The sequence below is a fragment of the Musa acuminata genome, chromosome BXJ1-1 (assembly GCF_036884655.1).
Source record: "Musa acuminata AAA Group cultivar baxijiao chromosome BXJ1-1, Cavendish_Baxijiao_AAA, whole genome shotgun sequence".
NCBI lineage: Eukaryota > Viridiplantae > Streptophyta > Magnoliopsida > Zingiberales > Musaceae > Musa > Musa acuminata.
The window spans coordinates 15,092,037-15,147,113 of record NC_088327.1 but is presented as its reverse complement, the minus strand read 5'-3'; the positions used below and the strand labels follow the sequence as shown (position 1 = coordinate 15,147,113).

The following is a 55,077-nucleotide window of genomic DNA, read 5'->3' as shown; positions in this document are numbered from 1 at the left end:
TAACCTTGACAAAGATAGAATCCAGCTTCATTTTGTATTTACAACTTCAGCACATAGTGGCCAATAACTACAACATGGTGTTCTCATGGCAACATGATGTGTTCATGAAGATGCAAGGTTGGCTTGAACCTTATATTAAACACCAATTAGGTTGTCTCACATAAACTAAGCATTCCAACCCAATATTTAAACCTTGTGGCTCCACAGAGGGGCAACTGAGGCAACTCTAAATGTGCTGGAACCTACTTGCACTCAAGTGTAAAGACTTGGGGAGTATATTAAAATGCATGCAACAGCCAGCCAGTGTGATTTGAGGGCACTCCATTCCATGGAAGATTGGTGGGGCTCAGAGGAGCTCACATTGATTGGATCAATTAAAGTGTTGGTGATCTATCAGATTCTTCAGCTAATCCTTCTCCTACACAACTAACTATCTATCTATCTATCTTTGATGCTCCTATGATCACCTATTAAAAGCTACTGCTCTGCACAACCCTATTGTTTGATGAAATGATGCAAATTAATATTCTATGATATTGTGGCATGTGTTCTCTAGTTTCTTCATTGGAGTATTATTATAAATGGGTGGACAACAACATGGTGGCAATGACTGATAGTTGAATGGCTTTGTAGTAGTAGTAGTGAGGAGTAGAGCATTAACACATCAGCCAATGTGTGTTCATCAGAATGTATTGACCTATATATCAAAGTGGGTGGTGGCAGGCAGATCAGCTTGTCAGTCATGCACTGCCCTGAATCAGCCTCCCCCATGTTGTATTCACCATAAGATTAAAAAGCCATTCTATCTAGAAGATGATTATATAATTTTATCTCTCTAAATAGGCAGAAATAGAGAATTGATTTTTGATACATCTTCCATCAAATGTAATCATTAAAAATAAAAATAATTTAAAAATACTCTTTATATTATCATCATATATCAGCTTTTTTAAGAGTATTAATATCAGTTAATTAAAACATAATTTTCACTATAGTACTAATCAGGCAACAACAGACTACAGTGATTTATATTTGTTAATGTTAACATTAATTGTCAACCCAATGTTGATCTGATTAGGACATACCTTTTAAAATATAAAGATGTCTTTGATTTACAAATTCAGACAAAAATCCCAAACAATGTTGATCTCCCATCTTTAAACTTTATCTAGATGGAGGATCTTAAATTCAATTTCTTTTTTTTATATATAGTTGATCCAAACACATAAGGTTCTTACAAGACTAATACAGGTAGCACACTCAATAAGATCCTTTTGACATAATTAAAATATATAAAAAAAATATATTATATATACACAAGAGAGATAGAATCGATACTCGAAGAGATTTTATTTCATAATGCTATAGGTCTAATCAAATACCATTGTAGAAGATTTACCATATTGTACCCAACTATTATTATTCTTGGTAATTAAGATCCTCTTATTAGGTTTTGACTAGTGTCAAATATTAACCATTTTATTTTTTTTTTAAAGGATATAAACTTAGAAATGGTAATGCTAAGCTTTCGGATATATATATATATATATATAAAGTCAAAAAAATGCTAAAGAATCATAATCTCTTGCGGGTTCGGATCCTTTTGGATACAACATACATACCATCATCGACAGCGACGGAGATCGCAGCGGCGCACTCGCCTCCCAGAATGCCGACCGTGCGCCCGTCGCTTTCAAGTAAAAGCTCCCCTCTCTCTCTCTCTCTCTCTCTCTCTCCTCTCTCCCTTCCTTGTTCTTTCGTGTGGTTGTACTCCGCGACATAAACGACCGAGAGGATTAATCTATAGCAGCTGATCGGGAGCTCCAACACCGCGGCCCTCTCCCCCCTTCCATCACCTCACATGGCCGCGTTCTTTGGTCCTCCTCAAACCGGTTTTACCTCCCGGTTTTTTTATTAGTTCCCTCACATGCTTGCCTCCTCCTCCTCCTCCTCCTCCCGCCCCCACTTCTCAGATCCCTCCTCGTTCCCCTCCCTCCACCACCCCCCGCCCCCCCTCGCCAAGACCCCAAACCTTCGCAAGAAAGAAAGGGGAGAAACAACATAAAGGAGCAGCCATCTTTCCGGTCTCGAGAACCCATCAACCCCACGGTGTTCTCTTCGCTTCGATTCTGGTTTTCTCTTTTGCTTGCTTTCGATCGGTCTTGATCTTCATGTTTAGGGGCCTAGAAAAGGAAAAGGTGGTTCTTGATTGGACTTCCCCATGCATTCCCGTTTCCTGTTGTCGTCGCGTTGAAAAGCTCTGGTCTTGTGGGTAGCCCGTCAAGAAATCGCCTGATGGATTGTGAATTTATTGTTCTTGAAACCCGTGTTCCTTGGATTTTTCTCGGTTGTTTGTCCATCAACATTCAGTGCTATCCCGCTGAGTTTCTTGTTTTGCATGCATAATATGTTCCTCGGTGACGTAAATCTCTGTGATCCTAATTTGTGTAGCTTTTCTGTGCCACCTCTGTTTGGTACTGTAGTAATCGGATGTTCTTTTAGAGACTGTCAGGGGACCCAGCAACAACGTTCGTCCTCATGTACAATTGAAGTCTTGTATCAATAGGAACATCCAATTTCTTAATATCCCACCATCGCTTAATGCTTGTCATTTCTTCCCATGACTGATTAATATGTCATAACATCCTAATATTTGTCTTGATTTAGGTTACTGCTCTGTCTTCCTGCTCATTGTATGGCACCAGATTGCACTTGGAAGTGTGCCAAGAAGAAAGTCCACCTCTTGAACAATCAAAGTAGTTGTTACTTTATTCTATGATATGATAATGGGATGAGGCTCAGAGCTGCTGATTGTTCCAAGCTGCACTTTAGATGCAAAAAATCTGATGTAGCATTCTTGTTATCGTTGTACTGAATACAATATGGGGGGCGAGATGATTGAAGATGCAGATGCTGAAGTATTGTCTTCCATGTGGCCTGTTGATATTGGAAATGAAGCTAGAAAGCAGTTTAACATTGAGAATCCTGGGATGGGAAGAGATATGCTGAAGGATGTTACCATCAAGGAAGATCCTTCTGTGGTGGATTTTAAGCGCCTCTTGGAACTGACAAATTATAGTGAGAAAGGATCCTCCCAGCTAGCATACCTTGTAAAACACTGGCAATATAAGCATGTAAATACTGCTCGTCTTATCAATGAGGAGCTCGACATTTTAAACAAACAAAGGCAGGAAGTTGAACTCAAGAAACAAGAGATCCTCGAGGAGCATCAATTTGACGAAGAAAGATATACTGGTTCTAGACGTCAGCTTTCTGTTTTAGATGAAGTATGCGACATATGGGGAAGGGTTCCTAAGAGAAGGAATGATGTTCTTGCTTATAACAAAAAGCTTGACATTGATGCAGAGTATGGTACTGTTATTTACTGGAAGGAACGTGCCATTCAACTTGACAAAATGCTCGAGGCAAGCATCCATAGGGAGCAGACTCTCATGCAAAAGTTGCAGGAAACTATCAAGAATCTTGAAACAAAATCTTCACCGGTCGAGGAGTTGTCTCAGATATTAAAAAGAGCTGATAATTTCTTACACTTTATTCTTCAGACTGCACCTGTTGTTATTGGTCATCAGGTAATTTTTGCACTTATGCCAGATTACTCTCCAAGTGATATCTTAGTTCCTGTTACAATTTATCTGTTTGTCAGAGTTGAGGTATAACTTTCATGTTTGCAAATTGGATTACAACTTTTCTGGTATTTGCTATTATCTCTTTTTTGATATGATCTTAAAGGTTTACGGTGTTGGTTTATTGTCTTAGGCAAGAAATTAGAAAAATCTGATGACATAAGATCCTTGGTTTGATATCAGCATAGTTCCCTCAATCCGTCGTGTACTGAAAATTTTGTTATATCAAGTAAACAAATCTGAGTCCAGTAAAAATAACAAGTTGTTTTTTGATGGAACACCAACAAACTTATTAATTCTTATGAGTTTAGTGCTGGTGGTGATTCAAAAAATCTGGCATATATGCTCCCAAAAGTTCCTTTTCTTTGTGTTATCCCTGTAAAACACATATTCCTCAACACACCACTCCAAATACATGTCTATGCATACACACTTATTGGATTGTTTATACATCATGATGTTTCTATTTATCAAATTTCAGGAATGACTTCAAAAGTGCATATGCTTATAAACGAAAACCAAATATAAAAAAAATGAGGACATGCTACAAACATCAGAGCACAGGGGATATAGACACAATTGTGGGAGTTTAAAGGGGTACCAATGCAAAATCAATCTTAGCTTAATTTATACTTTTTTTTGTTGGATTCCACCCTTGCAGATGATAAAAGTTAAGGGAGATGGTTGGTGGGCAGCATATTGTTTAGGATCATGGAGCTAGATGAATTTTCAAGTACCATTAATTTGAATATCACTCCAAACTTTGTTGTGTGGCTGTGGTAATAGACAGGATAATGTCTGGTGAAAAATGAATACTTCTTCTGCTTGTTAAACACCTCCACAGTTCTAACAATGCACCAATCATGCAATGAGACATTGGAGTTGCAACTGGATCTTAGTTTATGGACTAGCTTCTTTTAGTTGACTCATTGTTCTTAAATTATACACGCTGTGTTTAGTTTCTCCATATAGCATGATTAATTTATAGAATTGCTGATGGCTCATTTTTTTTGCTCATGCTCATCCTATATTTTAGGTTGAACTGTATTACCCAATTTTTTTTGCCAATCTTGTATGTACTTCATCTCTAGCTCTTGACTCTTGATTTTTTTGCATTCTATGCTACTTGGCTAAACTTAATATTGTATTTCACACTGTTACTATTCTTGAGGTCGGTGGGTCATATTTCAAAAGCTGAATCAAGGCCATTTGATGCACTTCTACCAAGTCACCTTCATCACCTTGTTTTTGCACTTCTTGATACGTTAATTCACATATGGCCTTCTGAAACCTTTTTAGTCACCCCAAGATCTCTTTCCTCACCAACTTTTCATTTTTTTTTTTGAATTTATAATAGAAGTTTGTACAATATTTTGTTGCCAAAATATTGCAGATCATCTCCTTGAATTAGTTTTTTGGATCGTCTCCTTGAATTAGTTTTTTGGCCTATTGGTCATGTTCAAAACTTTTTACTTGACACCTCTCTCATCTTGCTAAACTCTTAGCTTACAATCTGTTTCAATTTTAATGGCCAGTTTGGATGGGGTTAACAGAACAGCTTGTAATTTTATAGACACATGGGAACAGACTTGTTTATTGTGTTATGTGCATATAATTTAAGCTTATGTATGAGCAGGATCCTGTCAATCACATTGTTGGTAAGCCATGTAATCATGATTGCTAGATATATTCAATGTTTTATAGTTAATTGGGAAAGAAGAAGATACTCTTGATTGGATATCTCAGGCAGATGTTTCATGTTCTAATTTGTAGCATTTCGGTAGTTTGAATATTTGTCATGACATCATGATCTATACTAAATTATGTCACTTGCTAAAATGTCTAGTGTTCATCTCGCGCATTCTCTTACCATTGATAATGATACAGTCAACACAAAGTGTTTCATGATAGAACTGTGTCAATGTTGCTGATAGTGTAGTCTTGCTTTCTAAATGTCATAACATTGTTTCTTTTGATACTTCTTGCAAGTAATTTGTAACTGTCAGTTAATTTCAGGACAAGGAGCTGCGATACCGTTTCATCTACAACCATTTTCCAAGTCTTGAAGGGGAGGTAATTTCATTTCCTGTAATTACTGCATTTTCTTTTTTTTCTAATAGATTGTAAATGATTTCTTTTTATTGTATCATGCTTTTGGGCTAATGAAACGGTGACGACAAGCTGTCAGTGGAGTAGCAACAATTTATATGCTACCAATATTTGCTTTCTATTATTTGCTTTCAATGAAAATGAGTTTTTTACTTAATTTCCTAGGAGTTTTTTATCCAAATCAATCTAGTGTTTGCTAATCAAATATTAGGTATCTTCAAATAGGAAGACTATTCTTCCATAAGGTCACAAAAAACAGTGGAGGAGAAATTAAATTTCAATTTGAGGGAACATTTATCATTGTGTAATGAGAAACATATCATATATGATACAATGGATAATTTTGAGTTTTCACTGTGCTGAGCAATCAGTAAGTGTGATTGCATCATTAAGAACAACAAGAAGAAAAGAGCAAGATAATCCCAATAAGCTTGCATAATGATGTGAACCTAAATAACAGGGAATTATTCTTTTCCTTATGATTCAAAAAGTTTCATCCCAAAGATCACTATGAGATTGGATGATGATTCTCAGAGGACCTACAACTTAAATGACAGAATCTTGTATACAACTCTGTGGCAAATTTTGTTGGTACTTCTTTCTTCTCATTGAACTTGCTGAAGGTTGGAGGCAATTAATTGGTTATTGTTATTCAGTGCTCATTCCATTTGCACACTCCAACACCAGACCACTTTGGTTGTAGCTGTGTGTAGTATAAATGAACATTTTAATTACTTTTCTCCAGTCATGTGATATCCTTTTTTACTGCAGTAAAATTTGAGCTTCTCTTTTGGACACACAATTTTGCTTGACCAAATGAACCTTTTGAAGAAGTAATTGAACAAACAGAGTCTGAGAAAGTTAGCCATACTCCACAAGATGTTGAGTTCCTAGCTATAATTTGTTTAAAATTTAAGTATGCTTTAATCATTTTTTTATAACTATTTTATGCTTTACTATGAAGGAAAATCATTTTTTCAGGAGATTATAGGTAAAACTGATGTGGAGATTTTTGATGGAGATGGTGTAAAAGAAATACAGGATTTCAAGAGGGAAGTCCTGGAACGAGGATTGCCTGCTAAGCGAGAGATGACATTTGATACTCCATTATTTGGGGCAAAAACTTTCCTTATTTATGTGGAACCCGTTTTTAGCAAGGAGGGAGAAAAAATTGGTGTAAACTATATGGGAATGGATGTAACTGATCAGGTACTACACTCTTAAACTGAGTACTATTCGTAGACACTGCAACTTCACATAAAATATCACTAAAACACCTAATTATATGCTTTTGGAAAAATTAAATGAAAGTGGTGTATTACTTTTCATTGGTAATTGATACAATTTCAAAGCATGTCTATTATGGTTTATAATCAGTGATAAGTGCTCTATTCATCAAAATATGTCTATCCTGTCATGTCATTCATTCTTTGTACAGATAATTGGAGATATTTAACCAATATATTGTTTGATTGCGCTTAGACAACAGTATTACTATAAGTTAGCAAGAGCCAAGGATTGCATGTGCTCTCTGCTGGTCAATGCTTGCATGGAACCAGTGCAAGTCTCTATATGTGAGTATATTATACACCCTTGGTTAACTGACCCCATACGGTAATCTACATGATACAAAATTACTGGCATTCCCTTTCTGACGAAAATGGAATTCCTGGAAAACTAGTTAAACTATCAACTCCTTGACAAAATAAATGAGAACAGATTTTGCTCTTCCAACAATCTCGTATGTAAGTTCAGATGGAGTTTTATGATGATAGAAGTGGTGGAAGAAGTGTTGCAACCTTAGAAAAACTTAGCAATTTCAGAAATTGTGCTCTGCTGCTGCAATTGCTGCAAGGTTGATGGTAGGACCTAATTGATGCCTTTCCGAGGGAAGGTACCCTTTTTGGATCATGTTCATTTGGTTTTAAACTTGTAAGCCAAGAATTTAATATCTGAACCTAATAAGTGCAATAAATGTGGTCACCACCAAACTTGTGTCGAACAATCGCTCAAACCCATAGATTCAGGTTATTTAAGTCGAGAAGGCTAGCCCAAAATGTGCATTGGATTCTAGTCAAATTTTTTTTCCATATAATTTCTTATGCAACATATTACAATCTAAGTGTGGTTTTCCATCACTACTCTAGTTTTTCCTCTCCCAAATGATGCTTCTTTCTTTCATTATCGGATACTACTTTGGGAAGATAGTTTTCTGCCTGTATTAATTGTGATATTGCACTATGGAAGTTGGATACGTATGTTACTTGAGCATATCATCTTGTACGGCCATGATTAAACAGTTTATATTTCCTAGCTTGTGGGATTTAAATGTCTTAAAAAGGTATAAGATTTAGCTTCAACGTTAACATACCTCTGATTGTGTATGCATCTGAGTTAAAACTGGATTTTAATGCCAAAGGAATTTTGGTACTTTCATCACACATTCTTCAATAGCCACATGTTATATGGAATTAAGCATAACATGTTTTGAAAAGATTATTAGTTGTCCAGACTCCAAAAATACTATTATTTTTTCCTTCCAATCTTTATGCTAATCTTAACTTATCAAATTATGAAGGCTATTGATTTTCTTATATACAGGTGGCGAAAAGGGAGAAAATGGTAAAGTTGCGGGAGGAGATGGCTGTTCAAAAAGCAAAAGAGACAGAACTTCATAGAACAATTCACATTACAGGTTACTTTAATCTACTCGTATATGCACCTTGTGACTTAATTTTATAATGTTCCTTGGAGTCTTATAGAAACCACTTGTTTTTTATCTCTCAGAGGAAACAATGCGTGCCAAACAAATGCTGGCCACCATGTCACACGAGATCAGATCTCCTCTTACTGGTGTTGTAAGTATGGCTGAGATCCTTTCAACAACAAAATTGGATAAAGAACAAAGACACCTGCTGGATGTCATGTTATCCTCTGGAGATCTGGTTTTGCAATTAATAAATGACATACTTGACCTATCCAAGGTTGAATCAGGTGTGCTTTTGAACTTATTGGTTTTCTATGGAACTTGTGCTTATAGAATGTAGGACGATAATTATATTTTCTAGTGCCTACTATTGATTAATGCTCAGATGTCCATAATCTATATTCTTATGTAACATTTTGATGTGCTGAAAATATTTATTTATGGGAACTAAAAGAGCTTAAAAACATTAACCAATTGTGCTAGTGATGCATGCACACTACTGGTGCAAACCTCCATGCCAAAGGAGTTGCCAACACACTGTTGTGTGCTTAGCTTGTGCCATCCTATGTCAGTATGTCACTTGCATGGAGCCAACTGACAAACTTGAAATTCTTGCTTAAGACCATGTTTCTGAAGAGACAGCTAATCAGAGATAGGAACTTGTCAACTACCGTCATAAATGAGTGAAAGTTCATTTATATGCATTAATTCACTTAAAATTAAACTTTGTATGACATTTTGATCCAGAACATTTTCCTAAAAGCTGGTGTCAAGTTTTAATGTGCCATGTGGATATGCAGATAGGACAACGGAGTGGTCTAGCAATGCATTAGGAAGCTAGGTAGCTCCTGTAAAGGCCTAATTTCTAGGCACTTCAACATAGTTGGATAGGGACTTGCCAAGAAACCTAGAAGGTTAATTATGATAATTGGAACATTTACCTTTTGATCATAGATTTTATGCAACGAAGGTGTAACTATGAAATATTTATATTCCCAGATTAATCCTCTCTGCTAGAAAGTGTAAAAGTAATAGAACTTATGACAAAGCCAAAACTGTTGGCAAGTGAGATTAGGAAGATATGACAACTTTTCTAAGGGTGCTAAACAAATGATAGACCCACAAAGAAGTAAATTTCTCTTTTGGTGAATAATGCAGTAAACTGATAACAGCTTATTTCAAGAATCCATCATGTTCTTTACTGGATAAAAGCACCTCCGTACAATCATTGCCTACATGGACCAGTTTGAGTTAAATATATTCTGGGCAGAAAAGATATCTCAAATTCTACCTAAATGAATTTGGTATCAATGAAAAAAATTCAACTTTTACCTTTCAGAACTGTCTTCATGTTTAGATTGGAATGAAGATTGCTGTTTAGAGGGCAAGTAATGACACTATACTTCGGTTGTTCCTTTGCTTTATTGGTGTTAAGGGTTTGATTCACTGAAATAGCCTCATTGCTTGGAACTGTAAGATTGCATATACTGATATTTAATAGACCCCATATCGGCAGGGACTCATGTATAGCACAGCCCTTAGCAAAGACTGCCATTACTGAATATTAGAATTTGTAGAGGTTCTGAGGAGCATATTTGGCCAACTTAGAAATGTCAGAAGAATTTCTTCAAATTGTTTTTTTGCCCTCACTTTTTTTCTTTTTTATATTTTGAGAAAGTTATCACATGTTTCCTTCAGGAGCTATGAAGCTGGAGGCTACCAAATTTAGGCCAAGAGAGGTAGTTAGGCATGTCCTCCAGACTGCTGCTGCATCTTTGAAGAAGAATTTGACATTGGAAGGGCATGTAGGAGATGAAGTTCCTGTTGAGGCAAGGGTTTAAATTGTTTAATCAGTATATATGGACAATGTTGATCAATTTGTATTGTCATTTTAATTGTTTGGTATGCAATAAAACCAAGAAATAAGTCACACATTTACAACTTACAACAACAACTACTCTTTGAAAGCTCTTGTACAGACGAAAATTTTAAAGAGTGATAGTCATAACAGTACTTCAGTCGCAAATTCAGTTAGAAGCAAGTGTGCTGGACAGAAGAGTGGTGTTACCTCTGACCATATAAGGATATATTCCAAAAAGAATCTGTTGATACTAAAATAAGTTGGTTGGGCAGACCACTATTGTTTCTGACCATATAAATATTTATTTTGAGGAACTTGGCGTTATAGTAAATTGGGCAGACAAGTTTGAATTGTTTAAAATAAGCTTGATTATTTTACCTATATCTGACTATTAGTCATAAGTCAACGTCTGAAAGGTTCATGCATTCTGACTGTTAACTTCAACTGGTTATTATATGTTGTGCTGTGCTGTACAATGTGTAACTCCAGCCTCTTTAGAGTTGCTTTGGTGCACTATATAGCAATATTTTGATTAAATTATTTTGATGATCTTTAGGTTATTGGCGATGTGCTAAGGATTCGGCAAATACTGACCAACTTGATTAGGTAAGAACTTAACAAAGCATGAATTCTTTTGTTTGTTTTCTTTTTTTACTTAATCCAGTTACAAGTCTTGCTTTAAAATTCAACAAACAATTTGAAACAGGAATTATCTTCAGGATATGCCTAATTGCCTATAAGAGATAATTTATTATGCAATTTGAATAGCACATTGATGCATGATATTTCAATGGTTTGTTTTCCAAGGATACATTTTATTACATATTAGGCTTGCACCCTTTGCTCATGGATATACTTATTACATACAACTCATTGGCATGTCTATGATGTTGAAAGCTAGATCTTGGTTTTCGAGAATCATTCAATATTAATCAATAGTCACCTCTACTTATGAAGTACAAGAATCATTATTGAAAGTTTGAAACCACCAAAAATTTTAGAATACTTCTCTTAATGTTCAACCATTTTTATGATTCACACTACAATATGATTTCTAATTATCTATTGAAGTATTTTGGATATAAATTCCAACAGGAACTTTTGAATGAGAAGAAAAGCAATTTACCACATCTGTCAAGTTTCATAGGCTTAGATTATTAAAAATAAACAGAGATTTTAATCCATCCAAAATGGGATAGTTGCAAACACCACAAATGCTTAACTTAGTACAGCTTAAAGATATTATACAAAGGATTTTAAGACAAAAAGCACTACCTGAAATACAGATAAGGATCAAGCTAAAGAAAACCATTGAAAGGATACACTGATAAGAAATTAAAGATATGGTATGAGGAACTAAAGAAATTAAGATTTGATAAAACTTGGGAAACTTAATGACAAATATAGTAGACTGAAGAAAACTCTTCATGGAACAAATGTGAAGGGCTCAAGGACCAGTTAACAAATACTCCTGTATTTGTTTTTGTTTTTCAGCAAAGAAATAAGTTATTTTTTCTACATTGGTAGATCCTGGTTTAAGGCTTGCGTGGATTCTTTTTGGCATTTATCCCAATTTAGTGCAGCTTTTCAGATTATTCTTGGTCCACTGTGTCCTTTACTTGTAGCTCTATTTTGAGTTGACTTGCCTTATCTTCACACACTTAAATTATTGATTAGTTTCCTTGGCATATCACCCATTGGTGCTACTTGCAGTTACTGTTGCCATTCATTATAAATATTGGTAGCAGTTATGGTTATTCTTTTACTTATCGATTGGATGTTGTTCTTTTGAAAACTAACAAACAACATGAATATGCATGCAAAACTAATTTTGCAGCAATGCAATCAAGTTTACACATGAAGGAAAAGTTGGGATAAATCTCGATGTGGTATCTGAAAAGTATCCTGGATTTCGAGAAGAACAGCTTAAGGTTAGATCTGGTGCTTCTGTTTCTCCATTAACAAGACAATCGGCAGATAGTTCGTCAGAAAGACAAAGTTGTAATGATAGAGAAACTTCACATTGTCCTTCATCCCAAGAAAATATTGATGAAAATGGTATCATACTTCAGAGGGCATCACTGACAGATGATGAACAAGATAACCATTCACAGCATGAAAATATTGTTTGGCTACGATGCGTTGTATATGACACTGGAATAGGAATACCAGGTGGTTCTCAGTTCTTCAACTCTTGCAGAAAATCACTATGCATGAAATTCATCTTTCAGTGTTTTCTTGTCAACTTCTTTCTGTTTTAAAGCAAATGACACTCTAATCCTTTCCCCTTGGTTTTTTGGTTCTTATTGATCATGACTACCTGCCTGAATTTCTTTTTAACAGAGAAGGCATTACCGTCATTATTCAGAAAGTATATGCAAGCGAGTGCTGATCATGCACGAAAATATGGTGGAACAGGTCTTGGCCTTGCAATCTGCAAACAATTGGTAAGATGTGGTAGATTTTTCTGGTCCTCATAATCATTATGATTCATCATCTTAAGTTATACGTTCCATGAGGAAAAGCATGATAATACTTCAAATATGTGCATCCCTGTGTTGTCTCATGGTGTTGAAGAATTGATCACGATTTATATGTTATTTAAAATTTAAAACTATTTTTGTTCAAGTCTTCTTGTGCTTTTATGCTTATGCATTATCAATCAACATTTTTGAGTAACAACATTTTCATTTATGTGAAATTTTGCCTTAGATTATTTTTTATAAAAAATTAGAAGATGTTTTCATTACATTAAATTGCGTATATAAAGCTCACACATGGACCCAAACCTGAGACCTATCATTTGTACAACAAACGCACTAACCAACTTAAATGTCTCAACAGAGACGCCTTAGATTATTTTATGTGAGATGTGATAAATAAAGCAGTAATTGCTTATACATTTAGGACCAGAGTCTGCAGCACTGATTCATCTCCCTTAATCAAAATGACACTACTCTTGACAGCATTTGTTTTCTCTTGATCAATTCTAATGATGCAGGATTATAGATCTTGCAGAATTCTTGAAAGTTGAAATTTCACATAATGATGATTAGGTAATATGTGGTTTCAGTCAGAAACAAAAATGTTCATGTTGCTCAGTGGTTTGCATTCTGGAAATGTGAGATAAATTTTAAGGTAACTTGATAATTTAGCTAAAAGAATGAATTTATCTAATGTATTTTTTCCTAGCATTTGAGTCATGGCTGTTCTGATTAAAATGATTCTCTTAAAACTGGCAACAATGATTTTGCGCAATGTGTTGAATTCTAAACTGAGACTTTGACAATCACTAGTGGCATTCCAGCGTATCATCTTCCAGAATAGTACATGCTGATGTGTTCCAATGAAGCAAAAACAGCCAAAAGAAATTCTCTGGAAATAGATTCAGGAGGGTGAAACAACAACAACAATCCATGGTATCACAACTGTTTGGGGTTAGCCACATAGATTTGTTCTTATGATCGAGGACAATCACTAGTCAAAACAAAAGCAGACAATTTTTTTAATTTGTTTCTAAGAAAGTGTTTTTAGTTTTCTTCCGGATATTAAGCAATAGCCTCCTTTCCTTGCTCATTTATTTCCCTTAATTTTTTATCTGTAGAAGAAATGCTCAACAACGAATTATTAAATGATTCTGAAGTATACAGATTCATGCTTCCTTGAAGTTTTCCTGGAAAGCCTGTGGCTGACACCTCAGGCCCAACTGGTACCATGAAGCCTTCACTGCTGCTGATTAATATAGTGAAAAAAGTATGCTTTCTTGTCTGTGTGGATTTAGAGTGTAATTTCTCATTCTTGGGAACCATCAGACAAAGACTTTCTAGCTGTTTGTGTATGGAATACATCTGGGAACCATTTACATGTATGAATATTAGGTTGTTCCATATTTTTTTACTTTTAGCTTATATCCATTTCTGAAGGATATATTAGCCACAGTAGATTGAATTATATGTTAGCTGATACCTGTGCAGATTGGGTGATCCACCCAATACCAGTTCCTTTCCCTTTGATGATATGAAACTTCTGTGAAGCATGAATTACATGTTCAACAAGTTGACTTGAGATAAAAAAAAAGAAGAGATGATACAATGTTTGAGTTGTATACATGAAAATCCACATTTCAAGTGGAATGCGAGTCCTTGATATATGTTTTATGTGGTTATATTTATTGCATAGACCCTGTACTCTGTAGTGAAATATGTTTTGCTTTAAAATTGTCATCTGAAACTTCTTTTCTAGTGTTATGTTCAGTGGATTATTCATGCACTCATCCTGTAAAATGCTTCTTAAATAGGTGGGACTAATGGGAGGTAACCTTACAGTAACAAGCCAGGAGAATCATGGATCAACATTCACATTTATCTTGCCTTTTAAGGTTTTGTTGAAGCAGGACTCTGGTAGTGCTGATGAAATGGACATTTCTGATGGTGAAGCTGTAGCTGATTCTACCAAAGACGAAATTGTTGGATCATTTCTATTTAAGCCACGGACGTTGATTGATTCTGTGGTTCGCAAGACAAAATTGTACAGGAGTTGCAATTATGGTGCCTTAGGCACTTCAAATCAATTGTCAGAGGAATCTGATTTATTTTCTAGCAACTACGAGTCAAAGAAGAGCGCATCTCCACCTGGTGTTTCTGCAAACTCTGATGCAAGATGTATGATGGCTGAAGCTGAAGGTCCTGCAGAGAAAAATTGTGATATTAAGGTTTATGGTTTTGGCAATGCGAACAAAAGAGATGAAGAATGTACAGATGCTAAACAAGGATTTACTGTACACAAATTTGATAATTCCAATATGGATCACTGTAGAATAAAAAAGATCGATCAATCAGAATGTGAGAGAATGATGTCAGCTGATGGAGATAATATGGCTATCAGTGACAAGTGCCATCCTACATGTCAAAGCCAAGGGCATGACAAAGAAAATGGAAATGCCCAGTGCTTACCAAATAGCAGGTCACCCAAAATTCTTCTTGTAGAGGACAATAAGATCAATGTAATGGTGGCGCAGACAATGATGAAGCAGTTAGGCCATAAAATAGATGTCGTGAATAATGGACTAGAAGCAATTCGTGCACTTCAGCATTTCCACTATGATCTTATTTTAATGGTAATATTCTGAACATCCGTCTCTTTAAATCCATCGATGAGTGAGAACTGAAAATTATTTGAAGGATTTTTAGAGAACTTATATTCCGTGAACATTGGAAAGAAGACTTTCAGAATTTTTATGGTTAATAGCATGCTATTGATGTCTTTGATTGCTTTCTTGCTTCCATTCAGACAACTGAAGGTATAGATAGCTATGATCAACTTGGTGTCTGTAAACAATCAAAATGTTTTGCCCATTTGTGTTAATAATTGTATTACCTTTTAGCATGGTTTTATTTATATTGCATTTGTTTTATTTAACATAATATCACAGCTGTCTGCAAGAAGAAGTTGGCAAAATAAGGATTTCCCTGGAGCCTAAAATCTAGTTGGCTCACAGGAATTCTTAATTTTAGTTTGTTGTTAAGTTTGTGCAACTAGGAAAAATCATCTTAAATGCTATGCACATGAGTTGCCTAAAGGTGGAGATAAGAAGCTTTTCCTTATGGATCTGTGACTTTCTCAGGCATAGATGAGCTAAAAAGCTAATGAGACCTGATCCTTAAATGCTTTGGACAACTCCATTTGCTGTTGGTTCCGCTTGCAAGTTGAACAATTTTATTTTAGTGTCATAGCACCAAAAGTGTACTGCAACTATAAAGAAAAAGGACAGGAGGCTAATAATACATGACCTTGCTAAGAATTGGACTATGGTCATCCAATTCATCCTTGTCAGAAAGAGATGTCAGAAATTTGAAAATGTCGGATAATGTGGTTTTATAAAAGGGAAAATTAGGTTGAACAACCAATTATAGGAATTACCAAAAAGAAAAGATTTGAGAGCAAGACTCAGGGAATGGAGTGATTCATTATTTTTTCCTGGTTTCAGAAAAGATTATAGTGTAAATTTAGATTGTGTCATGAACCGAATTGCTAGTTAATTTGATCTTGATGCATATTATAAATTGTGGCAATTTTAGTCTTTGTTGATCTTGTTAATTGTCTAAATCCATTGTGTGATGTTGTACAGGATGTATACATGCCAGTAATGGATGGGCTGCAAGCAACTAGATTAATTCGCTCTTTTGAGGAGCATGGCTGCTGGGATGCTTCTGTAGTTATCAGAGATGAACATGCTACACCTAGGTCAGATCTGTCACCATATTATCCAGCTGCAGGACAATGCAGAAAGCGGATTCCTATTATTGCGGTACATCTTGATTTTTTCCTACTTTACTGTTATTGAACTTCAACATATAACTAAGTGCACTATATTTGGTTGACATTATTGCACACAACATTTCTGATAATAGTGCATACTGGTGATGGAATATTTCTAAAGGTTTTAGTTATTCAGAATATTGGTCAGAATCCCTTGTAACAAACATATAGTTGTGTTCAGATTCCATGCTTGTGCTATAGAGTTGCAGGAAGTTAAGAGTAGATCATCATGGACAAAAACTTATTTTTGCTTGCTGTCTTCAGGATTAGCTTAATTAAAAATATCAAGAAACTTTTACCTTGTTTTCTCGCTGTCTTCGGGATTAGCTTAGCTTAGATGATGATTATCCTGTGAGTGGTCAGGTTGGCTCAACCCTCAGTATCTACCACGTGGTCAACCAGAGTAAGGTTAACTAGTTCATCTGTTGAAGACTATGATAAAAACTGTTATCCTTTGAGATAAGTTAATCTGAGAACTTGAGATTTTTGGGAAGAATAAAACCACGAGCCGTATCAGCACAAAGTTGAGTTTGCGATAAGTGCATGATGACTAATAGCTTGACTAAATAGTATGTTTGTGAGATAAAGTGTGATCGATACCAAGGATTAATGATCACATACTAGTAGTGCAATCTCGGTCCGATACACTTTTTGGGTATACCAACATGTACCACCCAGTATTACTTGAAAGAAAAAGATAATAATAATACTGATGGGTACTGTACCATGTGGTTCACACTGTGCTGACTGTTATTTTTTAATGTGATGCTTTAATGCATCAAATGACCAAGGACAAATTTAAAAGCCAAATTAGACTTGGCCTTCAGTCAGTATATGACAGTGATAAGCGTAGAAATAAGCAAATAAGTGATGCATCCATCTGTAAGTTAGACATTGGCAGAACATGCAGGAGGAAGGCAGGAATCAGCAATAGAGGCTGCGGAATTGATGATAAAAAGCCAGCATTCATAAAAGCATTTACAAAAAGAGAAAGCACTATGCAGTGGGAATCCTAAGCTAGGAAGGACTACAAATTTTAGGAAGAGTAGATCAAAAACTACAAACTTGCAAAGAACTGCAACGGCAGAAAGGAGTGATTTTTGCCTACAGATATAAAATATCCAAGTGATTTTGACCTTCAGATGTAAGATATCCAATTATTATAAGCATTTTGGAAATTCAAACTTCAGTTGGATATCGGCATGTCAGGCTTGGCTGTTGGAGTTACAGGCTGCACTGAAGGGACAGTGAAACTTCAACCCCCGCTTTCTGAGTAAGAATGTTCTTTGTGATACTAATCAGGATTAGAATACTTTTACACATCATTGTAATGAAGGGAATCCTTGTACACAAGTCACATGTGCTCATTAAGTCTTATTAGTTCAAGTAATATGTGCTTTTAACTGAATATTTGATCTCACTTTGTCAAATAGTGACATAGAAGTGTCATTTTTATCAGTTTAATCTCATCTTTAAACAGACTACAATTTTTTGTATTGCAAAATGTTAATGTCACTTTTTTTTTCATTTTTCTATTAATAATCAATTGTTCCTTCGATCCTGTGGTCTAGCTAATCATTGCAAGCACTCTGTTTAGTGTAATGGGTGAACTAAATATCTTATGCAAAAATTCAAGAATGCACAATATGAAGATTCATCAGCATTTGATAAATTATGATATCTTTTCGAGGAAAAAAGAGATAGAAGGAAGAGCCAAGCATATGAGTCTCCCGTAAATATGGGTATGGGAAGTATCAAAAACTATTTCTGAGACTTGAATCCTAGTCTCCTAGGTCACAAATAGCAATATTATTATTATATCAAGACTTGTCCTTCGAGGAAGAAAGAAATAATACAACAACAAAACCCTAACTCCCAACAAAAAAGAGATAATATTATTTTTAATATAGAAATCAATTTTTCTATATTTTTGTCGAAGTTCAGACTTTGCTTTTACAGCAGTCCAAACTTTGGCAGTCTATCTGTATATACTCTCTGCTCTTTCCACAGGCTAGGAGCATTCAGTAGTGGACAGAGGCAAGGTATTTAATTGTGCTCTATCATTTTTGGTATTCTACTGGACCAACATGGTACCCAGTAAACTGCTTGGTGTCATTGAATAAAACAATAAAGATTAAAGATGCAAGGTATTTATTGTATACATATCGAGCTATATGTTTCAATTATTACTTGGTTGGGACTGGCAAAACACCTGTTGGACAGCAGATGACTATGTGTTTAACTGGAATCTCTATGATGCTTTTGCTTAGCCTCTTCCTAATGTCCTTGTCTATTTGCATCATGAGCCTTGTTCTGAATATAGTTGTGTCATTCAATAAACAATAATTTGACTGGTTTGATGTGGCTGCCAGTAACCTGATCAGGTTCTTCAGCTATAACATGCTGCATATGCATGATTTTTTTGGATATGCATCTTAAGAATGTACAGAATGAGCGATCAAATAAGGAACCTTCATAGCTAACATATTTGCATATTGCAGATGACCGCAAATGCGATAACAGAGAGCGCCGCCGACTGCCTTGCCAGTGGTATGGATTCATTCATATCAAAGCCTGTGACCTTCCAGAATCTGAGACAATGTTTGCAGCAATATCTACAATGTTAAATATTGTAAATGTCTTCTAATAAAACAGAAAAGCATTTTCCTAAATGAAGGCAATTTTGTAAAAAATAAAAAAACGAATGTCATTGTGGTATCTGTTCTCGCCTTTGTTGATCTAATCAACTCCATTGTAAAGGATGTAACCAGTGCAAAGCACTTGCTGAGAGTTAGCCCATAATAGAAATAAATTAATCCTATTGGAAGGATATAATATTGTCCATATTTTTAGTTCAGAGATGAGATTTGCTATTAACTACCGAGTATGAGTATGTGCATGACGCGTCCCTTGCTATCAGAATCTAAATCTAAATGAGAGGTGTTTCTCTGCCGGTATTACTTTGATTTATTGTTCATTATCAACAGTTTAATTTCTGTGGTATTTGTTATTTTGTGCAAGCGATGTTGTCATGCATCCTTTGTTCTATATTTGCCTACATTTCTGGCTCTTTACCTCTTAAATTAAGACAATAGCACATCCTAATCTGCAGCCATCGACACTTATTTCGTGGGCATTTCATTGTGTATGTGTGTGTTTTGGAGATCATCACACAATGTTTGCAGCAGCTAACTCGATTTGGTATTGACTGTTTTATTGGATTTACTCTTCTCTGTTCTGCACATCAAGTCGTCCTTGTTGAGCAAATAAAAAAGGTGTTCATACAATTTGAAGAGAGATGTTAGCTATGTCGCAATACGATATATCACTTCATCATATGTAGTTTTATGTCCATCATCTTCGATGAACAATTCCTGTGTAACGATGCATGATATGTATTACTTGTACAACAATAATACGTAAACTACTCAAATATCTCAATAGAGAAAAAAATAATATATGTTTTTTTGCAAATAATTGTTTGAAATAAATGGCTATCAACAAAAGCGTATGTAAGTTTGCGAAACCATTAATGAATTAAAATGTTTTGCTGAGGAAATTAGGAAGTGAGAACCACTTAGGTAAATAATTTTCAGAATTTTTTCCTCAGAAAAGTTTTTACCCATTTTTTTAGACCTAAAAAACTTTAACGGGTCAAAAAAAATCTACCAAACTAATTTTTCTTAGGAAATTTATGCTTTAAAAAGGAGAGAGACTAGTGAAAATTTTTTGATCTAAATATAAAATTATGATTGTTTTTTCAAAGAAAAGAAGATACTATTACTATGCAACAACAAAAAAAAAAAAGGTGAGACTTTATTTGTTAGGCAGAATTGACCAAAGCTTAGTTTTCAGTTTTCTTGAAATATGATTTGAACCTTATTTGGTGACGAGTCGTTTGGAAAACGATACAAAAGAATAACACATATGTCATACATAATATATGTAAATTTATAATCTATTTCCATGAGGATAAAATGATAAATCAAGAAACAATATTCCTGTAATTATTAATCATGCAAACAATTTTATGATGTTTCCTTCCTTCCTAATTTATAAGATAAATGATAAATTATAACTTAGAAAAATTGATATGTGTTCCCAAAAATATAGAATTCTCCTCGAGTTGTGGACTATAAAATTATCTATCTATCTATCTATCTTTCCCGTATACATGTTTAAAATATAGTACATTTAAAATCCCTGTCATCTAAAGTATGTCGTCACAAACATTTCTCACATACCATTGGAAGGGATTTAGATTTGCTATAAATCATTATAGCTTCAACATGATCCGACTTTAGTGATACTGGTCAAGCTAAAGCTCAAGCTAAGCTAAGCTAAGCTGGGAAGCCATCTTGAGAGCATCCCATATATCCCAGCCCAGCCCAGCCCAGCATTCTGCCTGAAGCTTCTTAGTTGCACGCTATTGCAAAGCAATGATGGAGTAGCAATGCAAAAACAATTAGCTGCATAAAAACATTAGTCTAATTATATATAGTGTATCAAATTTACTTATTCAATGTATCAGGTGGGCACAAAAAATGAACTATTCTGCTTGGATAGTTCCTAATATCACCTTTCGAGCTGTATTAGTGTCGGGGAAAACCTATTAAAGCGGAATAATTCTTTCTTTTTATTTGTATCAAAATAGGTTTCTCATCAAAATACTAACTTGACATCCAAATGAAAATATCAACCAGCACAGCATAAACAATAGAACAAATAATCAACGTGAAAAATCCAATATGAGAAAAATCACGGGACCGTAGTCCACCTTAAACTTCCACTATCAATAATAATGATAACATGTTTACAGTAGGTCTTCTCTATAATATTCTCTATAATAACTAGAGAATCAAAATAACATCAAGAACATAGATCATCGATGGATCTCCTCAAAAGAGAATTCTAGGTCTCACAAAATGGATATTGCAGGAAAGTACCTTAGAGAGGGTAAACTGTAAATCAACACCGTTAGGATTATAGAGTTTGCTGCGAGGATTCTCCATATAAAATTTGAGCCGAAACTGATAACGTTGGACTGCAAGGATCCTCACATTCTCTTTCTTTTTTTGATTTCTTTCACTGATTTGGACTCAATAGGTCCGATTGTCCAAGCGCACGTATGGGCTAGACCCAACAATTAGGTACTCCATGCGTTGTGTCAAAGTGTTTTGATTTCATGATAACGTAAGGCATGCTAATTTCATCAGTAGTCAGCGTAGATATACACACACATCTGTTGAAGTTTGTATTTTCTCTCAGTCTTCTGCAACTTTTATTTTCTGTCTAGCTTTGCATGATAAAACATAACCATTGCCTAAGTATCTCTGATACGATTGTCCCTCTTAGATTCTCAGAAATGTTAATAGAAGATGACCATACAACACCAAACTTCTTCTATACGCAGCCTTGTCAGTGGATGGGTCCAAGTTCTCATATACGGACATGAAAGGACGCAACTGAAACCTTTGTTGCGTGCAACTCTTGGCAACAAACAGATATTTCTAATGTCAGTAGGGTGCCATCTGAGCTTTGTTTCAAGTCTGCTGGTTGCATGTCTTATGATCTTATGATCTTATCTGCACTCACCCATACGTACTAAGAGGCATTCGAAGTGGCACCAGAACTGTTGTTTTGGAGGGAGACAGATACCATCCGACAGGATATTATTGTGTTTATTTCCTCTTGTCAAGATGTCATAGGAGACTTGCAGCATCTCTCTTGGTGATAACTTTAGCTAATTATGTCTGGCCTGGTTCCACCTTGGTCATTACTTTTCATCTCATCATCATCATCATAACTTGTCTGTATGTTCCTTTGACTTGGTATTGTCATCATAGATTAGTCTCATCTATTGCTGTTTACCTCACCACCATATGTACAGAGGTCCAAAGATAAGTGGTTTGTCAAAAACCTATCTATTTACTTGGCTGTACATCTCTACTTCACTAATAATTACACTAATAATGACTCTAATGCTTGTAGCCTTATCAGCTTGAAGTTCCACAAAAGCCAAAGACAACGATGGCATTGTTGGAACTTGATGGGAAATAATTTTAATTTATTTTTTTACTGTTCAAAGACTTTAGTATTCCATCCCTATCATTTTAATTTCTAAAAATATCCCTATTGAAATAGACATAAATTTCATCAACTTATCATTTAATTATAATTTTTATGAAATCTTTTTTAATCTTTTCCTTCTTTCATTTTCTTATTCTTCTTCTACTTCTCCTCCTACTCAGCATAATTAGAGTTTCAAAGATAATTAGTAGGTATGATCGATCGAAGATTAAAATGGGTTGTATAAAATAATGATGATCAAGAGATTGTGAAAAATAAAGATATGATTGACAATTGAGATATTATATTTTATAAAATTATATTTTTATTTTAATATGATTATATAAAATAAAATATTATCAATATAAAAAAAATCTCTATTATTTATTATAATAAAAGTATTTAATTTTTTTCTCAAGCGTATTTAAGTATAAAAGGGAAGAACAATGCTGAACAACATCAAAGCAAGACCTTAAAACCTGTAGGTTGTATTTGGTTATATCTATATATATATATATATATATATATATATATATATATATATATATATATAGTTGTGGCAACAAGTGAAAGTGGCATCAGGTGTACCATCTTCACCACAAAGCAACCTTTTCCTGTCACAGCAATTATTGTTGTATGGTTGGAGAGGTTGACCTAAAACGGTGAAACGACATGAGAACGGAAGAAAAGAAAACCTCTGTGGGGTGTGGGGAATGGGTTACGTTCTTTCTGGTTTCCTTTTTCTCTTCCCATCATGTCTTATCCTCCTCTTTATTGAGCCGACGGTGTGTGCGATCAGAGAGAGAGAGAGAGATGAGGATGGCGGTTCCATTTGCTCCGTGGATTAGTTCGCCGTGGGGGGCCCCGCGGGATGGGTGGCGGGCAACTCAGAAAGTTGTGGGCCAATTTTGTGGCGCCCACCATCGACCCTGTCAATCATACGTAAACCCCACTAATAATAAACCAGAGATGATTATAAGTTTTATTATTTTATTTTATTTTTTTATCTGCTATAAATATTATTTCAAATCACTCGGTCGGTTCTGATGAATTTTCGGAATTGATTTCATATCATACCCTTATCAAACATTCTAATAAATCAATTTCACATCGAGGCTATATTTTACTTTAATATAAAAAAATAATATTACGTCAAATAATATATATATATATGATGCCATAATACACTAACCAATTCGATTGTTGCTTTAATACGAAACACACTACTTTTGCAAGACCTTTTGATCCTCCAACTTACCAGCCTCTTTATTTGTTTCCGAAAAGAGGCGTCAACTCTTCAATCCTCCAAAATATGTCACTGCATTTTCATAACTTTCTCTTAGTATTATGCATTTACATCAAGGTATACAATATCATATCGTATCAGAATTTTAAAGTTGGCTCGATACGATATGGTATCGACATGCCAAACGATACACCAGGGCATACCAAACAATACATAAGGGTATATCGAGCTATTTTCCTTTACTGTAGCATTGTAGTACTCTACAGTGTACCACTATAGCACTGTAGTACTCTACGATGTACCACTATAGCATTGATATAGTGTATTACTATTAGCACAGTGTTCGGTAGCGGGTGATCCATGTACTTGTATGTCGTCGGACCGGTACATATTGTCTCATATCGGATGATACCATTCAAAATTGCATACCATGATTTATATTCCAATATTTTTTTATCATAAGAAAGTGGTGGAAGAAAAATGCCGATAGTTTATAATTAATATTTTTATTCTTTTGTGGTTTGAACAATTAATTAAGATTTGAGTTATTATTTTAAGCAATTTAGTGTGTCAAATGGATTCAATTAAGTTTCTATAGCAAATTTGTGGGATTTAATATTTCTTTCGAAAATAATTATAGTATTCTTTTGTGAATTAAATGTGATGTATTGATTTAATTCGTTAAATGGACGGTCCGATGGATCTTTATGACACGCGGCGAAACGCCAACGGTGGAGGGTCGTTTCGTGCCCCGATTGCCGACCCATCATCGCGTTCGTGGGGTCAATCAGCGCATAAGCACTCACATCAAGTGCCACCCCCGGTTGGGTGGGACACGGGAGTCGCAACGACGATTCGCCATGAGGCATCATCGGAAACAATGGGCTTCGACTCGGCGTCCTTCGTTCGGCCAATCGGTGCAGCAACGAGTGGAGTACATGTCGATCGACAAACCCTAATGCGCTTAATTGACATTGGCAGTGGCAAGATATAATTGCTTAGCCAATCCTGCATATTTTGATGCACCCTAATGAAGTATTTAATGATAGAAAGAGGAGGTGGCAGACTGTTTCTCACTCTAATCACTTCGTCGTATCAAATCCAACTAGTTATGAGAAAAGGGAAAGCAAGAGAGAGAGAGAGAGAGGCCATCAACTTTCATATCATGAGACCGTACGTGGATAGCATATAATAAGTCATCATTTGATCTAATTCAATCTCCCAAAGATGTTTTTGAGCATAGAGACGAGCTCTTGATCTTGGATTCTTAATTGATGTTGGATTAAATGTTATGAAAGTTGCCTAGGAATATTATAATCCATAGAGAGATCTAAATATTATAAATATTGATATATGTAAAGATTGTGAGACCCAGACATCAAAAATTAATAAAAAAATTTAAATTAATAGATAGGGATAGTCATGAAAATATTTTTTAAAAAATATTTAAAAATAATATTTAAATATATATTTTTTCCTCCTTTATTATCCATGGAAGCTTGTTGTATGCACTTTGAAAAATTTTTCTCCACATTCTTAACATGCTCACTATTTAACAAAAAGAAAAAAAAAACTCTTATCCCAATATGAAACACATTAGAGGGGAGTATATGTTTGATCATTTCAATTCTCCAATATATATTTTATGGATATAATTTCAAATAAACAAGATAATGTTTTCTTGGCTATTGGTTCTAATAGAAGGACACATGGTGTATTTGAAAACACATTTGAAATATACATTGAGGATCTAATGTACTTTTCAAGTCACATTTGTTGCACTACAAATAGTACCTCGGGATAATATTAGCATTTTTTAAGATGTTATTATATTTTTTTTATATTTCTAAAGTAACATATGATATTATCTAAAATCATAAAATTATCAATGTGATTTAGTGAAAAATAATATGATTTATGTCTCATATAAGGTGAAGTTTTATTTATTTATTTATTTATTTATTTTTAAATATTAATTTAATATGTATTTATATGATTTATTTTTTATTTATTTATTATATATCTAAGTCATATAAAATTGTTTTCAAGATTACATATATATTATTTACTAATTTAAATTTAAAAATATGTATTTACTTTTGAATCAATATTTAAAATATTAGAATGATAAATTTATCATATAATATTTAATAAATTTTTAAAATATAATTTGATCAAACAATACTCACTCACGCCAATGCATACTTAAAATATTATTTATTTTATTTATTTTAAATATTTAAAATATTTCACAACTGTATATTTATTTAAGTGTATTTCTCGAAATACAAATTTCATATATGTATATATGTATATATATATATATATTTATTTATTTATATGACAAAACGTCCCTTCCTATGCATGCCACGAGTACTAAAAGGACAGTCGGCACTGCCTTATCGTTAGCTGCAACATGTTTATCACAGTGTTGTAATCGAGCTTAATTATGATGATGATATGTGACTTTCGCTAGCTTTTGAAGTTGAATTGCCCATCTTTTACACCATTTTCCAATAATTGGGTCTATCCAATTAATATGTTCAAAAGAGACATTATGATAAGTTGTCAGTCAAATTCACAGTAAATTCACTTCAAAGACGAACCCATCAAAATCTATTTGCATGTATTTATTATAAGTGTAAATTTGTAATTTTATGTTCTCGTAATTAAGTCTGAAAATAAATATGGAATTATCAATTTTTTTTTATGAAATTATAAAAATAGAAAATAAAACCCCTTATCAAAAACTGATAAACATTATAAAATATTTATAAATTAGTTGTTGGAATATAACGACATCTCGATTGCATCACCAACATTTATAAAAACTTTATAATTTATTAAGTGGATATTTTAAATAAAATTCATAATAAGATAAAAAGTATTTTCTTATTCCTAAGAATATAAATAAAAAAAGGTAATTTTCACAATAATTGAGAGATCAAGAGAAGAGAAAAGAAATAAAATGCAGTATAATGTATTTTTTATTTTTTGTTTTTAATTACATAGAAATCAGTGTATTAATTAGTTGGTAAGATAATGCTGTTTTTTTTCCCTTCAAAACAAAAACTAATATTTATAATATGCAGCATATTTGTTTAGGTATAAAGGGTTGATGTCATCAAAAGTAAAATAGGGCGGTAATAAGCGAAACTCTTTTTCTTACTCGGCCATTATAAATACTTCACACCGTTTAGCCTCGGACATTTCCCTCATCCCCATTGATCGATCAGCTTCTTCTCTCTTCCTCTCTCCGATCTCGAAGCGAGCCTTATTATGAGGACGGCAGCAGGTTTCCACGAGACCGGTGGAACAATTGAGGCAGCGGCGCCTTCCTCCGCCCCCGGCGGGCCCCACTCGCCGTGGCAGTCGCCGGTCCCCTACCTCTTCGGCGGCCTGGCGGCGATGCTCGGCCTTATCGCCCTCGCCCTCCTCATCCTGGCCTGCTCCTACTGGAAGCTCTCCGGCTACCTCGACCCCGGCAACGATGACGACGACGCCACCACCAACTCCGACCACGAGAAGCCTGCCGACGCCACCGCCGGCAAGGACCCCACCTTCCTCGACGACCGGTTCCTCGTCATCATGGCCGGCGATCATGCCCCCACCTTCCTCGCCGTCCCCATTGCCGGCCGCCTAGCCGACAACACTACCACCTCCGCCTACGGAAACCTCGACGAAGAAGACAAGCAGCCGGAGGGTGCAGCGACTCCCCTACCCCAATCCCAATCCCAATCCCAAACCCGAGAACAGTAGCCACAGATTTCTCCCTTCACCTCTTTTCGGGTGCATTTTGCATGATCCGGGAATGTAAATTTCTGAGTAATATTCGAGTCTTTGTTCACATTCGTTCTCCGAAATGGTCTTGCGGTACTTCAAATCCTTCTCTTCCTACGTGAAGAAACCACAGTGAGATAGAAGGAGATCACGTCATTGTAGTAAATTAAGACGCCATGAATGGCGCTCGCCTGCACGCAGTTGCAGGAGTTACTGGCCAGGAGAAGAGATCGTGTGGGGAGCCGTCGGCACACGTGTCGCGGCTGACCCTGGCGTCGCCTCCTCCGTGCTTGGGCTTTACGGACGCCGGCTATTTCGACGGATCCATATACCCCCTCGGGAATCACCAGGACGAGGCCGTGCATCGACCTCACGAATCAAGGCTTCACGGATCACGAAGCACGGCATCAGAATAATTTTAAAGAGATCATAAAATTAGATTAACTTCTGCCACGTGGCTTGTAATGGGTGTTTATCTCAGTAATGGAATCACATCGACTAATTAAAAGGAAACTAATTATTAGCATTAGAAGGCCCAAATCGATCGATGAGTTATTTGTTAGATGGGCTGTTGTACTGGAAACAAAAACAGAAACAAAAAACAAAAACAAAACAGTGCTAATAAGATCTAGCTGGTGCTCTACACTGTCAGAGAGAAAGCCCGGCTCCTCGAGTGGGTTCGGCAACCGAACCCACCTCTCGCCGTCACCGCTCTGGTCGGACCCGACGGTGCCACACCACAGCTTCGCCCGGTCTGGCCGCGCCATCGGAGAATGCGCCTCGCATGGCGGCGGTCCCAACGCCGCCAGGTTCGCCGTCCCCGGGGAGGTGTACTGACCCGGGTCCTCCCCGCCCGCCCATCTTCCAGGTCGTCGGTCCTCATCTCCTCCTCCTCCTCTATCTTGACTAATGCCTTGTGTTCATTGTCAAAGCTTGTTTGATCTCTCGTTGAATTTCGATGTTTTTGAATAGGGTACGGTGAAGACAAATTGGGATCTTTTTGTTTCGTTTCAGCTAGCCACTATGATCTTGGAAATTTGTGGCACTTGTAAAGAGTGACAAAATTGGTGCTTTAGTTAAACCTAGCTGTTCTTGAATTGCCATGAAGCAACTCAATTTTTTACATCTAATTCATTTCGGATGCTATCTTTATTGAGTTTAACACTCCCATTGTCTTTAAACATCAGTGAAATGGTTAAAGTCTATGCCCATACCGTGTAGAAATTGTCTTTTTTTTTTTTCTCTTTTTCTGATAGGGTGATTTAAGGCATGCAGACATGGGTCTGAAGAGGCAAATCCAAAGTTTAAGAAAAAATTGTGCCACACAAAATATAGTAAATTACATGATATAAAAGATAGGGATTATGGAAATTCATGGTTCATGCCCATCAGAACAATTATCCTTTCATTAACTGTATGCAACTTCAGTATTCCAGCGGTTCTCATTTCTTTTAATCTAAAATAAATTAAAAGAAACTTCATCTTTGACTAATACAGCTACAGCTTATAACTTTCTAATTACGAAACCACAATATGAAAAGAAAAGCATGAAATTTGCTGCCCATCAATTAATATCTTGTTTATTACTTAGCTAAAATGAGTATTGCCCTCTACCCATGGTTATAGGAGCAAGTGATGTATGAGGAGTCTAGGTGGCAATGCTTAAGGTATGTTTACTCTTAGGTGCTCGTAATGGCGTTAGGTAGCATAGAGAAAGAACCATTTCCAACGAGGTGAGCTTAATGCATTTATTGTAGTCATAATATGAGAAACAAAGATGGAGAGCATCATTGATCCATAAAAGTGGAATTATTCACATACCAAGTTTGATGAATTATCTTTTATCTTGCTGCAACTATACTGGACTTCTGGCATGTATGCAATTGAGGAGCCAATTGGTTTCAATGATTGCAAGGTGACTTGAAAAGGATTTTGTTATAGTATGTAAAGAAATGCAAACGAAGATGATGGCTCTTTGAAACAGTGAATCTGTTCTTGTTCTCTATAGCAATCACTGAATTTTTATACATTATGCTAGTTATGTATCCTCTTATATTGAGTGAACTTCGAAGACCAAAAAATAGTTTAGTTACTGTACTTTGAACTTATCCCATTGTTTATGATTTTCTTTTTCAGAGTTTAAAAATTAAACGTACACCAAAGACTCCCAATAGTTTTGGAGATCGCACTACCAGCGATGTTGTCGTAAGGCTAAGGACCCATGAAGGGCGAGACAATTGGTTTTACTGCCACTCTGAGATTCTCATAGAGAAGAGCAAGTACTTTGCAGAACGTCTATCTGATGACTGGCCAACATGTCAGATCCTTGATTCTCGGTACTGTGTGGAAGTTTACTGTGAAGAACTGGAGTTTGATTTTCATGTTATTGCCTTTCGGCTTCTTTATGTGACAGAACCACAAACTAGGTATGGTGTAAGAAATACACTTGGTATCTTCCAGGTTGCTGTTCGCCTTGGTTGCCATCAGCTGGCACATGATTGTATTGATTACTTAGAGTCCGTTCCTTGGGAAGAGACTGAGGAGGAAGAAATGTTGAGGATCATACCTCATCTTGGATCACAATATGAGGAGATCCTTGCACGTCTCCAGCCCGTCAATCCAATTTCAGTGGTTGGGGTTTTCATATCCACTATTCGTTTTGCTACATCATCACCTTCAACATCTTTGCGAGATCTGAAGTCCTCTGCCCAAGATCAGCTTGAATACATGCTCACCGAGGATGATGATGCCCCACTGTTGACCTTGGACAATGAAGATATCAAAATAGAAGTGAAGAATTGCATCAGAGATCTACTGAGCAGATTCAATTACCATATAGAATCTCTTTTAAATGCATCTCAAGACATGGTTTCTGAGATGACTATGGTCTGTGACATGCACTCCTTCCTGTCTGACATTTCATGGGTTTGCCAGATCTTAACTAAGATGGAAATGATGAAGCATCTTGTTCATTATTGGTTGGAAGCATCTTTGAACATAGTTAGAGTCACTGAAAAATTGAATCAGGATGATCACATGCCAGAGACCAGATTGAAAGTGATAGAAGTGACGTCTAAGGTTCTTGATGCAGTTGGATTTGGACACGTGATAGTTGCAACTGCAATGAGGCTTGGTTTGGTTAATGTTTGGCTTCCATTTGTGCAGAGGACAAGGCCTTTGTTGGAGCAAGCCAATTCGGATAGTGAGGGAGGGTCATCACTTCAAATAGACAGTGAGATCTGGCAGGGATTGGAATCCGCTTTCATTTCAATTCTGCTCACATTGCCATCTGTGAGCCAAGCTGAAATATTGGCAGGATGGTTGAGGTCAGAGCATGCTCGTTATCCAGACCTTACGGAAGCATTTGAAGCATGGTGTTATCGTTCAAAGATTGCCAAGAGGAGGCTTGCTTTGTCAGATGGCATTAGCAACAGGACCAGCTCACAGGTTCCTCCTTGATCAAATCATGTTCTATCATATGTATGTCCTAATGCCAGGCAGGGATAGTTTCATTGTGATGAGCTGTCCTGTATATATACCATATGATGTTAGGTCAGTTTCATTCTTGATGATCAACAAAAGCTCAGAAGGGATCAGTTTTAGTTCTAGTTTCATATTTACTGAGTTACTAATATTCATGTTGGTAATTTGTTTTAATAGTGCAAGGATCGACCTCTACCATAGATGTATCATGTGTACCAAATACTTGGGAGCCATCCCTGAGATATTAACATGAAACTTCTTGTGGCTGAGGTTCCACTCGCTAGGCTAGCCTGAATATTTTTTGGCTGTTCTCCCTTCCTAAATCTGCTCAAGGATTTTGTTATAAAAATATTACAAAATAATCAGTTTCTCTAGGAGTTAAATTCTCATATGTTTTACTTTAGGTGAAGTTGGAAGCAGCAGATTAGTTCCAGCATTGGAAAGTCTTCTGATGAGGTAGCACTCGAGGAAACCGATTCCCTACGTCACAGGAGGCTAAGCTTCGATTTTTCAAATTTAAAGTTCCTGGCCTATATACCTCATTCCATTCTGATCACTTTTTTTAGTATAGTAACAGAGGAATCTTACTGTTTATAATGGGATAGCAGCTTCTTTTATGCTCCAAAATTTTGTTAGTGTTATATTTATCCAGATTAAGTTTGATCATTTTCTTTCTGTCAACAAAGAGAGATGAAGCATTCTACTCAGAGCGTCTACAAGAGTGGTCCAACTGAATCAGTGTTCTTGATGGACTGTTGGTGCATCCAGCATTTGGACTCGCAGGCATAGCAATGCAATTTTGTTCTTGTTTCACTGCACTGAGGATTTGATGGGAAAAGAATGCTAATTTTCTTGCTATACCGAAGACTAAGACTGAAGGCTTTGGTGGGAACAAGTAATCTCCATTCAGGTGAGAATGTACATACTCCCAACTTTTTGGCATTTTATACTGATTCTAATTCCAACAGTATTTTATGTAGTTACTTATCTGCTCATCTTAGATATACATGACCAAATAAACCATTATCCAATATATATATATATATATATATCAACTTTTTGTACCATTTCAGAAACTTCAGATAGAAACCATGATTTTGCCTTCTATCTGAATGATAGCATGTCTACAAAAGGATTCTGTCAGCAATTTGAACTGCATCTTTGCCTTCTAAATATGAAAGCTATTACATTAATTATGGGCTTTTCTCATGGAATTTTCCTTATACTGATACATTCATATCTGAAACCAGACAATAGGTGGCTAGAGTTAGGATGGGCAAAATATTCAAAGGTAAGCTCTACAATGGCCAGTTCAAAGCCTATTCAACAAAGGCAAAGCACACAAGCAGGAGGAACTTCTCCTCTGGATTGCATATATTCTTGTTGATGTTTGCAATCCAAACAAAGCTCTATAACTTGATGTGAATGTTATAGAGTTCAGACATGGAACCTCTCAAGTAGGTTCCAAGGTGTAATCATCTGTGTCCTTCATATGAACCGAACCTTTGGTAATACTGTGCCATATTTTCTATAATTATATGGCATCCCATCATCCCAAATAATATCTTGTGATCTTACTTCCCAACCCGTCTTAAAGGCGCAAGCATCACCTTTTATTCTATTCCTCAACGTAGTGAGCCTAATTTTTCTCGGCACAATAATAACAACAGTAGTAATAATAATATACAAATTAGGGGAAAATAAGAAGAAGGAAAAAATCCTACATAAAAAAGCATTGATAGTTAACACACGGTGGCGAGATAGAGGGGGGAGATTCCTCAAAAGGAGGGCACGACGCCGTAGCCGGGATCCGCCATGAGAGCCGCCACAACGGCCGGCGAGTACGTCCGGACGACCTCCTCCGGCTCGATCTCCGACCGCTTCACGAACCTTCCCTTGATCCGCGGCCTCGTCTCGGCGTACGCTTTCCGGGATGCGTACCTGATGGTCTTCTCGAACCGCCGGTTCTTTCTCTTCTCCCGGTACCTCATCACCCTCGCCTCCCTGTCCGCAGCCCTCCCTCCACCGCCGCCATAGTTCGGACCCGTGGCGTCCGCCTTCGCCCCCTTCGCTATACCGCCGCTTCCGTCTGGCACCACCCCGAACTCCAAGGACGAGACCTGCTCCGATAGTCATAGAGGAATCGGATCATGTAAACCATGGTAAGTTAGTTCTCGACAGTTAGGTTAGGGTTCGTGCTTACACTGTGGCTGAGGGAGTCAGCGGTGTAGGGGCTGTATGACGGCTTGGATCCGACGAAGTCGAGCTCGAACGTACCATCGATCGGGAGGAACGGTCCCGGAGGTGGCGCTCCGCCGTCTCGACTGGCATCTTTGGCGTCGACTGGGACGACGCCGTCCGTCTGCTGCAATCGCGCGTCGATTGAGGTGGCGTACTCCAGATTAAGGTACGGATCTACGTCGGAGAAGAAGTGGTCCATTGATTTGCCCTTAGCACAAGGGATCGGGAGGAGCCAGGACGGCGCCTCGCTGGTCTCCTCGTCAGCCGCCGCGACTCCGAAGGGGAATCCAGTGGCGGCAGAGCGGGGCCTGAGCGGCTCGAGGAAGGGGACGACGGGGGCACGCTCGTGACGAAGGGCGAGTGGGTTGGCGGAGTGGATGTCGGCGTCGCAGGTGACGCAGAGGGCGGCCGCGTCGGCCTTGCAGGTGACGCTCGCCGGGGCCTGCTCGCAGACCTCGCACACCCACACGCGCTCGTGTCGCGCCCCGGTCCCGTGCACACGCGCGTCGCACGCGCCGCACAGGTACGCCTCGTCCGCCCGGCAGAAGACCAGGGCCGGCCCGGACTTGCACGAGTCGCACCGCCGCGCCCCGATCCCGCTCCAATACCCACCTTTCGCGCTCACCATCTCCTTCCTTCCTTCCTCTCTCTTTCTCTCGTTTTGCTCCTCTGTGTTGATTTAAATCACGCCCAATCCAGTTAATTTCAAGTTATTTTAGGAATTAGAGCGGGTTGGTGACGAGCGAGGAGGGCGTCGTGGCGAGCCCTGAAGCCACGAAAACTTCGGAACCAAACCGAGTGTAGCTAGCGGATCGCCCATGCCAGCCGTGAGATGGGACCCACACCTTTTGGTCTGAGATGTTACGGCTGGTCGCGTATGTATCACGTGGGTGCTTGACGGAGCAAGTTTATCCTGCAGTAACTAAGTAGTTCGGAGAAGACAGCAAGATTAGCCACAGCCGTGCGTGAGACCGGTGACTTTTGGTAGTCAAGTTGAGCAAACCCGTTTGTGAGTGACCACGGTACCACGTGATTATATTGTTCATTATTAGTTGGACGTTGTCACGTGTCCCACTAATAAGTCCATTGTCGAGGACAGCCGACCCTCCGTCCCTCCGACGCCAGGTTTCACGCTCGGTATGACGACTGGGCTGCCGTCACGCCGCTTGTCTTGGGATCTGCTACAGCCTCGGCTGCAAAGTTTGCGGTTCAATTAAGCGTATCGTGTTGATGATCCATCATGAGCGAGGATTGCATCACGGGCGACTGTGAGTGTCCTGCAGCCGATCCGGCGGGGGGGTGGTGATGGGGCCCGGGGTCTTAATGGGCGGGGGGAATCGGACGCGGCGTGATGGGCGACGCGGGACCTACTTGGACATAACACGTGATCCCTTTGGATATCCGCGTCACGAGGGGTGGCCACGGATTGGCTGCGAGTGCGATCGGTACTTTTGTTTCTTCTATATTTTTCTTGAAGGGGTATTTCAGGAAAATACTTATATTTTGAATATTTTTAAAAGATTTTTTTTATTTTTTAAAATAATATCTTAAATTCAATGAAATATCTAAAAAAACCCTCAAAATTTTCCATCAAAATTTTATCGTTCATTCTTTTATCAGTTTTCAACTGTTATAGTATTTTGATTTGATTTATTTATATTATATTTTGATAATATTTATAATATTTTATTGATAAACTAAAAACACTGTAAACGTTATTGAAAAATATTATAGATATCTTATCAATTTTCTTTTCAATAGTGTGGTAGACTCATTTATGGAAGATTAAGACTGTGAATCCTCTTTACCAACACGTAATTCTTGTCTTTACTGGTGGACTAAGAAGGGAGACAACCGCGGACAAGAGACTCCCATTTCAAGGTTTGCAAAGACCTGCTTGGTTCTCTTCTAGCTGCTACCATATTGTCCGTCGGATGTTGCTCTCGAAGTCTCTTAACTGGGAAGAAGACCCAGTCGTAAAGCTAATCCTAATTCCATCCAACTCATAAGCCTCCCAAAATTCTTAATTAGGACACGAGTCATCATCTTAACAAGATTTGTTTCTCATTTTCGTCCAAAAAGAGAACCGGTTTGAATCTCATTATCAATGAATTCAACTTGATTCTTTTACATAGACTTAGGAAAGAGACTTACTTAGGGAAGAAATCGATTAGATATTTGACTATCCACCTTGTTTATATTAAATCTTGATACACATTTATCAAAATCCGATCCGATGGATAATTAATCTATTGATTTTATTGAGCTTAAACCAATCAAAATACTTTACTTAAACCATTAAGTTTTTATTTTAAAAATTAATATAAAAAAATTATAGCTCTGATGAGGATAGTAATTACGATAAGACTTGGCTGACGTCAGCCGACGCCTCACGCCTCGGACGACGCGACGGCACCCGATCAAACGGACCGGAACACAGCCCGAGACACATTAACGCCTACTCAGGCTCGGTTCTTCACGTCACGCCAAACCAACGTCAGACGCAACTAGCTTGCCCCCTGCAAGCGGGCACATCAAACAACAGTAAGCTTCCCTATAAATACCCTCTCGTTCGCTAGGGAGAGGAAAAAAAAACACTTCTCCATCTAAAACCCCCTCCACATCTTCTGACTTGATCGTCGGAGGGGTCGGGCCGAGCACCTCGGCCCGACCTTTATGCAGGTGCGAAGCCGAAGGCCCCCGCCGGACGCGCAGGCGAGGAGCCCTTGCCCGGAGGAAGCGGTCGCCCCGTCCCGATCGGACCACCGCACCCGACCACCCCAGCTGGCTCGAGTGATGCCCCAGGGAGATTCCCGTCGTCTGGACCCGAACCGAGCCGCGTCGGCCCCGAGGCCACGGCTCGAGGTTGTTTACACCAACATTTTGGCGCTATAAGGAAGGCCCGGAATGTCGGGTGATCACCCGAGCAGCCCAAACGAGCCCATGGCTGAGAGGTCGCACCCGACCGAAGCCTCAGGGGAACATCCCCCGCACGGAGGCCATCGTGACGAACACCCCGCCACGACCTCCGAACGATACTGGCAAATATTCAACGACCCGGGTTTGTCGTCGCCTGACTGTCACGGACAAACTTCTAAATAGGATGTTTGATGTAATGCTTATGTATGTCCGTGTCTTTTGATATGTTCATGCCTTGTACAACATGTAGGGGGACGGCCGAAGGCTTAATAGTCCCATTTTAGTTGGGTTGGTGGCCTCTTTAGGCTTGTAAATAAAGGTTGTGTCATGTGGACACGTGCGAGAGATTTTTGGTCTATAATGGACCATTTTACCCTTTGTTGTGCAACGGTTCAGAGCTCGTAAAGTTTGTTTGTAATTTGCATTGTCTATGAAGTGTTTTTCAGAGATGTTTGCTTGTGGATCCCGATTGAGGCGTTCTCTCTAACCCGTTCTCTCTTTTGTTGGTCCTAAGGGACAATGGGAGGCTTCGGGGAGGCTGACCTTTGCGGACGGACACGCAAGGGTGCCGCACGACTTAGGCAAAACCAGGTAAGTCCGTGACAGATGGTATCAGAGTGGGACAAGCACTCATAGAAACACTTAGCATGCAAACGTGGGGGACCTAGCGGGGCTGCGTTGAGGGCAGTCAGCACACGCGCGACCGTTTGGGGGAAACGGGCATGGAGATGAAGGGAAAAGGAGTCGCTCGGAGGAGCGGGCATCTGACATTGGCATTTCGAGGAATGGCCAACCCTTCGCGTAAGGGGCACCACGAGAACAAGCAAGCTTGGAAGAATGCGGAGCGCACAAAGGTTGGGATAGTTGAGTTTGAGCTATGGCTCAACGTTGACAGCCATACTTGATGGTGCTCAAGGCAAGCGAGACGCTTGGTAAAGGATGAGACCATGCAAGGTGGAATGAGTTGCTTAACGATCGAAAGAGTTGTGCAAAGCTCACAGAGGTGAGGGGAATTGCTAATTCAAAGAATTCGGTACTCATGTATGGGCTTGTATGCGGACGATGGAATGTTCGCGGCCATCCCAAGGCGACCGAAACTCGGCGCCATGGAGCATTGAAACTTTCTCTTCGGCATGTGAAGGATACGTCCGTAGGAGGTTGAAGTGTGCAACGAGTTCAGCATGTTGCTAGGCCTTGAGTGGTGCAGCGGGGGCTGTATTGACGTGGAGTCACAATCTAGCAAGTGTGTTTGCAGGAGACAGAACAATGCACAGTTTGTTCAGCAGATCGGAGTAGTCCAAGGGGATGGTGGTCTTCGAAACGAAGAGAGATGTTGCTCTAACAGGACAGTTATCTAGGAGGGATAAGTCCCGGCTCTCCAGAGGGAGAATCATGTGGGATGGACCGCACATGTTGAGGAGGAGTACCTCAACAAACAACAACTCCACGAAGCTCAATGGACCGAGCAAGCAGTGAGGAGTCATCGCATGATCTCACTTGAGAGAATGCATTGGTGGATGCATTGCGAGATCAAGTGGGGGAGCATCCCAAAGCAACACAAATGAAGACACACTTGGAGTCGATTTGGAGATCGGACTCAAGGGAGGGTTGACCCGTGGAATGGTGGGCGCGAGGGCCACCATCGACTCAATGCAAAAACGAGGAGCGGAGCAACTTGGGTGTAACTTGGCGAAGTACCCAAGCCGTATGAAGGGAGCCAGCATAGAAGTTGGAACATGGAGCGGAGGCACAATGCTCTCCCTAGACAGAGGTCAAGGACATGAACTCTTGCAGAGGCAAGAGTAGAATCATGTTGTTCCATGGGTCCTTCATTCTGACGGAGTGGACTCATCTTGTATGGTACCAAAGACGAAAGGAGCTTCTGGGCACATGCACCTTATCTCGAAGAAGCATTTGATGGAGGAACTAAGGCGACTCAATTTACGGAGGCGAAATTGGGTTCAGAAGGCCTTAGCACAGGGCAAGAGGACTCAGAGGTGGGTACTCTTGAAGAATATGCCACAGTGTTGCCATTCAAGTTGCCATGAAGGAAGCGGTGCGCAGCGGAGATTGTGCTGGTAGGGGTAGAGGCCCAGGATCCAGACAATGGTGCACTAATTGCAGTGAAGTCGGGGGACTTCGGGAGCTACTAGGCGACGGGCTGTCCTAGAGTGGTGCTTCATCTAGGTGTGACCCAAGAGTAGGTGGATGAAGGTCGGTTGCTAAAGGAGCGAACAAAATCGAAGGTGGAAGAGACCTTGCGATGTATTGGTAGGGGCCACACATGGAGGGTTCACAATTCGAGTTTATCCCACAAGGATCAGAATGTAATAGAGATGTCACCAGGAGGCGACATGGTGCAGCGGATCGTGGTGGAACAGTTCGTGGCAATGCGATACACACAATCTAGTCCCGTGAGGGACTAGATCATATGGAGGTATGATCAGGAGCTACTGGAAGCTCCACTTCGGTGAACAACACGACGGCAAGAAGGGCTATGGATTCAAGGAGTAAAGGCCATGGTACCGCAGAGGCGGGTCTTCTGTGCGTGCATCGAATTTTGCATCGGATGAAAACCTTGGTCATCAACATATGGGGTCTGTGTTCCACCAAGGGAAAAGTTCGAATGCAAGTACCAGTGAGTTCCATGGGAGGGACTTGATCATGCAGAGGTATGATCGAAGTAGCTGGAGAGTTGGACTGCTCCAGAGCTCATATTCGCTTAAGGGAGCCCGACAAGTCAGAGGACAAGGTCGAGTAAGCGAACATTGCTACCAAGGAAGCTAAGGAGAACAGAATCGGTGCAGGCCCTATAATGCGATGGCAGAGGCCATGCATGAGAGTTGTAGTCTGTCTTTCCATCGACCAAAGGAGAGCTGCTTGGAGAACACAGAGGTGTTGAAGCAGGGGGTCGAAAAGGGCGAGGAAGCGACGACGAGTCCAGAGGGACTTAGCTACCCAAAATCAAGCATCAGTTAGAATGGAGGTGGACTCGGAGGAGTGCCATAGAGGCATATCTACTGATTGTGAAGAAAAGGGATGCAGATGCGAGGCGACGGATATTAGTGCCATGGGCATGGCAACGCCATGGTACCGTAGAGGCGGGACTTCCGTGAAAGTCATTGATCCCTTGCTCTCATGGAGGGAAAGCGCTTGGTCGTGAAAGGGGCCGAGGAGGTGGAGCATGCAAAGGCAATCTCCAAGTACCGAGACAAGGCTGAAGGGCAGAGGCCGAGGAACTTCATAAGACCGGTGTCAATGAGCTTCTCATCAAGATAGCAGAAAGTGAAGGACTTCGGGTCATGCAAGAGTGCATAACCAAGGAACGAAGCAGGCAGTACGCAGTGCTGTACCTTTGCTACTCAGTGGAGTAGGTGGCAGGGTTGATGGAGAAGATGGTACAATCCTAGAGGCGACCAAACCTATGAGAGAATTTGCCTTTTTAACTCTTAAGAGAATGGGCGAAACTGAGTACCCCAATTCTCTTATCTATCTAGCAGAGGAGCTCTGCATATGTTCAAAGACCCTTTAAAGATAATGGAAGACAATAGTTGTCAAATCCTCACCAACGGTGATCAGTGTTACTGAGAGTAGATTGTCCGCTTCATTTCCCAACGAAATGCCAATCGAAAGTGGAAATGATGCGAACCTACTTGGATGTGACAACTAAGTGAAAGAAGAGTCAATGAGCAAATTTTGTGGAGGAAGGACCTAAAACTTCAGAAGTTTATGAGACAATGCTCGTTAAAGCTTCAACAAGCATCCACCCAGTTCAAGCAGTATGAGGAATTTGAGAGACTGGTGCAGTAAGGATGGTCTTTTCCTTCATCTGGGGGATCCGTAGGAATCAACAATGATCAACACAACTCAGCCAACCCCACATCAGAGTCAGAGTCATTGGTGAGTTGAAGCAGGATGGTGGATCAAAGGTTCGACTACTCAAAAACAGCAGCGGAGAGCAACTAGGAGCCAAGAGACGCATTGTAGCTGGAGCAGAAGATTGAAGACTCAGTAAAGGCGAGGAGTTGCGGTGTCGACAAAGGCTTCAACGAGGACGTCGAAGGAATAAGTGGGGGAGAATGTCACGGACAAACTTCTAAACAGGATGTTTGATGTAATGCTTATGTATGTCTATGTCTTTTGGTATGTTCATGCCTTGTACAACATGTAGGGGGACAGCCGAAGGCTTAATAGTCTCATTTTAGTTGGGTTGGTAGCCTCTTTAGGCTTGTAAATAAAGGTTGTGTCATGTGGACACGTGCGAGAGATTTTCGGTCTATAATGGACCATTTTACCCTTTGTTGTGCAATGGTTTAGAGCTTGTAAAGTCTGTTTGTAATTTGCATTGTCTATGAAGTATTTTTCGGAGATGTTTGCTTATGGATCTCGATTGAGGCGTTCTCTCTAACCCGTTCTCTCTTTTGTTGGTCCTAAGGGATAATGGGAGGCTTCGGGGAGGCTGACCTTTGCGGACGGACACGCAAGGGTGCCGCACGACTTAGGCAAAACCAACTAAGTCCGTGACACGACGGCGCCCCTGCCGACTCGACGCCCATGTCACCCGAGGTCTTTTAGGACCTCGCCCGTCAAGTCCGGGCTCTGATGGATATGGTGTAAACCATCATCCCGCTCGTTCCTCATCCGGCACACCCGCCTGCGGTCCAACTACTACGACAATATGAGCTGCCCGTTCGGGCCCACACGACACTTCCGGCGTTCCCCACTTTGCCTCGGGTCCGACCGGCCCCACTCGGGGATCCAGTGATGGCAAACCCGAGAGGCCGCTCGGAGACCGTGGCACTCTCTTCGGACACCCTATGGGCCCAAGTGCGCTTCGTTAGCCAACGACTCGACGAGGTGCATAAAGAGGTTCGCAGGTCCAAGGGAGAGCTTGGGGAGGACGCACACCAAGTGTCTCCCTTCACACCCGAGATACGGGATTTGATAGTCCCCCTGGACTTCCAGCTCCCCTCTCTAGACGCTTATGATGGCTCCACCGACCCGGCGGACAATGTAGCTGCTTTTCGCGCCCAAATGGCGCTATGCGGAACCTCTGATGCCTTGATGTGCAGAGCGTTCCCTACCACTCTGAGAGGGCCGGCCCACGCGTGGTACGATGGCTTAAAGATCGGAACGATCGCTTCCTTCGACTAGCTCGTCAAGGACTTCGAGCTCCACTTCGTGGCCTATGCATAGCCGAAGCCTTTCACGGCACTACTCCTCGGACCCAAGCAAAGGGAGGACGAGCCCCTCTCCCATTTTGTGGATCGTTTTGCTATGCAAATCCGGGGCCTGCCGGACACTCACCCCTCTCTGTTAGTGCAGGCATTTATGATAGGCCTGCGACCTTCCAGATTCCTCTGGTCCCTCGCGGAGCAACCTCCCACCACGGTGCCAGAGATGCTCCAGCGCGCTAACCGGTACATCGTCGCGGAGGCCTGGGCGACCGTGAGGAGAAGCGACGGCACCCGATCGCAGGCTCCATAAGAGAGGTCAAGCACCCGCAGTGGCTACTCGATGTAGTCCTCATGAAAAGAAATCTAAGCCCTGCCTCAGCCTCTTTCGAGCCAAGGTTCAGTATCTACCTGACCCCCTCTCGGCTCGCGGTTAGCCCCGGCTTAAAATCTTCTGAATCTACACGGCTCGGCCACAAACCGCCGAGCCCACCTCAGCGCGGCCTTCCCGCCTGAGCCGCACCCCCTCGGTCATAGACTGACCGAGTCCATCTCAGGGCGGCCTGCCCATCTGAGTTCCATCTCTCGGCCACAAACCGCTAAGCCCACCTGAGCGCGGCCTTCCCGCCTCAGCCGCACCCCCTCGGCCATAGACTGACCGAGTCCATCTCAGGGTGGCCTGCCCACATGAGTTCCATCTCTTGGCCACAGACCGCCGAGCCCACCTCAGCGCGGCCTTCTCGCCTGAGCCGCACCCCCTCGGCCATAGACCGACCGAGTCCATCTCAGGGTGGCTTGCCCATCTGAGTTCCATCTCTCGGCCACAGACCGCCGAGCCCACCTCAGCTCGGCCTTCCCGCCTGAGCTGCACCCCCTCGGCCATAGACTGACCGAGTCCATCTCAGGGCGGCTTGCCCACCTGAGTTCCATCTCTTGGCCACAGACCGTCTAGCCCACCTCAGCGCGGCCTTCCCGCCTGAGCCGCACCCCCTCGGCCATAGACTGACCAAGTCCATCTCAGGGTAGCCTGCCCACCTGAGTTCCATCTCTCGGCCACAGACCGCCGAGCCCACCTTAGCGCGGCTTGCCCGCCTGAGCCGTGCCTCTCGACCTGAGCCTCGCCCCTCGACCTGAGCCATGTCCCTCGGCCATGTTGCCTGAGACCACGCCTGCGTGGCCTACCCGCCCGCGTCGTGTTACTCGGTCGCATGATGCCCAGACCACACCTGCGTCATGCTACTCGGTCGCATGATGCCCCAGACCACACCTGCATAGTCTGCCCGCTTGCGTCGTGCTACTTGGTCGCATGATGCCCGAGACCACACTTGCGCGACCAGCCCACCTACGTCGTGCTCCTCGACCCCATGCCCCGAGACACACCTGCGCAGCCAGCCCGCCTACGTCGTGCTTCTCGGCTCCATGCTCCCGAGACACACCTGCGCGGCCAGCCTGCCAGCGTCGTGCTCCTCGGCCCCATGCCCTGAGACACACCTGCGCGGCCAGCCCGCCTGCGTCGTGCTCCTCGGCTCCATGCTTCCCGAGATCACACCTGCGTGGCCAGCCCACCAGCGTCGTGCTCCTTGTGCTCCTCGGCTCCATGCTCCCCGAGACACACCTGCGCGGCCAGCCCACCTGCGTCGTGCTCCTCGGCTCCTTGCTGCCGAGACACACCTGCGCGGCCAACCCGCCAGCGTCGTGCTCCTCGGTTCCTCGGCCCCACGTCCCGAGACACACCTGCGCGGCCAGCCCGCATGCGTCGTGCTCCTCGGCTACACGCCCCCCGAGACCGCGCCTACGCGGCTAGCCCGTCTGAAAGCTGAAGCCATGCCTCAGACTCCCGTTACAGCGACCGACGCGTAGCTTCTTTCCGGGGGGGAATATGATGAGGATAGTAATTACGATAAGACTCGGCTGACGTCAGCCGACGCCTCACGCCTCGGACGATGCGACGACACTCGGTTAAACGGATCGGAACACAGCCCGAGGCGCATTAACGCCTACTCAGGCTCGGTTCTTCACGCCACGCCATACCAACGTCAGATGCAACCAGCCTGTCCCCTGCAAGCGGGCACATCAAACAACAGTAAGCTTCCCTATAAATACCCTCTCGTTCGCCAGGGAGAGGAAAAAAAAACACTTCTCCATCTAAAATCCCCTCCACATCTTCTGACTTGATCGTCGGAGGGGTTGGGCCGAGCACCCCGGCCCGACCTTTATGCAGGTGCGAAGCCGAAGGCCCCCGCCGGACGCGCAGGCGAGGAGCCCTTGCCCGGAGGAAGCAGCCGCCCCGTCCCGATCGGACCACCGCACCCGACCACCCCAGCGGGCTCGAGTGACGCCCCAGAGAGATTCTCGTCGTCCGGACCCGAACCGAGCCGCGTCGGCCCCGAGGCCACTGCTCGAGGTTGTTTACACCAACAAGCTCATCTTAACTAAAATCAAACCTAAGCTATCCTAATGTGCTGCAGCCAAAATTAATGGGAGTTAGATTAGTCTTAAACCATATTGGTTTAGTTTCCACTAAGGAAGCACGAGTTGCTTTCATTTCCTGTACTAAAAGAAGGATACACTCACTGAAGCTGCAGTTCTAATACTTTTCTATCACAAGCAGCCGTAATGGTGCTTGAACAACAATAGGAAACGAAACAATTGTCACTATATTCAAGTAGGAAAATAATAGACTTTTAGATGGTTAATATAATTCATCATCTTGCCTGTTGAGATCCTTCCTTCTCAGCTATTTTTGGCATCTGAGATAGAAGAGAAATGAGTGTTTCTATTACATCCGCTCCCTCAGCCTCACTTCAGTATAGAACAAAGATGATGACATCAATGTTGGTTAAGATACAACACTGTCTGATTGCATTCTACGAGGCCTTACCGAAACTTTGCTTCCACCAAACTTGTGTTCTTAGTAAAGCTTCCATAACATCTGCAATGAGACGGACCAGTTGGATCCATTGACGTCCAGGTTCTGCGAACGCAGGCGGCCTCTTCACCACCCTCTCCTCTTCCTCCGACGTCCAGCCAACCTCCCACCTCGTAGATCTTCCCCGCCCCGCCGCCGGCTACCTCTCTCCACTGGTTGCTTGCCTCGTCGTACGCGCTCACCAGCCCGTCCCCGCACCCCGACACCACGTAGTGCTGCGCGCCCACCGCCGCAATCGACCCCGAGCATCCATCCCGCATCTCTTCCCACGCGTCCCGATCGGCATGGTACACGCCGCCCCGCCCCGGCGACGAGTCGAACGGCCAGGTCCAGCCCTCCTTCACGTACATTCGCCGCCTCAGCACCGTGCTATCCCAGCTGCTGGCGCCCACCAGTCCGCCGAGGGGTCGTAGCACTCGACCGAAGAGATCTCGCCGTGGCTTCCCCCCGCGACGAAGATCCGGACCTCGATCGCTCCCACGGAGAACGTTGTCTGAGCTAAATGGTTAGCATTTTGTCAGTTTTCCTTCCAAGAACGTTGTCTTCAGTTGCTAAGAACGCGTAAGAAAGGGTGAGGCTAATGTTCGAGGGTGCTGAAGATTTTGTCGAGATTATAATCTATCTTTCATGATCTTATATCATTTTATTAGAAGAAAGAATGCAGTTATATTAAGATAATTATCTTTATATATCCAAATTTGATGGGTTACACGAAGATATCTTAATTGTCATGTCATTTGTAGCTTGATATCTATTTAATGCTTTGATAGGAAATCTATACATGTGATTCTCGTATGTGATCCAAATCATTTTACATTCGTCTATATGCACAAAAAAGTTAAAATAGATAAACACAAGCTTCTTGCGCAAGATTCATATAATAGATATAGCGAAAACGTTCCTTAAATCGTTGTACGATCTTTCTCTTCACGCATTCCACATGATAAAAAAAGGGCTGACTCTTCTTATTATCCACATGCCTCAAACTGGGGCTGTCGACTAAAAAGAAAGGAAGGAAGGAGAATATGATATGACAACTAAAAGAGATATAGCATATGCCCCTTTAGTTTCCTCCTATTTATAAAGGTTTATATTAGTTTAACCTCAATGGATCCTGTCCTATTGGGTATTGGTTCGCCATCCAACTACCCAAGCCTCTTGGATTAGTAGATCTCTACTCAATAATCTCTCATTAGCTCTTATGGAATCTTATCCATAAGATCCAATAATTTAAGGGTTTAATGAATATATAATAAAATAAGAGCTCTGACGGATATCTCATATCTGAACCTCTACTCATCGTAATACCTACCATATATATGTAATATTTTAGGCCAAATATCGAGTTAGACGTAAGTTATATATATCAGAACTTCTTTTGACTCAATGAATTATTATCTTTTATAATAATTCACTCGACTCATCGACTACGTACATACTAGGCTATTACGCCGTAGTTCCTAGACGATACAACAGAATCCAATCTACCGGACCTATCTATCCTCAGTTACCATGTATCTATAGTACATCATCTATCTAATATCTCAAAGATTGTATATCGAGTATTGTGCTGTTAAGCTCATACAGAATTTACTCGAGTCTTACTCTAATCGGATTCTCTCAAAGAACTCTTTCTCACTCAATTTGAATTACCATGGCTAAGGATAGGCCCGAGTAAGAACATATAGGATATTCCTCTCATGACACCGAGAATGGATGATCCTCTATTTACACTCAATTGCCCTCATAACGTCGGTTGCCACTCTTGATGACCGGTTGTGCTAGATTTGAAACTTTCAAACCTATAAGTCTAGTATCAAAGAGTGGAGTACTCATATATGACATCCTTAATGTCTCAAGTCTAAGGATCATATATACAACTGAGATAATGGAATCATTATCTGACAATAAGTTATCGTCAACCATCCAACATTCTGTGAGTAGATGAAATAGTGAACTCATTCTTTAATGAGCACCTGCACTATATCCCTATGTCCCCACATGAGCAGCTATATGTTAAGATCCCTTTATTTTCTAAGCTTTTGAATATGTTTAGTTGGGTAGAGGTTTATTTAATATTTATTTATTATTAAGAGTCCAAGTCCTGGTAGACTCTGGGTGGAACTCTATAAATAGTGATGTAACTATTTCTTTTCGGTAGACAATGAAATATTATTCAGTCTTTTGACAAAACCCTGTGAGGTCGATCCCATCGAAGTGATCAAGGAGGCTGATCCCCTCGAAGTGATCATTCCTTTTTCTACTATATGATCTTATCACTATAAGAATAGTCGCCTCCATCGTATGGATCGGTATACAATATACCAATCTATCCGATTATCTTGATGTCTCTATCGAGTTGGGATTTTTATTTAAAGGTGAATCGATCTCATTATCATGATTTCATCATAATCGAATCTCATTGCATAGATCCATGAATATCACAATATATGTAATAGGCAATATAAAGTAAGAAAATATCAATAATAATAAGCAAAAAAACTACGTAGTATATCATATGTGCCATCACTCATATAATTGGCTTACATGGCACTTATGACTAGCAAATGATTCCTCGGGTGGAGAATGCACAGGATGACACATTGGCCAAGCTGGCTTCGACGTGGGCAATAGGGGAGCTCCCATCGAAGATTAAGACACTCGCATCCCAAACTATTGTAGCCTAAGATATCACCATAATAGAAACCACGCCGAATTAGATGGAAGAGATCCTTCGCTACAAAAGGGAAGGGATATTGCTACCTAATTTGGTCGCATCCCATCGACTCAAACATGCCCAAGCTTAGTACTGTGAAATCAACCGCTAGCTCTACCGTAGGTCTTTCAGCAAACTATTCCTTCAATGCCTAGTGCCCGAAAATTATACGTATAGGATAGAGTTCCTAGCCCTTCGAAACCTCCCCAAGCAAAAGGACGAAGGTGCCACCTACCGAATATGCCCCAAAGTCGCCTCGGTCGAACGACCGAAGAAGTATCATTGTATTTTGCCAGCTTATAGGCAATCTGACACTATGAACTCAACTGGTCAAGTGGCAAGAGAAGGAAGTTCAAAAACTCAAGGCCCCCTTGTAAGACTAAGACCTCGAAGATGTGAGGCCTGCACCTTGGTCGAACAAACCCACTCCTGAGTCATGCACCTCGGTAAGAAGACCCGAGGCTTGCACCTCAGCTAAGAAAATTAGCTCCCGAGCTTTGTACCTCGGTCGAGCAAACCCGCTCTCAAGTCGTGCATCTCGATAAGAAGATCTATGGCCTACACCTCGGCTGAGCAGAAACCCCTAAGGTGGACCCGCTCCCAAGTCATGCACCTTGGCAAGGAGACCCGAGGTCTGCACCTTGGCTGAACGGAACCTAGTAAGGTATATCCACTCCCGAGCCATGCATCTCGGTCAGAAGACTTGCTCCCGAGTCGTGCACCTTGGCAAGAAGATCCATGGCCTATACCTCGGTCGAGCGAAGCCCACTAAGGTGGACCCACTCCTGAGCTGTGCAGCTCGACAAGAAGACTTGAGGCCTATGCTAGTCATAGGTGCCCTGCAAGCTAATCACGTGAGTGATGACACGTGATATGACACACTCTTTTTGTTTATTATATTATTTGATATTTTATCAATTCATATTGCTTGTTGCATAAATATATTGTGATATCCATGGATTTGTGCAATAAGAATCAAATCATGATGAGATCACGATAATGAGATCGATTCGCCTTTAAACACAGACCCTAAATAATCTTATTTATAGGTTACTCGAGAGGAACATCGAGATAACTAGATAGATTGGTGTACTATATACCAATCCATATGATAGAGATGGCTAGTCTCATAGCTACTTATGTGGGGATACTAGGGATACGGTGTAGGTGCTCATTGGAGAATGAGTTCATTGATTGATTTGCTCATGTAATGTTGGATGGTTAATGATATCTTATTATTAGATAGTGATTCCGTCGTCCTAATGGTGTTTATGGTCCTTAGACTTGAGATGCCAAGGATGTCCTGTATGAGTACTCTACTATTTGATACCGGACTTATAGGCTTGAAAGTTTTAAATCTAGTATAACCGGTCATCAAGAGTAGTAGTCAACCTTACGATAACTATTAAGTATCGATAGAGGATTATCTGCTCTCGGTGTCATGAGAAAAATATCTTATGTGTTCTTGCTCAGACAAATTCATGGCCAGGGTTATTCGAATTGAGAGAGAAAGAGTTCTTCGAGAGAATTCAATTAGAGCGAGACTCGAGTAGATGCTATTTGGACCTGACAGCACCATGCCCTGTATATGATCTTTGGACTTTTAGATGGATGATATACTACAGATATATGGTAATTGAGGACAAATATGTTTAATAGATTAGATTCTCTTATATCGTTTAGGGACTACGGCGTAGTGGCCTAGTACGTCAATAATCGATGAGTCGAGTGAATTATTATGGAGGTAATAATTTACTAAGCTAGAAGGAGTTCTGATAGGTATGACTCATGACCAGCTCGATATTTGGCCTAGAGGGTCATACACATATGGTAGGTATGACAATAAGTAGAGGTTCAGATATGAGATATCCGTTGGAGCTTCTATCTTATTGGATATCCAATAAACCCCTGAATTATTGAATCCTATGAATGAGATCTAATAAGAGCCAATAAGATATTATTGGGTAAAGACTCACTAATCTAAGAGGCTTAGGCAGTTGGATAGAGTTCTAGTACCCAATATGATAGGATCATTAAGGTAAGTTAATAGGGGCCTCTATAAATAGAAGGGAACCAAAGGGTCAGGCTAGGTTATTTTTGGGCTGTCACCTCCTATTCTTCTCTCTCCCTCTCCTGCTCAACCTGCAACCTCTATTTGAGGTGTGTGGACAGCAAGAAGGGGCAGCCCCTTTTTTTATTGTGTGGCGCGCGCAATGAGGAAGATTGTGCAATGATTTGAGAAGCATCTTTGTAGTCTCTATCATGTGTATTACCGCTAGAGAAAAGGACAGTTGATCTCCTTTATCCTCTCCCATATATATGTAAGTTTTTAGGAATATACAATCTCTCTAGGTAACATAATCTCCCTTGTACGTGTAGTTTTTTGGTTTCGTGGTTTTTTTACGCACTAATTTTTGTACGATGATGAAATATTTTCTATGAAAATTCTGAGATTTTATTTTTTATTCTTCCACTATGCATGTGATATCGCCCTAGATTTCTCAATATATTGACATTCAAGTCTAAGGATCAGATACACCACTAGGACTACGGAATCACTGTCTAACAATAAGGCATCATCAACCATCTAGCATTCCGTAAACGGATCAATCAGTTAACTCATTTTCTAATGAGCACCTGTACTGTATCCCTAGTGTCCCCACACGAGCAACTATAAGACCAATTGCATCCATTATATGGAGGGGTATACAACATACCAGTCTATCCGGTTATCTTGATATCTCTCTCGAGTAATCTATGACCGGGATTATTTAGGATTTATGTTTAAAAACGAATCGATCTCATTATCGTGATCTCATCACCATCCGATTCCCATTGCACAGATCCAAGGACATCACAATATATATATATATATATATATATATATATATATATATATATAATAAGTAATATAAAGTGATAAATGTCAAAATATAATAAGCAAAAAGACTACGTATCAAGTCATATGTGTCATCACTCACGTGATTGACTTGTAGGACACATATGACTGGTAATCGCCCACTTGACCTAAAGTCAATCACCTATATGTCTGATCCTCATCAGACTCCTGTAACGCTTAAAGATAATCTGAGATAACAACTTTGTTAGTCGATCTCCAATGTTATCTTCGGATGTAACTCTTTCCACTACTACATCTCCTCGGGTCACGATATCTCTAATAAACTGACAAAGCATGTAAAGCATGTAATATTAAATTTTAAATAACATATTTTAATCTAACAAAAATTATAATCCAAATAAGATTAAAAATAAGTTGTAATGCCAGAAAATATCATATATTTAATGCATAAAACATGTAAATTTTTAATATGTTTAAATCTAAAAATAAAAATCTTAAGCAGGGATCAAATAACATTATAAAAACTTCAACAAATTTTAATGCAATAATAAAATTTTGACATTTAAAGAACTAATAAATATTTTCAAACTACAAAGCATTCAATATTTAAAGAATCAAAATAAAAACTAAATAGAGTTTTGGGGATACGCCATAGAGACCGTAGCGTACCTTCTGAACATAGTTCCAACTAAGTCGATAGTGTTTATACTATATGAGATATAGAAAGGGAAGAAGCCCGATCTTAAGGTTGTTAAGATTTGGGATTACCTTGTCCACGTTAAAAGATACAACCCCGATTAGTTGAAATCCAGAATGGAGTAGTGTAAGTTCGTGTGATACCCCAAGGAAACTTGTGGGTATTATTTCTATTATGCCGAGGAGCAAAAGGTCTTTGTAGCTAAGAGAGCGGTGTTCCTTGAGAAGGAACACATTCTTGGCGAAGACAATGGAAGCGTGATAGAGTTGAGCGAGATTAGATAACCTAACTCAAGCACCACTCCACAGCCTGAGTCTGTTTAGGTACCTAGCACACAAGTTCCGACTTTACGTAAGTCTAACAAAGTACCTCATCCTCCTAAGAGATATGTGGGGTATATTAAAGGAAAGGATGTTGAGGATATTGAACTTCAGACCTACGAGGAAGCTATTACGAGTATAGATTCCGGGAAGTGACAAGAAACCATAGATTCTGAGATGGATTTCATGTACTTCAACAAGGTTTGAAACCTAGTTAAAGCACCCAAGGGTATAATTAAAGGCAAGGTATTGGTTATGATAAAAGCTTATCACCCATAGTCTTGCTAAAATTCATCCGAATTTTGTTGTCTATTGTAGCACACTATGATTATGAGATATGATAGATGGACGTAAAAATTATATTCCTCAATAGCAACATCGAGAAGGAGGTGTATATGATAAAGCTTGAGGGATTCATATATAAGGACTACCCAAATAAGGTGTATAGGTTACTTAGGTCTATTTATGGACTGAAGCAAACTTATCGAAGTTGAAACATAAGATTTGATGAGGCGATCAGATCTTATGACTTTGTTAAGAATGAAGATGAGCCTTATGTGTACAAGAAGGTAAGTGGGAGTGCTATCATCTTCTTAGTGTTATATATAAATGACATCATGATCATTGGAAATGATGTTGGAATACTATCTATAGTAAAAGTTTGGTTATCTAGATACTTCTCCATGAAGGACTTAGGGGATGCACCCTATATCTTAGAGATTCAAATCTATAGAGATATATCCAAGAGGATGCTTGGCTTGTCTTAGTTCAAGTACATAGACACCATTGCCAAAAGGTTTGGCATAAAAAAATTTAAAAGATGTCTCGTACTGATGAGACATAGGATATCATTTTCTATGAGTATATCCTCAAAGACTCCTAAAGAAAGGGCGAACATGTGTAGGATACTCTATACCTCAGCAAAAGGGTGTATCATGTATGTCATGCTGCTAGTCATAGGTGCCCAGCAAGCCAATCACGTGAGTGATGACACGTGTGACTTAATACAAAATCTTTTTGCTTATTATATTTTGGCGTATATCACTTTATAACTATTACATAAATGCATACATATATTGTGACGTCCTTGGATTTATGCAATGAGAATCGGATCGTGATGAGATCACGATAATGAGATCGATTCACCTTTAAACACATATCCTAAATAATCCCGGTTATAGGTTACTCGAGAGGGACATCGTGATAACCGGACAGAGTGGTGTGCTGTATACCCGTCCATATGATGGATGCAGCTGGTCTCATAGCTGCTCGTGTAGGGACACTAAGGATACAGTACAGGTGCTCATTGGAGAATGAGTTCACTGATTGATCCGCTTACGGAATGCTGGATGGTTGATGATTCCTTATTGTCAGACAGCGATTCCATAGTCCTAGTGGTATATCTGGTCCTTAGACTTGAGACACCAAGGATGTCCTGTATGAGTGCTCCACTCTTTGATACTAGACTTATAGGTTTGGCTGTCCCAGATCTAGTACACCTGGTCATTGGGAGTGGTAGTCAACCTTACGAGGGCTATTGAGTGTCGATAGAGGATCATCCACTCTCGACGTCATGAGAGGAATATCCCATGTATTCTTGCTTAGACAAATCCCTGGCCAGGGTCATTCGGGTTGAGAGAGAAAGAGTTCTCCGGGAGAATCCGATTAGAGCGAGACTCGAGTAGAAACCGTATGGATCTGACAGCACCATGCTCGATATACGGTCTCTGGGATATTAGATGGATGAGGGACTATAGGTGCTAGTCATAGGTGCCCAACAAGCCAATCACGTGAGTGATGGCACGTGTGACTTGATACAGAATCTTTTTGCTTATTATATTTTGGCATATATCACTTTATAACTATTGCATATGTGCATATATATATTGTGATGTCCTTGGATTTGTGCAATGGGAATCGGATCGTGATGAGATCACGATAATTAGATCGATTCACCTTTAAACACATCCTAAATAATCCCGGTCATAGGTTACTCGAGAGGGACATTGTGATAACCTGATAGACTGGTGTGCTGTATACCCGTCCATATGATGGATGTAGCTGGTCTCATAGCTGCTCGTGTAGGGACACTAGGGATACAGTACAAGTGCTCATTGGAGAATGAGTTCACTGATTGATCCGCTTACGGAATGCTAGATGGTTGATGATGCCTTATTGTCAGACAGCGATTCCGTAGTCCTAGTGGTGTATCTGGTCCTTAGACTTGAGACATCAAGGATGTCCTGTATGAGTGCTCCACTCTTTGATACCAGACTTACAGGTTTGGCTGTCCTAGATCTAGTACAACTGGTCATTGGGAGTGGTAGTCGACCTTACGAGGGCTATTGAGTGTCGATAGAGGATCATCCACTCTCGGCGTCATGAGAGGAATATCCCATGTGTTCTTGCTCAGACAAATCCCTGACCAGGGTCATTCGGGTTGAGAGAGAAAGAGTTCTCCGGGAGAATCCGATTAGAGCGAGACTCGAGTAGAAACTGTATGGGTCTGACAACACCATGCTCGATATACGATCTCTGAGATATTAGATGGATGAGGGATTATAGGTACACGGTAATTGAGGATAGACAGGTTCAGTGGATTGGATTCTCCTGTATCGTTTGGGGACTACGGCGTAGTGGCCTAGTACGTCCGTAGTCGATGAGTCGAGTGAATTATTACAGAGATAATAATTCACTGAGTTAGAAGGAGTTCTGAGAGGTATGACTCACGGCCAGCTCGATATTGGGCCTAGAGGGTCACACACATATGGTAGGCATTGCGATGAGTAGAGGTTCGGATATGAGATATCCGACGGAGCCCTTGTCTTATTGGATGTAGATCTAATACCCAACAGGGGAGGACCCATTAGGGTTTGACAGGGGATCTCTATAAATATGAGTGATTCAGAGCCTCATAGGCTAGAGTCTTTACTTGCCTTTCCTATTCTCCTCTTCCTCTCCACCTCAGAGCAAGCCTAGAGTTTTGAGGAGCGTCGTCGTAACCCTGCTATGTGGATCACCGCTAGAGAGGAGGACGCTTGACCTCCTTCACCCTCTCCTAAGGATCTACAAGGAAACAGGGATATACGATCTCCCTAGGTAACACAACCTACTCTATACGCAGTTTTAAGTTTCGCGGATTATGCACACCAATCTTCGCACGACGAGGAACATCTCTTTGGGAATCGGGTATTTTGTTTTCTTGTTCTTCCGCTGTGCATGTGATGTCGCCCCCATGATTTTCCAACAATAGGTACACGATAACTGAGGACAGACAGGTCTAATGGATTGGATTCCCCTGTATCGCCTGGGGACTACGGCGTAGTGGCCTAGTACGTCCGTAGTCGATGAGTCGAGTGAATTATTACAGAGATAATAATTCACTGAGTTAGAAGAAGTTCTGACAGGTATGACTCACGGCCAGCTCGATATTGGGCCTAGAGGGTCACACACATATGGTAGGCATTGCGATGAGTAGAGGTTCGGATATGAGATATCCGACGGAGCCCTTGTCTTATTGGATGCAGATCCAATACCCACTAGGGGAGGACCCATTAGGGTTTGACAGGGGACCTCTATAAATAGGAGGGATTCAGAGCCTCACGGGCTAGAGCCTTTGCTTGCCTTTCCTATTCTTCTCTCCCTCTCCACCTCAGAGCAGGCCTGGAGTTTTGAGGAGCGTCGTCGCAACCCTGCTATATGGATCACCGTTAGAGAGGAGGACGCTTGACCTCCTTCAAACTCTCATAAGGATCTGCAAGGAAACAGGGATATACGATCTCCCTAGGTAACACAATCTACTCTATACGCAGTTTTAAGTTTCGCGGATTTTGCGCACCAATCTTCGCACGACGACGAACATCCTTTTGGGAATCGGGGATTTTGTTTTCTTGTTCTTCCGCTGCGCATGTGATGTCGCCCCCAAGATTTCCCAACAGTGGTATTAGAGCCAGGTTGTTCATGCGAATGATTGGTTTTGAACTGTATGTGTTGTGTTTAGGAAG

At 40.5% G+C, this 55,077-nt stretch overlaps 4 protein-coding genes across 9 annotated transcripts; 3 read left to right on the top strand and 1 right to left on the bottom strand.

Moving 5' to 3' along the window:
* The first annotated feature begins 1,678 nt into the window (after positions 1 to 1,678).
* On the top strand, positions 1,679 to 19,460 carry LOC135585204 (histidine kinase 5-like). Of its 5 annotated transcripts, XM_065186746.1 has the most exons (14): positions 1,734 to 2,109; positions 2,668 to 3,590; positions 5,661 to 5,717; positions 6,735 to 6,962; positions 8,355 to 8,448; positions 8,541 to 8,747; positions 10,159 to 10,289; positions 10,878 to 10,927; positions 12,159 to 12,252; positions 12,394 to 12,493; positions 12,665 to 12,768; positions 14,619 to 15,437; positions 16,449 to 16,628; positions 19,141 to 19,460. In XM_065186746.1, the coding sequence occupies exons 2-14, from the start codon at positions 2,883 to 2,885 to the stop codon at positions 19,264 to 19,266; spliced, it is 2,898 nt and encodes a 965-aa protein (XP_065042818.1). In that variant the 5' UTR covers positions 1,734 to 2,109; positions 2,668 to 2,882; the 3' UTR covers positions 19,267 to 19,460. The 5 variants fall into 5 exon arrangements, with proteins under 5 accessions (XP_065042812.1, XP_065042818.1, XP_065042795.1 ...); XM_065186740.1 differs by lacking the exon at positions 1,734 to 2,109 and adding an exon at positions 1,679 to 1,697 and having other exon boundaries at positions 12,159 to 12,493; XM_065186723.1 differs by having other exon boundaries at positions 1,735 to 2,109; positions 12,159 to 12,493.
* A 7,722-nt stretch (positions 19,461 to 27,182) lies between these two features.
* Positions 27,183 to 28,295, top strand: LOC135675992 (protein GLUTAMINE DUMPER 3-like). Its single transcript, XM_065186713.1, has one exon. It carries the CDS (start codon positions 27,234 to 27,236, stop codon positions 27,711 to 27,713), a length of 480 nt encoding a protein of 159 aa, XP_065042785.1. The 5' UTR covers positions 27,183 to 27,233; the 3' UTR covers positions 27,714 to 28,295.
* An 84-nt stretch (positions 28,296 to 28,379) lies between these two features.
* Positions 28,380 to 32,662, top strand: LOC135585208 (BTB/POZ domain-containing protein At3g05675-like). 2 transcript variants are annotated; one of them, XM_065186688.1, is made up of 4 exons: positions 28,380 to 28,605; positions 29,871 to 31,181; positions 31,622 to 32,127; positions 32,468 to 32,662. In XM_065186688.1, the coding sequence occupies exons 1-3, from the start codon at positions 28,519 to 28,521 to the stop codon at positions 31,643 to 31,645; spliced, it is 1,422 nt and encodes a 473-aa protein (XP_065042760.1). In that variant the 5' UTR covers positions 28,380 to 28,518; the 3' UTR covers positions 31,646 to 32,127; positions 32,468 to 32,662. The 2 variants fall into 2 exon arrangements, with proteins under 2 accessions (XP_065042760.1, XP_065042769.1); XM_065186697.1 differs by having other exon boundaries at positions 28,382 to 28,602.
* A 144-nt stretch (positions 32,663 to 32,806) lies between these two features.
* On the bottom strand, positions 32,807 to 34,141 carry LOC103995740 (zinc finger protein CONSTANS-LIKE 3). Its single transcript, XM_009416424.3, has 2 exons — positions 33,421 to 34,141; positions 32,807 to 33,337 (listed from the first exon to the last, which is right to left on the bottom strand). The coding sequence occupies exons 1-2, from the start codon at positions 34,084 to 34,086 to the stop codon at positions 32,996 to 32,998; spliced, it is 1,008 nt and encodes a 335-aa protein (XP_009414699.2). The 5' UTR covers positions 34,087 to 34,141; the 3' UTR covers positions 32,807 to 32,995.
* Between the last annotated feature and the right edge of the window lie 20,936 nt (positions 34,142 to 55,077).

What these genes read in the sequence shown, in the direction of transcription:
- LOC103995740 (XM_009416424.3), bottom strand. Translation starts at nt 34,086, where the DNA reads ATGGTGAGCGCGAAAGGTGGGTATTGGAGCGGGATCGGGGCGCGGCGG. An exon ending in CTGACTCCCTCAGCCACAGT is followed by an intron (nt 33,338 to 33,420) that starts GTAAGCACGAAC and finishes CTATCGGAGCAG; the next exon opens with GTCTCGTCCTTGGAGTTCGG.
- LOC135585204 (XM_065186740.1), top strand. Translation starts at nt 2,883, where the DNA reads ATGGGGGGCGAGATGATTGAAGATGCAGATGCTGAAGTATTGTCTTCC. An exon ending in TTCCAAGTCTTGAAGGGGAG is followed by an intron (nt 5,718 to 6,734) that starts GTAATTTCATTT and finishes TCATTTTTTCAG; the next exon opens with GAGATTATAGGTAAAACTGA. An exon ending in ATACTGACCAACTTGATTAG is followed by an intron (nt 10,928 to 12,158) that starts GTAAGAACTTAA and finishes CTAATTTTGCAG; the next exon opens with CAATGCAATCAAGTTTACAC.
- LOC135585208 (XM_065186688.1), top strand. Translation starts at nt 28,519, where the DNA reads ATGGCGGCGGTCCCAACGCCGCCAGGTTCGCCGTCCCCGGGGAGGTGT. An exon ending in GCCCGCCCATCTTCCAGGTC is followed by an intron (nt 28,606 to 29,870) that starts GTCGGTCCTCAT and finishes TTTCTTTTTCAG; the next exon opens with AGTTTAAAAATTAAACGTAC. An exon ending in GCAACAGGACCAGCTCACAG is followed by an intron (nt 31,182 to 31,621) that starts GTTCCTCCTTGA and finishes GTTTTACTTTAG; the next exon opens with GTGAAGTTGGAAGCAGCAGA.
- LOC135675992 (XM_065186713.1), top strand. Translation starts at nt 27,234, where the DNA reads ATGAGGACGGCAGCAGGTTTCCACGAGACCGGTGGAACAATTGAGGCA.